The sequence below is a fragment of the Somniosus microcephalus genome, chromosome 18, assembly GCF_052327205.1.
Source record: "Somniosus microcephalus isolate GS21.2 chromosome 18, FLI_Smic_1.0, whole genome shotgun sequence".
Lineage (NCBI taxonomy): Eukaryota > Metazoa > Chordata > Chondrichthyes > Squaliformes > Somniosidae > Somniosus > Somniosus microcephalus.
The window spans coordinates 19386657-19447850 of record NC_141004.1 but is presented as its reverse complement, the minus strand read 5'-3'; the positions used below and the strand labels follow the sequence as shown (position 1 = coordinate 19447850).

Here is a 61194-nt window from a genome sequence, read left to right as displayed (position 1 = left end):
TTGCAGGGCTACGAGGAATGGGCGGGGGTGTGGGACTAGCTGAGGTGCTCTTGCAGAGAGCCGGCACGGACTTGACGGGCCAAATGGTCTCCTCCTGTGCTGTAACCATTCTATGATTCTATACTACTCCTCAGCAAACGGACCACTCTTCAGCGGAGAGACCATACACACTAAATGGTACAATTTTAAAGGTGGTACAAGAACAGAGAGACCTGGGGGTGTTTGTGCTCAAATCTTTGAAGGTGGCAGGACAGGTTAACAAAGCAGTTAATAAAGCATACGGGATCCTGGGCTTTATAAATAGAGACATAGACAGAAGCCGGGAAATTATGCTAATCCGATATAAAGCACTAGTTCGGCCCCAGCTGGAGTATTGTGTCCAATTCTGGGCACCGCACTTTAGGAAGGACGTGAAGGCTTTGGAGAGGGTGCAGAAGAGATTTAGTTAAAATGGTTCCAGAGATGAGGGATTACGGTTAGGTGGATACAGTTGTGTCAGTCAGTGGCTCAGTTGGTGGCACCCTCGCCTGAGTCAGGAAGGTACAAATCCCACTCCAGGACTTGAGAGCAAAAATCTAGGCTGACACGTCAGTGCAGTACTGAGGGAGCGCTGCACTGTCAGAGTTGCTGTCTTTCAGATGAGATGTTAGTCTGCTCTCTCAGGTGGACGTAAAAGATCCCACGGCACTATTCCGAAGAAGAGCGGGGGAATTCTCCCCGGTATCCTGTTCAATATTTATTCCTCACTAAGAAACAGATTATCTGGTCATTATCACATTGCTGTTTGTGGGAGCTCACTGTGTGGAAATTGGCTGTGGTGTTTCTTACATTACAACAGTGACCACACTTCAAAAAATAGTACTTCATTGGCTGTAAAGCACTTTGGGACGTCCGGTGGTCGTGAATGATGCAGCACGGTGGCATAGTGGTTAGCACTGTTGCCTCACAGCGCCAGAGACCCGGGTTCGAATCCGGCCTCGGGCGACTGTCTGTGTGGAGTTTGCACATTCTCCCCGTGTTTGCGTGGGTTTTCTCCGGGTGCTCCGGTTTCCTCCCACAGTCCAAAGATGTGCGGGTTAGGTTGATTGGCTATGATAAATTGACCCTTAGTGTTAGGGGGATTAAATACGTGGGGTTACAGGGATAGGGTGGGATATGTGTTGGTGTAGGGGTTACGGGGATCGGGTGGGATATGTGTCGGTGCAGGCTCGATGGGCCGAAATGGCCTCTATCTGCACTGTGGGGTTTCTGTGTCTGTGTGATAAATGCAAGTCTTTCATTCTTTCTTTTCAGATTGCCCGTTGACCTCGCTGCGCCATTATCAGCTCAAACGTCCAGCAATTTGTGATGCAAAAAGATGTCAAGCTGAAGGGTGAGGGAAAAAAAATTGAACTTTGCAGGGCTAAAATTACACAAGTGTTCCTCGCTCGCATTTTCTGGGATGTGGGCGACACAGGCAAGGCCAGAATTTATTGCCCATCCCTAGTTGTCCTTGAGAAGGTGGTGGTGAGCCGCCTTCTTGAACCGCTGCAGTCCATGTGGTGAAGGTACTCCCACAGAGCTGTTAGGGAGGGAGTTCCAGGATTTTGACCCAGCGACGATGAAGGATCGGCGATATACTTCCAAGTCAGGATGGCATGTGACTTGGAGGGGAACTTGCAGGTGGTGGTGTTCCCATGCGCCTGCTGCCCTTGTCCTTCTAGGTGGTAGAGGTCACAGGTTTGGGAGGTGCTGCCGAAGAAGCCTTGGTGAGTTGCTGCAGTGCATCTTGTAGATGGTGCCCACTGCAGCCACGGTGCGCCGGTGGTGGAGGGAGTGAATGTTCTTGCTGTTATCCCTAGTTGCAGTGAGAAAGTGACGATGAGTCTTCTTCTTGAATTGTTGCAATCCTTGTGGAGATGTTGCTGCCATGATAGTGTTAGGTAGGCAATTCCAAGATTTTTACCAAGTGACAATGAAGAAGTGGTGATAATTTGTCTGTCAGTATGATAAGTAACTTGGAGGGGAATTTGGAGGTGATGGTCTTCCTATGATATTGCTGCTCTTGTCCTTTTCAGTGGTAGAGGTCATGGGGTTGAGAGGTGCTGTTGAAGTAAACTCACTGAGCCTTAGGGAAGCCTGTTCTTGCTACGGGAGTGAAATTGCTCTTGGGTGGTAGCTCAGAAAGGGTGATAACCAATCGGCAGCCCAATTTATACCCCGCCAAAATCAATGGGAAAGGAAATTGGGTGGAGTGTAAAATGGGCTGGTGATTAATTAAAGCCCATTTTGCGCTACTGCGAAGACCAATTTCACCCACTATTTTTTAAAACTGTTTCTGAAAACTTTTATGATGGTGGGTGATATTGAGGCTTTGGAGAGGGTGCAGAGGAGGGCCACTAGACTAATTCCCAGTTTAAAGCATCTTAGTTATCAAGATAGGCTAAAGAGTTGGGCCTCTACGCTTTAGAGAAGCGTAGACTTTGAGGTGATCTGATTGAGGTTTATAAGATAATGAAAGGATAGATTGTGTTCCAGTTGATAGTTTGTTTGAATTAAATAGGTTAGGGAGAACCAGGGGTCACAAATTTAAGTTGTATAAGGCCAGATCTAGGTTAGAGAATAGGGGACCTCTGGAACAGGCTGCCGTCTCGGCAGTGGATGCTGATACGCTGAATTCCTTCAAGCGAGAGCTGGACCTGTTTCTGGCTGGGGCGGAGATCACCTCTTACAGATTGGTGGGGAAACTGGAGGTGGTGGTGTTCTCATGCGCCTGCTGCCCTTGTCCGGTGGTTGTGAAAGATGCTATATAAATGCAAGTTTTTTTCTTATGGGCTGGAGGAGCTGGGGCTGTTCTCCTTGGAGCAGAAAGGAGATTTGCGAGAGGTGTTGAGAATGGGGGTCGGGGTGGGGGTGTGGGCGGGGTGGTAGGCAGTGCTGATGACAAAAGCAGTGGTCGTGATGGGGCGAGTAAGTCTTAGATAGGGCTGTTGCCACATCCCAGGCTCCCCTCTCACTCTCTACAATAGCAAAATACTGCAGATGCTGGAAATCTGAAATAACAGAAAATGCTGGAAACACTCAACAGGCCAGGCAGCATCCGTGGGGAGAGAAACAGAGTTAACGTTTCAGGTCTGGGACCCTTCATCAGAACTGGAAAAAGTTAGAGATGTAACAGATTTTAAGCAAATACAGAGGCAGGGAAAGGGGGAGGGGAGGAAAGAACAAAAGGAAGGGTCTGTGATAGGGTGGAAGGCAGGAGTGGTTAAATGGTGCAAATGGGAACGGCAGAATCATCAACAGCTGGCATGTGGAAAATAGGGGCAGGGGTTACAGTCTGAAATTGTTGAACTCGATGTTGAGTCCAGAAGGCTGTAAAGTGCCTTATCGAAAGATGAGCTGCTGGTCCTCGAGCTTACGTTGAGCTTCGTTGGAACAGTGCAAGAGGCCAAGGACGGAGAGGTCAGAGTGGGAGTGGGAGCGGAGAATTAAAGTGACAGGCGTCCGGAAGCTCCGGCGGGGGGGGGGGGGGTAACCCTTGCGGACCGAACGGAGCCGTTCCGCAAAGCGGTCACCCAATCTGCGTTTGGTCTCCCCAGAGAGCCCCAGGTGGGCAGAGGAAATGCTTCAAGGACACCCTCAAAGCCTCCTTGAAAAAGTGCAACATCCCCACCGACACCTGGGAATCCCTGGCCCAAGACTGTACAAAGTGGAGGAGAAGCATCCGGAAGGCGCCGAACACCCTCGAGTCTCTTCGCCGGGAGCAAGCGGAAGCAAGGAGCGCACGTCAACCCAAGCACCCCACCCACCTGCCCCCTTCAACCACCGTCTGCCCCACCTGTGACAGAGACTGTAGGTCCCGCATTGGACTCATCAGTCACCTGCAAACTCATTTTTAGTGTGGAAGCAAGTCATCCTCGGTTCCGAGGGACTGCCTAAGAAGAAGAAGAAGAACAATAGCAAAATACTGCGGATGCTGGAAATCCGAAATAACAACAGAAAATGCTGGAAAAACTCAGCAAGCCAGGCAACTTCCGTGGCGAGAGAACTAGAGTCAACGTTTCGAGTCAAACTCTTTGTCAAGACTAAGAGTTTGACTCGAAATAACAACAGAAAATGCTGGAAAAACTCAGCAGGCCAGGCAACCATCCGTTGAGAGAAATTGGAGTCAACATTTCGGGTGAACCCTTCTCTCCACGGATGTTGCCTGGCCTGCTGAGTTTTTCCAGCATTTTCTGTTATTTCAGATTTCCAGCATCTGCAGTATTTTGCTATAGTACTAGAGTTTGACTCGAAATGTTGACTCTATTTCTCTCTCCACGGATGTTGCCTGGCCTGCTGAGTTTTTCCAGCATTTTCTGTTGTTATTTCAGATTTCCAGCATCTGCAGTATTTTGCTATGGTACTAGAGTTTGACTCGAAATGTTGACTCTATTTCTCTCTCCACGGATGTTGCCTGGCCTGCTGAGTTTTTCCAGCATTTTCTGTTGTTATTAAGAAGAAGGTCTCCTCCCCCAGTGTAGAGGAGACGGCATGGCGAGCAGCCAGTGCACTGCACTGAATTGCTCTCTGCGTGTGCGCATTTGGAGCAGTGCAACATTTATTGGGAATGAGCTGGGCTGGGCTGGCGAGTGATTGACAGGCGGCCCAGAGCACGCGCCGCCTCCTCCTGCCCCGCCCGGGAGAGAGAGAGAGAGAGCGGAGCAGACGAGCCTCCTTCCCGCCGACCAATCAGCGGAGGCGGGCCCGGGCGAGCCTCCGGCACGTGACGTGGAAGGTGGGTGAGCGCGTGACGGGGGGGGCCGGCAGAGCGCGCCGAGCGGAGTCACTCACAAACCTTCATCTGCTCAATATAATGCTCGGGGGGAGGAGGAGGGAAGAGAAAACACCCCCCTCCCCAACAAATACTAAAACACACCGGTGCATTGCAAGCAACGACAGCGGGGGCCGCCTGATGTGTCCGACGGCTGCATTGCATTCTCTTGTGCAAATCCAGGTGAGAGAATAATATTTCACAATTGATGCTGCACGCCGAATGCCTATTAAATTGTAAAGCTGCTGCTTGTAATTCTAGCCATTTATTGCATCACCTCCCTCCCCTTTTCCAAGAGTTTTAAAATGCTTTAATGCTGCGGCGTTTCCTTTTTGCAAATTCCTTAAACTCCTAACCCACGTCACTCAGCTGCATGGCGTGGTAACTGAAGAGCTGCTCCGCTGTGTTTGCTTCTAATTATAAAGTAACTTTATTTCTTTATCGGTTAATGTAGCAAACACAAAAACATAAAGTCGAGTTTTTTTTAATTGCATTTTTGTTTTAGCTGCCAGACGGAAGGAGGACATTTTTTTTGTTGCAAACTTCCCCCCCCCCCGAATGTAATTCGATACTGTGGAAGGGAAGCTGTCTTTTGCTGTGATTGACAGCCGCGCCCGCCAATGGGGAGCCGGGAAGCCACCGCCGCCCTTCCAAATTTGGAACGCGGTTGCAGCAGGCGACCAATGGGCGCGGAGCAGGGGGCGAGCCCTGCGGCTGAGTGGCTGATGCAATGTAAACCTCGAGCTGTCACAAAGCAATCCAGCACTAACTTTTCCTTAGACAAGGGTCTCCTGTGGTCACAGCTACTTTTTATATCAACAACAAAAAATGCACTTTTTCCTTTTTTAAACTTGTGGATTTAAATGACCCAGCTTTTTTTTTACTAGTTCTACGACTGCAATATTTAAGTATCATTTTTATAGAGATGGAGAGATTGCCAACACACACACTCATTCAAGATTTCAGTACCGCACTTTGAAAAATCACTGGCTTTGTAATACTTTTCTATGAAACTTCTTCAGCATCAAGAAATATGCTCAGAATGTCCTTTTTGCATCAACTGGACTCGATAGCCTTAAAGGAGAGGCCAGAATACACAGCTGCGTCTCAAAATAATACATTTTGCATTACATGGTATAATGCTTGTGTCCTTTTATAAAAGTTATTTTCCCACTTGCAGAAGTCGCTGGAACTCTACAGTAGGCTTGTTTAATATCTTAAAAAGTGAGAAGCCACTTTAAAGGTCAGAAGGTTGTGGGTTCAAGTCCCACTCCAAGGATTTGAGCGCATAAAACTAGGCGGACACTCGAGTGCTGCACTGTCCGAGGTGCCGTCTTTCGAATGAGACGTTAAACCGAGTCCCTGTCCGCTCTCTCAGGTGGACATAAAAGATCCCATGGCACTATTTCGAAGAAGAGCAGGGGAGTTCTCCCTGGTATCCTGGCCAATATTTATCCCTCAACCAACATAACAAAAACAGATTATCTGGTCATTATCACATTGCTCTTTGTGGGACCTTGCTGTGTGCAAATTGGCTGCCGTGTTTCCCACATTACAACAGTGACTACACTTCAAAAAAGTACTTAATTGGCTGTAAAGCACTTTGAGATGTCTGGTGGTCGTGAAAGGCGCTTTAGAAATGCAAGTCTTTAAAGTTCCGGCTGATCCTTAGTGTCAAAGGTTTAAGTTATGAGGGAAGGCTGCAAACACATAGGATTTTCAGCCTTGAAAGGAGGTGTCTGTGAGGCAGTACAATAAAGTTGTACAAGATGATTAAGGCTATGGAAAAGGTAAATCCAGTATATTATGTTACATTGAGAGAGTAGGACAGTGAGTCAAACTAGCAAAAGGTCAACTTAAAACTGATATCGGGAAGTTCTGTTTTATACATGGAATGGACTTCCAGTTAGAGTAGTGAGATCGCAAAGTCTGGAATTGGTTAAGAAGCAATTAAATGCTGCACTGCGGGGGATTCTGGATGGGTGAACTAAGATGGACCGAATGATCTTCCCTTGTGTAATTATCTTGTGATTGACCTTTTAGACCTGTTGGGAAGCTACATGTCTGTGAGGTTAGGAGCAGAGGTTATTGCCAGACTGGAGCCTTTGCTTTCACGCTCACCTGCATGGCTGGCTGACCAGTCTAAGAGTAGGTACAGCATGTTGCACATGACCACATTTTGGACAACGCACTACTTGTCTACTTTTTGAGAAGTGCTTTACAAATGATATTTTAGGAAATTGTGGTTCCCGGCAGCTTTATTGAAAAATCGAATGCCACTATGACCATGTGAACACAATTCCGGTGTTTGTTAAAGGAGGAATGGGAGAGAATGGATGAGTGCCCTCAAGAAATACAAGAAACTAGAGGGAGCGAGGGTGGGAACTGAAAGGTGTTACTAACTGATGACCCAAGCCACATGTGTAATCAAATTTAACTATTCATATTTTTCTTAAAACGAGAACCATTTTATTTTCTTATTTTTTTGTCTTCTAAGTTTTTGTGCGTGCGACTGGTTCTAATTATTGAATTATTTTACAAATGCTTCACTGAATAACTTGGAACTGTTTTAGAAATGGGTGTTTCTAACCTGTCTGTATGATTTACAGCCTCTTCCTGAAGCCTGTTCTTAACCGTACCAGGTCACGCCTGCTGAAGTATTAACCATTGTATCTTTAAGGTGACTATATATGTAACCATGCAGTAAACTGAAGGAATCCCGAATACATTGTTTCAACTGAAAATGGTGAAACTATGCATTTTATTTTTTCTTCATCAGTTTTCCCCCCTCTGTTCCTCTCCTGAAGGTTTTGACACCTTCCATGTGTGTCGGTCACTGTCCAGTGCCTGTGGCCAGGTTTCATCTGGGGGCACCGCAGTGAGATCTTGTGCTCGGCCGACATCCTTTCAGCAGGGCTAACTGCATGGCTATCAAGAAGGAACCCATGCCAACACTCTCTTCTCCCCAGCCCTCAAAACCCAGGGACCTTGAAGCTAATTGTAGCACCTTTACTGATGCCCTGCCTGAGAGTAGCTAACCCAGCACCCAGCATGGTTTGACCCTGCTGCATTACATGTTTTTAGAGATTGGTGATGAGGGAATTCTGCTCACATGGACATAGTTTAATGCTATTAACGCTGCAGTGCTCTGTAGTTTCCTGGTTGATGCTTTTTTTTAAAATTCATTCATGGGATGTGGGCGTCGCTGGCAAGGCCAGCATTTATTGCCCATCCCTAATTGCACTTGAGAAGGTGGCACAACAGTAGGGTTGCTTTCAGTACACCGAGACTGAGGAGAATTAAAGTCAACCTGGGATCCAGCTCTTGTTGGCAACCCAGTGACCCCCGTGTCAGTGTGGACATCGGCTGAGGATTTGATTATACTCGCATGTTTGGGAATTGACTTCATTGCAATATTGCAATGTGTGTGAATTTGTGTCCAGCCCATGGTCCCTGGAGGTTTTGGTGAGTTAACTGGAGAGAGGAGAAGGTCTATTCACCTACAGAGGTGTCGCACTGAATATGTATTTGCCTTCCTTGTAAGACCGTTGAAATGTTTTTCCAACATCCAGGTTTAGGCTCTTGAAGTCAGAAAATCTCCAAATTATCACTCCCGCTGAGAGGATTTCCTTCCCATCTTAGAATTTTTTTTTAATGATTCTGTATTAGTAGTGCAGTGACACAACCCCTGGAATTCATAGAATCAGAGAATGATACAGCACAGGAGGACATTTGGCCCATCGTGCCTGTGCTGGTACTTTGAAAGAGCTATCTAATTAATCCCACTCCCCTGCTCTTTCCCCATAGTCCTGCAAATTTTTCCCTTTTTAATATATATCCGATTCCCTTTTGAAGGTTCCTACTGAACCTGCTTCCACCCTTTCAGGCAGTGTATTCCAGATCATTTTTTAAAAAACTCGCAAAAAAAAAAAAAAAAAAATGTTTTCCTCAGGCCACCTCTGGTTCTTTTGCCAATCACCTTAAATCCGCGTCCTCTGGTTACCGACCCTTCTGCCACTGGAAACAGTTCGATTCATACAGTGACGCCCTCGTCTCAGCCGTGCGACCAAATGAAGTCAGAAATTTCCTGAATTTGGGAAGGACAGGGAAAGAGGAAGAAAAGGATGTGAAAGTGGAAGAAACGGGCTAAAAAGGCCTTGCCAACTGTATTGTACAAGCCTTTGCTACTGGTTCAGTAACATTGGAGGAAGTGTGGGGACAGGCTGCCTTGCCCGGTCAGCTGCACAGTACTGCAAGGACACCTGAAGAAGGGCGGGGGGGGCGGGTGGGTGGGTTGGGGGGGGGGGGGCGGGCGGGCGGGGGGTGGGGGGGCGGGGCGGGGGGCGGGCGGCGGGGGGTGGGGGGGGAGAGAATACTGCTAGATCAGGTTAGCAAAAGAGATCTTTGTTTTGAATTAAGAATGCAAATTCCAAAAGGCATTTCAACAAAATATATTACCAGGAATTCTAGCAAAATAGCAACAAACTAAAAAGCAACAGTGGGAGGCAGTTTTCTGGTAATTTTGTGATGTGCTGGGAATGTTTTGGTTAATCACAGCTGTCTGGTGGAGTAGTAGTCAAGATAATCCATTTTTTTTTTTGCATTTTAATCGTGGGGGGTGAGGGATGCTGCTCATTCAATGGAACCCCCAAAATTGAGAATTAAGCTACAAGAGTCATTTGGAGCCAATTGCATCTTTCCCAGCTCCAATTTTGTTCTTGATTTCAATGTCTACATCACTGTCATAGAAACATAGAAGATAGGAGTAGGCCATTCGGCCCCTCGAGCCTGCTCCGCCATGCAATGCGATCATGGCTGATCATCCAAATTCAGTACCCTGTCCCTGCTATAGAAACATAGATACTCTACTCTCTCTGGTTGTGAACCGAGCTTCAAGCCTTTGCTGGCATGTAGTGAAGAACGCTGGCATCCATACTCCATATTGGCTGTAAGTTGATTAACTGGATATCATTGACTCAGTCCGTAGAGTTGTTATATAACAAAAAAATCCTGGTCACAAGATTGTCAACCAGTTCTGTGAATGAGTCAATGTGGTGTCATTGAGTTAACTGGAAGCTCCGTATTCTTTGGAAATGAGTTATTAACAATTTGGCAACATAAACGACTGCATTTGCCAACCAAAGTAGAAAATAATGGGAACAGCTGTTAAGCCATCGGCAAACGTTTGTAGACCGGCCCTTTCGATGACGTCAAACTACTTAACAAAGTTGGATTGCATGTAGCCAGGTGAGATTAATATCAAATAAATGGGGCTAGTTTACTTTGTACTAGAAACTGCAATTAGACAATCCTTTCCTGTTGACTGGTAGACCATGATGAGCTATTTCACCTTGCCCAGAAACGTAGAACTCGAGGACATGGCCTGCATTTGAAAGGTGGGGTGGGGGGGACACAATATTTCAGTGAGTGAGTGGTAATTCTATAGAACAGGCTTCCGAGGGAAATGGCAGAAGCAGGTAGTATTGATTCATTCAAATCACAGAAATCACAGAAATCACAGAAACCCCACAGTGCAGATAGAGGCCATTTCGGCCCATCGAGCCTGCACCGACACATATCCCACCCGATCCCTGTAACCCCTACACCAACACATATCCCACCCTATCCCCGTAACCCCACGTATTTAATCCCCCTAACACTAAGGGTCAATTTATCATAGCCAATCAACCTAACCCGCACATCTTTGGACTGTGGGAGGAAACCGGAGCACCCGGAGGAAACCCACGCAAACACGGGGAGAATGTGCAAACTCCACACAGACAGTCGCCCGAGACCGGATTCGAACCCGGGTCCCTGGCGCTGTGAGGCAACAGTGCTAACCACTATGCCACCATGCTACCTCGTGGGAGACGCCATTTTACTCACCACGCCCGACCGCCTCGCCCGCAGATGACAACGACTCGCTCAGCTACACACTAGCTTCCGTCACCCTGGACCAAGCCCGCCCGCACCATCTGTCCAAGTCAATGATGGACATCAAAGTGAACGGCCACGCCACGACCTGCCTGTTCGACAGCGGAAGCACGGAGAGCTTCATCCACCCAGACACGGTGAGCCACTACTCCCTCTCTGTCCTACCAACGCGCAGCCGAATCTCGATGGCATCGAGGTCCCACGCCACGGACATCAGCGGCTACTGTGTCGTGACCCTGTCGGTTAAGGGCACGGAGTATAAAAACTTTAAACTCCTCGTCCTCCCCCATCTCTGCGCTGCCGTCCTACTAGGGCTGGACTTCCAATCCCACCTCCAAAGCGTAACCCTAGCATACGGTGGACCCCTCCCCCCACTCACAGTCAACAACCAGCAAACGTTAAACCGCCCACCGCGTAACACCTGCAGCCTCTCCACCCTCAAGGTCCCGCCACCCTCTCTGTTTGCTAACCTTACCCCTGACTGCAAACCCGTCGCTACCAAGAGCAGGCGGTATAGCGCCGGGGACAGAGCCTTCATTAGCTCTGAGGTGCGGCGCCTCCTGAAAGAGGGCATTATCGAGGGGAGCAGCAGCCCCTGGCGTGCCCAGGTCGTAGTCGTAAAGACCGGCGATAAAAACCGCCTGGTCATCGACTACAGCCAGACCATAAACAGATATACCCAGCTGGACGCACCTTTAGTCACCTTCGTAACTCTTCGCCTTTTATTGGAGGAATTGATAGGTATATGCACATTAGCTCGAATTCTTTCAGATTGTTTTCAGGGATACAGTACGTGTAATTTGAGACATGATATGTGGTGACTGTAGCATGCTTGGGAGGAACAGGTGACTTTGGGCCTAGGTTTGTCAAAGCTCTCCACCACTGGGGGTTTTCCTCGTCTCCTGTCTGGGTCTGTTCTCGTTGATAGAGATTAATTGCCGTGATTAATCAACAGCTCATGCGACGACCAGCATGGTGGAAGGTGAGCCAGATGGACCTTTTGTGGCCTTTTCGTCCAGCAATTCCTAGGTTCATAATCGTTTTTGCCTAATTTAACACGTGATGCTATTAAACATAGAAACATAGAAGATAGGAGCAGGAGTAGGCCATTCGGCTCCTCGAGCCTGCTCCGCCATTCAATGAGATCATGGCTGATCATCCAAATTCAGTACCCTGTTCCTGCCTTCTCTCCAGATCCCTTGATCCTTTTAGCCTTAAAAAATATATCCAACTCCTTCTTGAATATATTTAATGAATTGGCCTCTACTGCCTTCTTTGGTAGAGAATTCCACAGGTTCACCACTCTCTGGGTGAAGAAATTCCTCCTCATCTCTGTCCTAAATGGCTTACCCCTTATCTTTAGACTGGTTCTGGACTCCCCGACCATCGGGAACATCCTTCCAGCATCTAGACTGTCTAGTCCTGTTAGAATTTTCTAAGTTTCGATGAGATCCCCTCTCATTCTTCTAAACTCCAGTGAGTATAAGCCCAATCGACCCAATCTCTCCTCATACGTCATTCCTGCCATCCCAGGTATCAGCCTGGTGAATCTTCGCTGCACTCCTTCCATGGCAAGAACATCCTTCCTCGGATAAGGCGACCAAAACTGCACACAATACTCAAGGTGTGGTCTTACCAAGGCCCTGTACAACTGCAGCAAGACATCCTTGTTCCTGTACTCAAACCCTCTCACTACGAAGGCCAACATACCATTTGCCTTCTTAACCGCCTGCTGCACCTGCATGCTTACTTTCAGCGACTGGTGCACATGGACGCCCAGGTCTCGTTGCACTTCCCCTTCTCCCAATCTATTGCCATTCAGATAATAATCTGCCTTCCTGTTTTTTGACACCAAAGTGGATAACCTCGCATTTATCCATATTGTTTCCCATCACATGGCTCCCATGCTTAACCTGCCAGATCCACAGCCTCCTCCTGACAGCTTTCTGGCTCACTGCACTCTTGAAAAGGAGCGCAACTGTCAGTACTGTAGATGTAACATGCCTTAGCATTTGTAGGTTCTCCAGCATGTCTCTTAATAGAACGCAAACTTAGAGTCATAACGGCACAGAAGGAGGCCATTCGGCCCATTGAGTCCGTGCCGGCTCTCTGTAGAGCAAGCCAGTCAGTCCCATTCCCCCGCTCTATCACTGTAGCCCTGCAAGTTTATTTCCCTCGAGTGCCTATCCAATTTCCTTTTGGAATCATTGATCGCCGCCGCTTCCACCACCCTCGTCGGCAGCGAATTCCAGGCCATTACCACTCGCTGCGTAAAAAGTTCTTTGTCGCATCCCCCGCCCCCGTATCTCTTGCCCAAAACCTTAAATCTGTGTCCCCTAGTCCTTGTACCATCGGCTAATGGGAACAGCCTTTCTCTGTCTACCTTATCCAAACCCGTCATCATCGTGGTACACCTCGATCAAATCTCTTGTTTGAAAGTCTGGAAATACTCATCAGATCAGGCAGCATTGGTGGAGAGAGGAAGGTACAATCGATCGACCGGGATATTTATTTTAAACCGGGATGGAACTTTTTGATCTTGGTAACCTCTTGATTGTCCATTTTAAAATGACAGGAGAATGGGTGTGGTGCACTGTAGAACAACAATGAGGAAAAACTGATTTGAGTCTCCAAAACTATGATGCTTCCTTTGGCCACTTGTGTCTCATAAAATATTAACTAACTCTGTACATCTTATCCACTGGCTCTTCCACTTCATGCCCCCCTCGCCTCCCATCCAGGTAGCTTCTACTTTGAACGGCAATTTTAGTCTAGGTTGCATTGCCACTGCCTGACTCCTTAACTGGAATGAGTGTGCTGTAACCAGTGGCTCAGAAGGCAATGTTTAAACAAGATATCTTAATCTATCAAAGTCTTTTTTTTATTTTCATACCAACACTTTTCTCTAGAAAAGAGAAGGCCGAGGGGTAACCTGATAGAAGTCTTCAAAATTATGAAAGGGCTTGATAGGGTAGACGTGGAGAAGATGTTTCCACTTATGGGGGAGACCACAACTAGGAGCCATCAATATAAGATAGTCACTAATAAATCCAACAGGGAATTCAGGAGAAACTTCTTTACCCAAAAGAGTGGTCAGAATGTGGCACTCGCTACCACATGAAGTAGTTGAGGCGAATAACATAGAGGCATTTAAGGGGAAGAGATAAGCACATGAGGGGGAAAAAGGAATAAAAGAATATGCTGATGGAGTTGGAAGAAGTTGGATGCTACTAAGGAGACACAGTTAAGCTCGAACCCTGCATAAGAGCTACTAATAGTCTCTGCACTCCACACATGTCCCTAGACATTCTGTCAGTATCTACATCACACAAGCGTTTCCATTTTTGAGCTTTCGGTGAGGTCATGAGTGTTTCTAAACTTTTACAGTTTTTGATTTGACTTAGTACAGCCAACTCAGTACAGGCCAGGGATCAATGCAGGGAGTTTATCCACATCATGTGGTACATTTATCCACTGAATTACTGGAGAGTTAGAAAGAACCAGCACTATACCACAGCCGGGCTCAAGGCGGCTTTTGTTGCCATTTAAGACAAACCGTGATTTCAATCTGAACCCATCCCGCAAATCTACAATTTTCCACATCCCTACCCTTAACTTCAGTCTCGAATCGCAGGGCATTTCACACAGTTGCTACAACTGCATGAGCATCAAACGGACCTTTGCAGTCACGGTATTGTTTTCTTGGGAAAGCAGGACATGGGTCTGTAACTAATCGGCACTTGAACTGAAGAATGAGAAGAGTTATCAGTATTTCCTGAAATTCAACTGAATGGACCACAACTTGTCATTGATTGCAATAGCAAAGCCTTAAAGTAGAGAAGACATTGATTTAAATCACATTTGCACTGAGTGTTTGTTTAAAATTCTTGTTTTAATTTTTTTTTTTTTAACTTCCTTGTAGATGAAACCCTCATTTGTAATGGTGAGTTACAGACGCTGAGCGCTGAAACACACAGGACTGTGTCTACATCTCGTCCAGGTTTTATTTCTATTTCTGCACTGTGCTTTTGAATTGTTTGGAGCTTGGAAAGCAAATGGTCTCATTAAACCGCAGCGAGCCACTGCGTATTACTGATCTGGTGACGCCCTCGGGAAGTGACTGTAGCGAGCCACATGGCGAGCTGGCGCCGAGCTCCTCGCTGCTGGAAGGTGGTGACAGTGACGGCTGCAGCCCTCATTCTTGCTCCAGCCCAGACTCCCAGGACACCAGCTACAGCAGCGTCAGTTCCAGTCCGCTGGAAGAATGCAGCATGATGGGGATGCTGATGGCGAAACTTGACGCCCGACAGCACACGGGCGCTGATCCCCGCTCGGCGCCGTTTGAATCTCCGGTGAAAATGCCTGATTTTTGTTCCACTTTGTCTGGTGACTTCACCCCCACACTGGAGGAAATTGAGGAATTTTTGAAAGAAAAGATGGACACAGTCAAAGAGGGACTTTCGGAAACCACTGCCACCACCGAGATCAAAGTGGAAGTGAAATCGGAGGCGGCGGGTGACTCTTCGTGGGAATCCGGTGGATGTTCTTTGTCATCTTCAGAAGGCAGCGGGCATGGCTCTAGTCCAGATGTGACTGTAACAGCTGCGACCGGGGGCGCTCCCGTGATTCTGCAGCTTCAGCCGGTCCAGGTGCCCGGCGCCCACCCGGCGGCACAGACGCCGGGCAGTGTGAAGCTGACCCAGTTAATTGTAAGCGTCCAGGGTCAAGCCTTTGCCTTGGTGCCTCAGATGGCCCGGGCTCCAGCAAACAGTGCAACCCGCCAGTTTGTAAAGATTGCGCCCCTGCCCATAGCAGCGCGGTCCGCGGCTGTCGGCAGCTTGGTCAGTGTCGTCGAGGCCACCCAGAAGCTCCAGAAGACATCCCCCGCTGACATCATCCGAGTGCACAAGTGCTCGTTCCCAGGGTGCAACAAGATGTATACCAAAAGTAGCCATTTAAAGGCACATTACAGGCGCCACACTGGAGAGAAGCCTTACCCCTGCACGTGGCCAGACTGTGGCTGGCGGTAAGTCAATTCTACATCCATTAACATATATTTTTTAAATGTTGTGCCTGTGCATGGCTCCTGTCTTCGAAACTGTACTTTCTCTTGTCATGTTTTGGTCACATCTTTGTAAACTTTTTTTTCCATTTAAAAAAAAAATAAAAAAATAATACATTTGTGTCCACATTTATAATGGAAACTGCTCTGCAATCTATCGTGCTTTACACCCTCCTGCATCTCAGTTTTGCATCACCCAGCTCTTCAGTCTGTACTGCAAGGAAACTCCAAGCAGCTCTTGCTTCCCAAATCCTTGTACGCTTTGCTATTTAACTATAAATAACTTTAAAATCGATATATTATGTAAAAAAAAATAAAGACAATGCTAGACTTTCAAAGAGCCGGCACAGGCACGATGGGCCGAATAGCCTCCTTCTGTGCTATAAGATTTTATGCTTCCAGACTTTAAAATGGGGACTGAGTTACATCAGTGTTTCCTGATCCAATAATCCCTCGCCCTCTGACTCCACTTGGTCTTGACTCCCCTTGTACACCACCATTGGCGATAGACTGGTATTCCATTATATATTTTTTCTGCAGTTGTTCATATATGGTAAAATGTTTAAAAGATTTCAGCCAGCGATGTGTCGCTGTCTCAGGACGTGGATCGGTTCTGATGGGTGAAACCCATAACCAATGTTTCCATCAAGCTGCAGGGCCGCGCAGCGGTCTGGAGGTCCCGCGCAGGCCGCTTGCCGGCTTTACAATGGGGGGGGAGAAAACTACGCATGCTCGGAAATTTGAATGGGCCGCGCAGCCCGTTAAAGGGGCTACGCACCCAAAATAAAATTAGAGGGAACATAATCAATCTATCTGGGCATGTAGTCTTGATCGTTTAATCCAAACCACGCGATCTGCAGTTCTAAACTTGCAGTTTTGATTTTTGTACTGCCCAGGCAATCTCCCAGGTATGAAATCCCTCGGATCTGCTCCCGCTCCTTCACCAGAAGTCCGTAAATAGGGTTACCGGCGAAGTTATGGCGGCAGAGCTGGAGGAAATTCCCGGCTCGGGAGAGGTTTTTGTTATTGTTGGAAAAAAACGAGTGAAGAGCCCACATTGCAGGGTAGAACTTTACAGCACAGAAACAGGCCAATCAGCCCACAGTAGCCTCCTGCCACTGTATTTTCTTCATCTTACCCTGTCTATATATCCTTCTATTCCTTTCTCCCTCATGTACTTATCTAGCTTCCCCTTAAATGCATCTAGAATCATACAATCTTGCAGCACAGAAGGAGGCTATTCGGCCCATTGTGTGCCGGCTCTCCTGTAAGAGCTGTCCAATTTAGTCCCGCACCCCAGCATTTTCCCCATAATCCAGCAAGTTAGTTCTTTTCAAGTACATGTCCAATTGTCTTTTGAAACTTCCTATGGAATCTGCTTCCACCACCCTTCCAGGTAGTGCATTCCAGTTCTTACCAACCCTCTTGTGTGCAAACATTTCTCCTCTATTTCTTGTGCCAATTATTTTAAATCTATGACCTCTGTTTACCGACCCACTTGCCAGAGGAAACAGATTCTCCCTAGTTGCTCTATCAAAACCCCTTTTATAATATTGACTACCTCCTATTAGGCCTCCCCTTAACCTATGCTATTGGCCTCAACCACTCCATGTGCTCGTGAGTTCCACATTCTCGTTACACTCCGAGAAGACCAGGCACATCAAAGCATTGATTTGCTGATCACAAACTTGGGGATTTAAAAGCAATAGGAATTGAGGAGGAAGGGAGGGAAGGTTACAGGTGAACAAATCTGAGTTGGTGTGTATTCAGAGATTGTTCATAACCCTGCCCCTGGTGCAGCTTCCTCCTCGAACACAGCATGATCGTCTTACTCGATGGATTAAAATGAAACTCGAAGCCTGTCTTGACGTACTGTGGATATTACTGCCCTCTTACTTTTAGACCTTCTCGACCCACCTGCAGCCTTTGACATGGTTGACCACTCCATCCTCCTCCAGTGCCTCTACACCCTTGTCCAGCTGGGTGGGACTGCACTCACCTGGTTCCATTCTTATCTATCTAATCGTAACCAGAAAATCACCTGCAACGGCTTCTCTTTTCCCCCTCCCGCATCGTTACCTCTGGTGTCCCCCAAAGATCTATCCTGGGCCCCCTCCAATTTCTCGTCTACATGCTGCCCCTCGGCGACATCATCTGAAAACACGGCTCCCAGCTCTACCTCGCCACCACCTCTCTCGACCCCTCCACAGTCTCTAAGTTGTCAGACTGCTTATCCGATATCCAGTACTGGATGAGCAGAAATTTCCTCCAATTGAATATTGGGAACATCGAAGTCATTGTCTTCAGTCCCGCCTCAAACTCCGTTCCCTAGTCACCAAATCCATCCCTCTCCCTGGCAACTGTCTGGAACCAGATTGTTCCAGACTTGCTGTCATATTTGACCCCGATATGAGCTTCCGACCACACATCCGTGGCATAATTAAGACTGCCTATTTCCACCTCCGTAACATCGTCTGACTCTGTGCTTCAGCTCATCTGCTGCTGAAACCCTCACCCCATGCCTTTGTTGCCTCTAGACGTGACTATTCCAATGCATTCCTGGTCGGCCTCCCATGTTCTACCCTCCGTAAACTTAAGCTCATCCAAAACTCTGCTGCCCGTGTCCTAACTCACACCAAGTCCCGTTCACCCATCACCCCTGTGCTCGCTGACCTACATTGGCTCCCGGTCCGGCAACACCTTGATTTTAAAAATTCTCATCCTTGTTTTCAAATCCCTCCCTGGCCTCGCCCCTCCCTAGCTCTGTAATCTCCTCCAGCCCTCCAACTCTCCACGGTGTCTGCGCTCCTCCAATTTTGGCCTGTTGAGCATCCCCGATTTTTATTGACTCCACTGTTGGTGGCCGTGCCTTCTGTTGTCTGGGCCCTAAACTCTGGAATTCCCTCCCTAAACCTCTCCGCCTCGCTACCTCTCTTTCCTCCTGCAAGACCCTCCTTAAAACCCACCTCTTTGACCAAGCTTTTAGTCATTTGCCCTAATAAATCCTTATGTGGCTCGGTGTCAACATTTTGTTTTATAACGCTCCATGAAGCGCCTTGGGAAGTTTTATTACATTAAAGGCGCTATATAAATACAAGTTGCTGTTGTTGTTGAAGGTCTTAATTTTTTTTTTTTAAAAATTTCATTCTGCAACTATCTGCTTGTAGTGTCTCATTTTACCACAGATCGAGTGAAAACAGACCACTTTTTTGATCCATTAATCAGATACAAGTGTGCAGCCTCTGTAGAACTAGGGTAGAATGTTCTGGTGAAGTGCCTGACAAACATTTGAAAATTTTCCTTGCAACGCTTTCAGCTGGAGTTGAGGAAAGGTGCATCGCCTGAATAAAATCTGGTGATAGGCTTTTCATCTTGGATCGTGTTTTCTTTGACACGAAAAATGACAATAGCCCAAACAACCACTTGTGCTCAATTCTTTTAATCGCGTATAAATCCCATCCGCCTTAATAGTTGTGTGTAGGAGTTGATTGTACAATTGACTTTTTTTAATTGAGCTGCTGTTGGTCTGAAAATTATATTTTAAAGTGGGGCATGATGTTTTTAGTTTTGCTCATGGCCTGAAGCTTTCGACATGTTGAGTTCCTGATCTCAGCCAGGCCATCAGATGTTGCAAAGTGTAGGCACTGCCTTGATTTCTGAGCCAGCTGTTATATACATGTGATGGCATTAATTCCTCCAGTGACATTATGTACCACCTCAAGATCTGGTTGACCCTGTGCTGATTGGGGAGGGTGACACAATAGGAAACAAATGGCCACCTCCATTTGTCTCTGGTTATGACAGCCCAGCAATGCGGTTTTCACGTTGTTGGCTTTTAGAAACATAGAAAAATAGGAGCAGGAATAGACCACTTGGCTCTTCGAGCCTGCTCCGCCATTCAACACGATCATGGCTGATCCTCTATCTCAATACCATATTCTCGCTCTCTCCCCATATCCCTTGATGCCTTTTGTGTCTAGAAATCTATCTATCTCTCCTTAAATATATTCAGTGACTTGGCCTCCACAGCCTTTTGTGGTAGAGAATTCTACAGGTTCACCACCCTCTCCGAGTGAAGAAATTTCTCATCTCAGTCCTAAATGTCCTACCCTGTGTACAGACCTTCCCTCCCATTGAGGAATGCCCAAGGCTGGGAAATTGGTGTCAGAATTGTTCCTGCTTTGCAGTGTGAACAGGGTTAGATTCCCTGCCACCAGAATCACGGTGTAGAACTGTGACCGGAAGCAATCCTGCCGTATAAAGCACTGTTGCATCAAGAGTGCTGGTGACGGCAGGAACAAGAGTTCGGAGTTAAAGGCAATTTTAGTATAAAGCAGTGGGACTCTGGAGCCTCCACTGCATTGAAGACACATGTTTTCATAGACCCCATGAGCTGTGGTCTCCGCTTACTTTTCCTTGCTAAGTCTTTTAGAAGTGGTAGCACCATTAAACAAGGGACAGGTACGTAGTGTAGTGGTTATGCTACTGGACTAGTAATCCAGAGAATGTGAGAATCCCATCATGGCAGTTTGGGAATTTGAATTCGGGTTTTTTAAAAACCTCTAATTAAAAAGATGGTATCAGTAAAAGTGACCACAAAGCTGTCTGATTGTCACAACAACCCAACTGGTTCACATAATGTCCTTTTTAGGAAGGAAAGCTGCCATCCTTACCTGGTCTGGACTATATGTGATTCCAGTCCCACACCAAAATAGTTAACTCTTAACTGCCCTCTGAAGCACTCTAGCAAGCCACTCCACAGCCTTGGGCATTCCTCAATGGGAAGGGAGGGCTGTACTTCAGGGCAACTAGGAATGGGCAATAAATGCTGGCGATGCCCACATCCCAAGAATGAGTTAAAAGAAAAATTGAGTGCCACTCTCCCAGGACGGCATGTGAAATAGAAACATACCTGTAAACGGGCCAGTGGAGTTACAGAGCAGGGACTTCCTCAGAGGAAAGAAGATTTGTAAATTGTGGCTGGTTACACGATTGGACGGAAGTTTAAGAATGGGTATGTGGCAGTGGGAGAAAGAGAATTCCCCAAAGTTTAAAAAAAGCTAAATCCCTTGTAAAGTAGCGAGATTGGGAGCTGAGACTTCCTACAATCCCTCCGAATTTTCCAACGTGCTGCCACTCCTGGTCAGCGTCAGGTTGCATCATTCCGATAAAATGCAGAGCTTAATCAATCGTGGCACTTGTCCGCGCGCACTCGTGACCCGTCGTGACCTTCCACCCGTTGCAGATTTCCTGCAAGTGACTTCCTGCTGCTGAAAAATGATAATGTTCGATCGGTAAGAACACAACATGGACTTTAAAACATATATTATTGGAATTAGTAACCAGAAGAGCCGAGTAACAATCGCTGCTTCAAAATGGTAAAAGTAGTCGAATGCGAATCACTCAGTTGTCACCTGTTTTAGTTTAGTCTTGCAAATTGCCCAACCCCGACTGTTTCTGTGATACTTCACAGGATGGCCTGCTTAATGTCTTTGTATTAAATCAGTTCTGTGAGCTAAAGCCTTAAAATAAACGTGGGTGTGTGTGTCACAAGAATAATTGCTGTTAATTATCATCTGAAACATCCATATTAAAGAGGACAGATTCCCCTGCTGGCTCGATTAGGTAGTGCCGGCGTACAACTGGTTCTCAAATGATTCCAGCGTATTCACTGCCACTGCGCTAACCAGGAATCCATTCCATGTATTGATCACCTTTTGTGTGACGAACTTCCCAATATCGATCTTAAATTTGTGTTTTACGAGTTTCAACCTCTGACCTCTCATCCTACTCTCTCAATTTTAATTTGGGAGTAGTTTTCTGGATTTACCTTCTCTATACTGTTTGCAAACTCGTAGATGATTTTCTAGACATCTTTCACGTGCTTTCTTTCAAGGCTGAAAAGTACAAGTTTCTCCTGTCTTTCCTTATAACTTGTGGCTTTTTGCACTGCCTCCCCAGTGCTTTAATGCCTCACTTGTGTCTTTGAAGAAAAATGGGCACACTGCACAAGGTGCGGTCTGACCCAAGCACTATAAAGTTTGATCATGACTTCCTCTGACATATTCAACTATTTTGGCAAAATAGTTCAACATTCTCGTGGCTCTGTTGATTGCTGCTCTGTGTTGGTTGGACATGTTGAGCATCGAGTCTACTAAGACTTCTAGGTTCATTCAATTTTACCCGTAGCTATTTCAACACCAACCGTAGCGTTCTTTTTAACCCTGAGCTGAGCTCCATCCCCATATCCTCTCCATCACAAAGACCGCCTACTTCCACCTCCACAATATCACCCATCTCTCTCTCCCTCCGCCCATCTGCTGCTGAAACTCCAGCACTGCAACCTTCCTCCAGCTCTGCCTTCCTCCAACTCTGACCTCTTTCTTGCACATCCCCCACTTCCTTCGCCCCACCATTGGCGGCTGTGCCTACAGCTGTCCAGACCCTAAGCTCTGGAATTCCCTCCCTAAACCTCTCCGCCTCTCTCCCTCCTTCTTAAAACCTACCTCTTAGACCAAGCTTTGACCTGTCCTAATATCTCCTCCTTTGGCTCGGTGTCAGTTTTTGTCTGATGACGCTTCTGAGAAGGGCCTTGGGATGTTTCACAACGTTATATAAATGCAAGTTGTTGTTTGAGATGTTTCTGAGAGGGACGAGGCCATATATAAATACAAGTTCTTTTTTCTGTGTGTGAAGATTATATTTTAGCCATATGTGCTTTGCAAACAAAGAAAAGGCTTGCCAAGCACGTTGCCATGAAGTCTGAATGCTCATTGAGTTTATCCAGGAAGGTCCTATGCTCAATCATGGGTTGTACCCACTTGGCTCAACTCGGTTGGAGTGACAGTAGTGGTCCTGCAGTTGGCCTCAGAGACTCTGGATTTTTGCAGTGATGGGAAAGACCTTTGTTCCTGCTCCTGTTTGCTGTCCAGCACCTCCCATTGGCAAAGTGTGTGCGCATGACTTCCGTGAGGATAGGACCAAGGTTTCCTGTGATGTTTCCCCACCTTCCCGCCTCCCCCTCAAAGGAATATTGTGCCAACACTCACCATTTATGCTTACACACTCACCCGAGTGAAGCAGTGCAGAGCAACTGCACCCATGGAACTGTAGCCCAGCCAAGCAAGAGCGAAGAGGATAAAACTGTCAAAAATAAATAAAAACATGTACTATTAAGGTAAGTGTTTCTCGAGCTTTTCAGCAGCCTTCCTACTCTCGCCACATGATAAATGTTGTGTGATTATGTAGCACAGTTAATACAAGCTTTTATTTTTTCCCCACCCACGTACACTTCAGGAACAGTTCAAAAGGCCAAAACATGCTCTAATAAAAACAGAAAATGCTGGAAAACACACGGTGGGTCAGACTGGATCTGTGGAGCGAGAAACCGAGTTAACGTTTCAGATCGACAACCTTTCCTCACTGGAAAAAGTTAAAGATTTAACAGTTTATCAGCAAGTACAGAGTCAGGGAAACGCACATCATCACTTTAACAAAGGCCTTTATCACCGTGCTCTAATAAGTTGTGCCACATGTGTATATATAAAAATCAAACGGTTGTTTCATTGGCAGTCGAACACAGAGACACTGCTGAAAAAACCTGGTCTGTTCAGAGGTTAATATTAGCGGCAACACTCATTCATTTATATGTTTCAAGTGCTTGTTGATTCTGTTATCCCAATGACTGGACCTTTTCAGAAAGACAATAACTGCTCTATAACTGAATAATCCCCAGACACACTGCAATCACAGTCCATTTGTTCTGATTAGAACTTCTGCCATGTCTCATTTAATGGAACTGCACGGTTAGATTTACTATTAAATGGTTCCTCTTGTCACATAGGGTTCAATAAAAGTCTGCTGTGATGCCGCACAAATTGGTTTTTTTTTAACGTGTGTGAGTAGATTTTTTTTTGCCGTGGGCAGGTGTAGGTGTGTCCATTGTGTTGGGTGCAGTGGAATTTTTTGCCATCAGTTTCCCCAATGACCTCTTGTTGGTAATTTGCCTCTTTTTTGAAATCTTCTTCCAGGTTTTCGCGTTCGGATGAATTGTCCAGGCACAAACGCTCCCACTCTGGAGTGAAGCCATACCAGTGTCACATCTGTGAGAAGAAATTTACCCGCAGTGATCATTTATCCAAGCACGTAAAAGTGCACCGAGGACTAAGAAACGGCAGAATAACCAGAACAGCCAGTTAACACTCGGCTCTCCACCCACTTTGTAGGAAAGCACACCAGGGCCCTTCAACTTGTGTATGGAATATACAAAATGCATTAATGCATGTGTCTAATCTTAGGACGTGGGTGGGAGTGGGCCTTAAAGGCTCTTAACTTTGCAAAGTTATTTCTCTAAGTGATAAACTGAGTTTCACTTCTAATGCCCTCTTTATTCTGTTCCTCACCCTTATTTTATAACTACAGATATATAGGACGGTTCACATTTATCATTCTAATATAAACTCGAGCTGGGTCTGTGGGCTGCTTTTTATGCTTCTGTTGGGTGCAAGGGATGTCAGTGCAGGGGAATCTGTATCAAGAATTCCCTGGGCAAATCTAGCACGGAATTGGTAAAAGAACCAGAGGGAAGATGTGAGGAGAATTTTTTTTTATGCAACGAGTTATGATGTGGAATTCAATGCCTAAAAAGGTGGTGGAAGCAGATACAATTGTAACTTTCAAAAGGGAATTGAATATATACTTGAAAAGGAAAAAAATGTATAGGGAAAGAGCAGGGGTGTGAGATTAATTGGATAGCATTTTCAAAGAGCTTGCACAGGCATGATGGGCAGAATGGCGGCCTCCTGTGCTGTAAGATTCTATAATCGGTATGATAGTTTATTGGTTATGATACTGGACTAGCAACCCATAGACCTGGAGTTTAAATCCCTGCGTTAATTGGCACTGTTGGAGAGGCTTACAAGGATAATAAGTTGTGAAATTGAATTCAATAAATCTAATAATTTGTGGCTAGTACCAGGGAACAAAATGAGCAGTCTGGCCTACACGTGATTCCAGATTCACATTGCATAGGTGACTCTTAATGCCCTTTAAAGTAACATGGCAAAGTGTCAAAGTGTGCCAGCTGTGGCTCAGTGGGCAGCACCCTCGCCTCTGAGTCAGAAGGTTGTGGGTTCAGAGTCACACTCCAGAGACTTGAGCACAAAAATCTAGGCTGACACTCTAGTGCAGTGCTGAGGGAGTGCTGCGCTGTCGGAGGTGCCGTCTTTCGGATGAGACTTTAAACCGAGGCCCCGTCTGCTCTCCAAGGTGGACGTAAAAGATCCCATGGCACAATTTCGAAGAAGAGCAGGGGAGTTATCCCCGGTGTCCTGGCCAATATTTATCCCTCAATCAACATAACAAAAACAGATTATCTGGTCATTATCACATTGCTGTTTGTGGGAGCTTGCTGTGCGCAAATTGGCTGCCACGTTTCCCACATTACAACAGTGACTACACTCCAAAAGTACTTAATTGGCTGTAAAGCGCTTTGGGACATCCTGAGGTCATGAAAGGCGCTATAGAAATGCAAGTTATTTTTTCTTTCAGGGCAGCCAGGCAATTTCACACTCATTCCTAATCACAACCCTCAAAATAAACAGTGCACCTTAACCCTGGCCTCAGAAAAAATTCACCAGATCCTGAAAACTAATTGTTTGCATTTCTTACATGTTCATTCTCTTCTCTGAATCCATACAGTGTGGATTTTATTTCCTTTACATTTTACATTGCACCATTTCTTTTGCAGTTCTTTCTTTAGCCGCACCTCAAAACTATGGAACTTCTTACTTCTCTTTTTCCTTTCTCTTTACAACCTTTGGGAACATAGGAACAGGGGTAGGTCTTTCAGTCCCTCGAGCCTGTTCCGTAGTTCAATTAGATCATGGCTGATGTGTATCTTCTCTCCATTTACTCGCCTTGGTTCCAAATATCCTTAATACCCTTGCCTAACAACAATCTATCTCGGTTTTGAAAATTTCAATCGACCCCCAGCCTCAACAGCTTTTTGGGGGAGAGAGTTCCTGATTTCCCCTCCCCTTTCTGTGAAGAAGTGCTTCCTGACATCACCCCTGAACGGGCTAGCTCTAATTCTAAGGTTATGACCCTTTATTCTTCATTTCCCCACCAGAGTTTCTCTCCATCAACCCAATCAAATCCTTTAATTCTAAGCACCTCAATTAGATCACCCCTTAATCGTCTATACACAAGAACCCTGAAACTTCCTGATTGAGGTTGTCAGGTTTGGTGCTGTCCTGTTCTATGGACTGTTACATAGGCTTCTTAGTGATGTGTTGTACATTACAAGTGAAACTCACTGAGGATGCAATTACAGAACTGATTTATTAAAGGTTTTCTGAGAAAGTCTTTTGTGGAATTTTGGAAGCTGTACAACCGGGCAAAGAGTGCATTGGAGAACTCTTGTATTGTTCCCGTGTGACGGAAAATTCCATCATGGGTATGAGTTTAAATTGCAGGGCATGTTCTAGCGAATTGTGTCACGGAGAGAGAAATATACTTGGAAATTATCAACAAGGAATAAGTATGATTTCTATTCTGTAGCAATTGCAAGTGATTTTAAAATGAAACTCTGCCATTCTGTAGTTTGGAGTTACTTTATTGCAGAATGTTCCGTGTCTCTGAACGATGAGAGAGAGGGGGAGGTGGAGGGGGGGGAAGTTAGCCACGGTTTTTGCTGCTGATCACCAGCCAATGAGCCCTGTTAGAAAGTCCATGTGTTGGACATCAAATGAGCACAGACTTTGGTTTGGTTGTGATGGTTCCCACATAGTTGACCAGTCTATCAGTATCCAACTGTTGCGACTGGCACATGAGCAACAGTCACCCAAATGAGATACCGGAGGGCTGGCGGTGCCTCTGGAACAGTACCGTGACTTGTTGCCTTCAGGAGAGAAACACACACAATTGAATTGGGGAAAGTTAAAGGAAGAGTCCCGTACGAAATTCAATAAAAACACTCCTACCCAAAGAAAACCCATAATGAGAGAAGTCTTGAACTGAAGTCACTTGCAGGTTTGAGTCAGGTTGGTGATTAGTCCAGTTTTGGAAAAGTCATAAAATGTTAATTTAAAAAAAAAAGTGATGAAAAATTCAACTCCTTGGAAACCCTACCTCAAGTCGCCCTTACAAATTTTGATGCGACTCCACCTGTTACAAACTCGATTTCCAATACAATTACAAATTAAAAGCTACTGACCTAGACTTCGGTAAAGCTCATATTGGAGGGAAGCTTCCTCTTTGCATTATTGGTGACAAAATCGCAAACACAGCCACAGTTTCACTACAAATCCTGTAAATGGAGGAAATCTTCGTCAGCGTGGTTCCAATCCATGGTTGTGTTATTAAATGTTTGGCAATACACTGGCTGCTGAGGCCACTAACTTACAAATACAGATTGAAATTGCAGCTTGTCAATACAGACAGATGCCCGCATTGGAAACTCCTCAAACTTACAGTTTACTTTTGCACCATACACTGCATTAAACCAATATCCATCCAAATCCCTTTCTGGCTCATCTCACACAATGTTCTTTGATGTGGGGCAGTTGCATTGAATTGTACAGATATTCCCTGGATATATGATTTCAATCTGAATTTTTATTATTAAAGAGTCCATATACAGTAATGTTCAATGAATGAGCAAGTGATTTTAACCTTGAAGCATTGAAAGATGTAATGGCATACAGTAAATGTAAAAACGTCTGATAAATCATGAACTGTGCTAGTATAGTCTCTTCTTTTTCCTGCTGTTTAAATGTTTCTCCAGTGAAGGTAATTACTGCCAGAAATGCCTTTTGTTCTCCGGTTGGCCGCCTGTTACAGCATTGCCCCAAGGACGGTGCCATGGATCTTCATATGTCGGGAGTTCCCTTCGACTGAAGGGACTTTTCCTAAGAAGAAATCATGGTGGAGTCATTCTCTCAGCCACTGACTTTGTTACTGAACATTCGAACATTTGTGTGCAGCAAGGAGGGAGGCCAAGTGCTGTCAATGCAAGCGTCTTCCCATTAAATACACTTGCATCATGATGTTTTCTTTTGTTTCGAATGAAGAGAAGTAGTGCTGTTACAATGTTCACGTGTGTGTTTTTATTCCGATGTCTTACCATGTTGATGCTGAGGGTGATGAGATACCTGGGGTGTTTAGCAATCGTTTTTGTATAAATATTGGATTATCCAGATTTTACACTTGGCAACCAATGTGCCATTTAGTTTGGGGTTTTCTCCCCGCCCAAGAAAAAGTTTGTATCAGATCATAGTGTGTGTGTGTGTGCTTAAAGAACACTGTGGAAACCCGAGCTAACCATTGTGACTTCCGAGGGCGTTGGTACTTTGACTCCAATGGTTAGACCAGCATCTCCTGATAATTCAAAGTTATTTTGTTTGCATTTTTAAAAAAAATTAAATTATCTGGTAATGTTAGTTAAGCAATTTTTTTAAATATTCATTCTCAATGTAGGCGTGCTGTCAAGGGCGGCATTTATTGCCCATCCCTAGCTGTCCTTATACGACCGAGTAGCTTGCTAGGCCAGTTCAGAGGGCAGTTAAGAGTAAATAACACATATTAAAGTGGGAATTTAGTACTTAAAAAATGAATGATCAAATATTTCAAATTAAACAACTTAGAATTAAGAGTAGACAATAATTGGTAATATTTTTTTTTCTTGCTCACTACCAAGAAAAAAAGGGTGGCTGGTTAGAAACCAGTATTTGGGGGATCCTGCCATAACTTGGTTTGAGATCATGTTGTCTATAGGGCAAATATTGCAATAAGTGTGAGAGGAAAAAGATTTTGGTTTTGAAATTCATTATCGGGAAGTGGGGATGCAAGGCCAGCATTTATTGCCCACCCCTCATGACCTGAGTGGCTACCTGGGCCACTTCCGAGGAGAGTTAAGAGTCGGCCACGATGGTGAGAGACTGGAGACACATCTAGGCAAGGGTAAAGACAGTAGGTTACTTTCCCTGAACGACTGATTTTTTTTAAATGACAATCAGACAGCTTCATGGTTACTTTTACTGATACCAGCATTTTATTTTTTTTAATTTTTTTTTAACTGAATTCAAATTTTCAATCTGGCATGGTGATATTTGAGATCACCTTCTCTGCCGTCCCAGTCCAGTAACATAACCACTCTGCTACCAAACCCAAAGTGCTTCACAGCCAATTAAGTACAGTTGTAATGTAGGGAAAAGAGGAAGTCAATTTGCGTACAACAAGGTCCCACAAATAGCAATGAGATCTATTTATTTTTGGTAGTGTTGGTTGAAGGATAAATGTTGGCTTGGACAACGGTAGAATTCCCCCGGCTCCTCTTTGAATAGGGCCATGGGGATCTTTGGTTCTTTTACATCCATTTGAGAAAGCAGGCGGGGCCTCGGTTTAACCATCTCATCCGAAAGACGGCACCACCACCAGTGCAGCACTTCCCTCAGTACTGCGCTGGGAGTGTCGGCCTAGGTTTTTGTGCTCGAGTCTCTGGAGTGGGACTGGAACCCACAACCTTCTGACTCACAGGTGGGAGAGTGCTGCCCACTGAGCTGAGGCTGGCACCTTGCTAATGTGTTAAACTGTCTTTAACTCTTAATGGTGGGACAGAGAAGGAAGGAAGGACTGACAATCATATTATGGAATCCACTCGTACTTCTGCTACACTTGATAAAGTACAATAAACGTGTCTTGCACTGTTGAGCAAGTTTTTGCATTTTTTACATTGGAGTTTTGGCTGTGTTCTCATGTTGACCATGTATTTCCCAGAAGCTAGTTCATGGTGGGTGCACTAAAGGACATAAACGTGACTAAATTGGGATTTAAAAAAAAGTTACTGTAATAAGTTGTGAGCTACCGACTCAAATGGAAGGGGCAATTCAGGTCTCGCAACCGCTGATCTATTCCAGCACGCACTTTAAGAACAAAAGACGTAGGAGTAGGTCATTCGGCCCCCTCGAACCTGCTCCACCATTCAATAAGATCATGGCTGATCTGATCTTGGCCTCAACTCCACTTCCCTGCCCGCTCCCCATAACCCTTGTCTCCCTTATTGTTTAAAAATCTGTCTATCTCCGCCTTAAATATATTCAATGACCCAGCCCCCACAGCTCTCTGGGGAAGAGAATTCCAAAGATTCACGACCCTTTTGAGAAACGAGTACAGTGATTTCATGCCTTCGCTCTTAACACTTACTTGGTTTAGTGTCAGCTGTGGCTCAGTGGGCAGCACCCTCGCCTCTGAGTCAGAAGGTTGTGGGTTCAAGTCCCACTCCAGGGGCTTGCACACATAAAGCTAGGCTGATACTCCAGTGCAGTACTGAGGGAGTGCTGCACTGTTGGAGGTGTCGTCTTTCAGATGAGACGTTAAACCGAGGCCCCATCTGCTCTCGCAGGTGGACGTAAAAGACCCATGTCACTATTTCGAACAAGAGCAGGGGAGTTCTCCCTGGTGTCCTGGCCAATATTTATCCCTCAACTAACATAACAAAAACAGATTATCTGGTCATTATCACATTGCTGTTTGTGGGAGCTTGCTGTGTGCAAATTGGCTACCGCGTTTCCCACATTACAACAGTGACTCCACTTCAAAAGTACTTCATTGGCTGTGACGCGCTTTGAGACGTCCGGTGGTCGTGAAAGGCGCTATAGAAATGCAAGTCTTATATCATTGCTGTAAGTTCCTTGACATTCTGCGGATTTCACTTTTACAAACTTATGTTCCACCCTAGAGATGACACAACCTTCTTGTATTTAACTAAGTAACTTCTGCCCATATCAGACTCTCAATCCTTGATGTGGTAAATTTGAAATATGGTTTCATTCATTCCCATTACTCAAGTTAGTGATTTTTCTCAGAGAGCAATGCTGTTCTTGCCAGCCCTCTGGTACCGCTCAAGAGGTTATCTTTTTGTGAGATTTGGACGTTGGCAGTGTGGGAATTATTTAATGCGCATCTCGGAGCAAAGCTCGAAGCCCTCTTTAAGGTTAAATATTATGGGGTTTTTTTAAGGACCCAAGCACAAACTGAGGGAAGTTGGCTGGGAAAATGCTGCTGTTTTGATACTCGCACACAATCGAGGTATTGAAATTCATCTTTTATGTCTACGGCTAAACGTATGATGCTGAAGTTGACTCTTTGAGCTGTCTTGCATTCAACAAGCTGAAAAATAAGAAAATATTCTACCAATCACCTAAATAAAATACAGCACATCCATTTTTTCTTGATTATCACAGAATCACAGAAACCCCACAGTGCAGATAGAGGCCATTTCGGCCCATCGAGCCTGCACCGACACATATCCCACCCGATCCCCGTAACCCCTACATCAACACATATCCCACCCGACCCCCGTAACCCCTACATCAACACATATCCCACCCTATCCCCGTAACCCCACGTATTTAATCCCCCTAACTTATGAAGTGCCTTGGGAGTTGTTTTAAAAGTGCTATATAAATGCAAATTGTTATTTGTTGTAAGTCATTTAGCTCTTGGCTTACCATCGATCAAGAAATAAGTAGCAACACAAAATCGCATGTCTCAAGCGGCTTTATTTTCCAGACTCGACATACTAAAACAATGTGGTTATTGGAGTAACTGTCACAAATAGCACTTTGGAATTACAACACCACAGCAGCAGCTGGGTTCAATTTAATATAATGCATAGACAGCTCTGTTCCAGAATTACAATCAACAACAACTTGCATTTATACAGTTCCTTTAACGTTGTAAAACGTCCCAAGGTGCTTCACAGGAGTATAATCAGACAAAGATTGGCAATCCCTAGTTGTATAGCCAAGAAAGCAATAGTAATCGTATACTCTCTCTTTATGTCAAAGCTATCAGTATGACTTCCTTGTTCCAGAAGTGGTTACATCATCAAGCCAAAGTTAGATATTCTGCTATATTAATCTGGCTTTGGCTCTCTTTACAATGAGTCAAGGCCACAGAGTTTTTGTGGGAAAAGCAATGTAATCGCAGAATGTTACCGCTAAAACCCGTAACGCCATTTAATAACAGAATTTGATGCAGTCACTGTAAAGCAATGACCCTGGATATAGTCATTAAGAAAGGAAGACTGGGCCTTTATATATCATAAGAACATAAGACATAGGAGCAGGAGTAGGTCATTTGGCCCCTCGAGCCTGCTCCGCCATTCAATAAGATCATGGCTGATCTGATCTTGGCCTCAACTCCACTTCCCTGCCCGCTCCCCATAACCCTCGACTCCCTTACCTTTCAAAAATCTGTCTATCGCCACCTTGAATATATTCAATGACCCAGCCTCCACAGCTCTCCGGGGAAGAGAATTCCAAAGATTCACGACCCTCTGAGAGAAGAAATTCCTCCTCATTTCCGATTAAAAAGGGTGCCCCCTTATTCTGAAATTGTGCCCCCTAGTTCTAGATTCCCTCATGAGGGGAAACATCCTCTCTGCATCTACCCTATCAAGCTGTTACAAATGATGGGTCTGCATCAGATACTCTATTGGGTCTAGCATCACCGGTCACTTCCGCAACTGGACCCCTCGCCCAGTACGAACTGGCAAGTATCTTCATCCAACATCTAGTTTAAAAAATAGTGTGGCCTGGGGACCATAAAAATAAGAGCCCTCATTGCGTGTGCTGGTTACTGTGATCTCACACCTGCTGCAACCTGCATTCTCCTATCTGTCAAATGGTGGATTGATGAGCATTTTCCAGAAGAGATTCATTGTAATCCAACAAATTGGTTTATTTTATATGAAATATATGAATGAACAGAGTACAGCTTTCAGTATGGTTCAATCAGTTTTCTACCACTCCTTGTAATACTCAAAAAATAATAAAATTACATGGCCTAGAAATTCAGTTGCGTTTGCGCCCACTTAGGGGTGAAAGAGTGGGTTGCGCCGGAAGTTTTTTAGTGCCCGAAATTAAGTTGGTCCCTAACATCGGCGTTAGCCGGTAGCGCTGCGCCGGCACCGATGACGTCATCGGTGTGCGCAGCGCCCCGGTTCCAATGATATTCTGTCCCGATGGCCAAATTCAGTTGCGGCCGCCTCGCCCGTAGCGGCCGCAAACAGCGTTTGAGAAACGGGGCCTTGCAGCTCCGAGAGGCCGGCGCATAAAGGTGGAGGGGCGGCCGGCCGCTTTCCCGGCGGCCGCCTGGCCGCACCTCCCTCCCCGGACTCCTGCACCACCCCCCCGCGTCATTGGTGTCTGACTCCCGCGAGCCCGGCACTTCTCCGTGGTGCCGGGCTCATTTGCCGGGGGAATCCAGCGGCGATCTCACGGCTGCAGGCAGCTCCTCCTTAGAGAGAAGGAGGAGGCCTGCAGTACCCCAGCCTGCCGCACCGCATCGGGTGCCGCAGCGGCAGCTGAACGGCTGAAACTGACATTCATCGCCCCAAACGAGGCGGCCAAACCCTGCAATAGCGCCCGCCTCCCTCTTGGGGCGGCGCAACTGAATTTCAGGCGGGCGCTACGGGAATCTGGGCGAGCGCAGAATTTCGGGCACTAAAGACCTGGCGCGGCGATACCGAATTTTTAGCCCCATATCTTCACCCTTTCATATGGGCCTAACTCACTTTACAAATCAACAGTCTCTAAAGTGGCTGGAACTAACCTTAGGAAATGAAACCGCCATGCCTCACCCAAACTATTCCAGGCTCTCAAAGTAACCAAGGCTATCTCTTCCCGGAGAGAGGAAGACAAAGGTTTGACCCCTGACCTCTTCTTCAGCTCTCTGTGTTGAGGATTTGCTTGCTAAGCTGCCAACCAAACGTATCGCCTTCAACGTAAAATCCCTCCTGCCCCTTGGTGTAGGAGTTATGACAATTACATTGTCTGTTTAGCTAAACCCCTTGTGGGGTGCAATGAATGGAAGCCACTCTTGTATTCCAGGTGCCAACATCTCTGAAATGTGCTAATGATTTCCCCCTCCCGTTATAACACTGCTGATACGGATAACAGTTTTAATGGCTAACTCATTGCCTCTCGAGAGGGCAGATCAAAATCCTTAAACACCTGGGGGAGAAATTCAGTATCGCCCCGTTTGGGGCGCAATTATCGGCCGGGCGCAAAGTTTAGCGCCTGGCGCTAATTATCGCCTCTGACTGCAAACTTGGCTTTTATGGCCCCTGGAGGTGATTGGAGCGCAAAATCAGGTGCTACACATCTGTCTTAAGGCGCAAAGGCCGAGGAGCGAGGCGCTAACTCAGAGCGCGGGCGAAGCTCATGTGATGTCAGTCAGCAATGGAACACAGACACACTGGCGCCAGCCAGTTCTTAAAGGGGAGGGTCGCTCTTGCTCTCCATCCACACCCTGCTCATTGTAGCCTTGAATCTCGGCCTGGAGAGACCTGTACATCAAATCTGCTGGAAAGAACAATGGAGAGACCCAGGGAAAGAGCTCAGAGTGCAGCCCCCAAAGTCTCTTCTAAATCGATGCAAGGAAGGTCAAATCAAAATGAACCTGCAAAGTGCTGCTCAGTACCCAAAACTCCTTCACACAGCGTTGAATCTCTCCAGAAGTCTCTCAGAATGCGTGGTGAAAAAATGTTGCCGACAAAAAAAGGCAGGAAGCGGTCGCCTTTAAATAGTGCTCCCCCAGTCCCTTCCCAACTGCAAAACATTCCCCTCAACCTGTCGTTGCTAACTGCAGGCGGTAAGGCAGGAGGTGCCACTCAATATCCGGTCCGGGGCGTTGCACACTTGACTGACGTCACGATCTGTGGGCGCAGGAGATCATGGCGGTAGTGTTTAGCGCTGCTGCAAAATGTCTGGTCAATTTCACGAGCGGCGCAAACATCGCCGCGTCCGGGCGCTAGTTGCTTTGCGCCCCATTAGCGCCTTCTTAGGGCGTTAACGGGAGGCGCTAAGCAACCGAATTCCCTCCCCGCCCTTTCTTTTAGCATCTTCAGGCTTTTTGCTATTAAGTCAGAAAGTATGCTGGAACTATGGGAATTAACCCTTTGTAACCTGAACCTGTCTTTATAGCGGAAGCAAATATAAATTTAACCGGACCTCCATTCTAGAACAAATAGGTGTACGTCAGGAAATGTTTAATCACCTTATAAGCTCCTCAGGGTGTGCAAAACCATTTCTCACTTAATGAGTTACTTTTGAAGTGTAGTCACTGGTATGTAGGCAAAAATAAACCTAAAAGGCAGCCCTTCCTCCCCCGCCTGTGATTCTATGAATTGTGGCTGGTTCTGTGTTAACCTGAGCATGTGCATACTAGAAACTATATTTGCTGTATAATAGCAGAGAAGTCAGCATTTGAGAACAATATTTAGCTTCCGCTATCAGTAATGGACGCATTGATCATTCTAAAAGATATAAATGTGTTACACTCATGGTGTAATGTTCCTCTATGATGCAGGTACCATGGTTGCATTTTTTCCCAGTTCCAATGAAGAGTCTTATAGCTTTCTCTTTCAGATACCGATCAATCTGCTGCGCATTTGCAACATTTTCTGTTTTTGTTTCAGTTTTTTTGTTCTTACCTTGATACATTTTCGCTTGTGTGCTATTTCTATCTCATACCCGTATCCCCTCTGCTACCAGCAGCCTGCGAAATGCATTGCGCAACTCCGCTGCACTTACAGTGACCCTATGAAATAGAGCAAGAAAGATGACAACGTAACCTGCAGCCCGAGCGTATGAGTCATGTGTTGTAATGTGATTAAAGGACCCTTGTAATTTTGAACAGGCAGCTAGTGTTTTATAGTCCTTTCCACTCCCACGTCTGCATGTTTTTTGAAAGCACAACGTACTTTTTTTTTGAAAAGCTACTGAATAATTTACAGCCTCCTCTTGTACCATCAGTATTGTCGCAACTAACAGACCTATTCAGTCTCCACAAGTCTCAAGGGTGAAGAGCTTCTATGATGTTGCACATTGCTTCATAATAGAGATCATTGTTAATTGTCTACACTCTTGGCTTGAATCCTACTTATGTAACCTATATTTTTGAACCTGTTCTTTAAGAATAGGTGCTAATATGTTGAGACAGGATTTTTTTTTGTAGGTATCACAGAGCTGTGGGCTTGTTTTATAAGTAAACCAGTGTCCAGTTGAGCTTTACAGGAAAGGCCCAGCTTTGTACTGAGTCAACCTACCTCAGCTGGGTGGTGTTGGAGTGTTACAGTGACCTCAGTGTTCCTGGGCTAATGAAGGGGTAAAGACCTCGACCACCTAGAAGGACAAGGACAGCAGGCGCATGGGAACACCACCACCTCCAAGTTGATACCTGGGATGGCAGGAATGACGTATGAGGAGAGATTGGGTCGATTAGGCTTATATTCGCTGGAGTTTAGAAGAATGAGAGGGGATCTCATTGAAACTTATAAAATTCTAACAGGACTAGACAGACTAGATGCAGGAAGGATGTTCCCGATGGCGGGGGAGTCCAGAACCTGGGGTCACAGTCTAAGGATAAGGGGTATAAGCCATTTAGGACTGAGGTGAGGAGGAATTTCTTCACCCAGAGAGTGGTGAACCTGTGGAATTCTCTACCACAGAAGGCAGTTGAGGCCAATTCATTAAATATATTCAAGAAGGAGTTGGATATATTTCTTGAGGCTAAAGGGATCAAGGGATATGGGGAGAAGGCAGGGACAGGGTACTGAATTTGGATGATCAGCCATGATCTCATTAAATGGTGGAGCAGGCTCGAGGGGCCAAATGGCCTACTCCTGCTCCTATCTTCTATGTTTCTATGTTCCCCTCCAAGTCACACACCATCCTGACTTGGAAATATATCGGGCCATTCCTTCATCGTCGCTGGGTCAAATTCCTGCAAATCCCTCGCTAACAGCACGGTGGGAGCACCTTCACCACACGGACTGCAGCGGTTCAAGACAGCGGCTCACCACCACCTTCTCAAGGACAATTAGGGATGGGCAATAAATGCCGGCCTTGCCAGTGACGCCCACATCCCGTGAAAGAATTTTTAAAAAAGCAACAGGGGTTCCTGTTCCTGATCACTATCCAATGACTTCTGCTGTAAACTGGATGTGTGTGCATGTCAGGTAAAGATATGACTGGGCTTGGCTGTACTGCCCCTGTGATGTGAGCCTGGGACCACTTGCTGTTCTGACTTATACATGATGAATGGGGCAGTTTAGTTAGATGCTAGAGGACAGCCAGTGCCTGTGAAGCTGTACCCCAACATGAGTTTATACCTTCTGGACAGGTAGGGGGTGGTGAAATGGAGAGAGGGAATGAAGGAAGATTTAACGAAGAGCTTTCAATAACTGGATGCATTGTGGATGCATTGGTAATAATTTTCCAAAACTCCCTGGACTCGGCAAAGGTCCCGGCAGACTGGAAAACTGCTAATGTAACACCCTTATTTAAAAAGGGCAGTAGACAGAAGGCTGGAAACTATAGACCGGTTAGCCTAACATCTGTGGTAGGTAAAATTTCGGAGTCCATTATTAAGGAGACAGTAACAGGACATTTGGATAATCATAATTTAGTAGGACAAAGTCAGCATGGTTTTATGAAGGGGAAGTCATGTTTGACAAATTTGCTGGAGTTCTTTGAGGAAGTAACATATAGGGTGGATAAAGGGGAACCAGTGGACGTAGTGTATTTAGACTTCCAAAAGGCATTTGACAAGGTGCCACACAAAAGATTATTGCTTAAGATAAAAAATCACGGGATTGGGGGTAATATTCTGGCATGGATAGAGGATTGGCTATCTAACAGAAGGCAGAGAGTTGGGATAAATGGTTCATTCTCAGACTGGCAATCAGTAACTAGTGGTGTTCCACGGGGGTCAGTGCTGGGTCCCCAACTCTTTACAATCTATATTAACGATTTGGAGGAGGGGACCGAGTGTAACATATCAAAGTTTGCAGATGATACTAAGATGGGAGGGAAAGTAGTGAGTGAGGAGGACATAAAAAACCTGCAAGGGGACATAGACAGGCTAAGTAAGTGGGCAGAGATTTGGCAGATGGAATACAATACTGGAAAGTGTGAGGTTATGCACTTTGGCAGGAAAAATCGTAGAGCAAGTTATTATCTTAATGGCAAGAAACTGGAAAGTACTGAAGTACAAAGGGATCTGGGGGTCCTGGTGCACGAAACTCAAAAGGTTAGTATGCAGGTGCAGCAAGTGATTAAGAAGGCCAATGGAATGTTGGCTTTCATTGCTAGGGGGATAGAATATAAAAATAGGGAGGTATTGCTTCAGTTGTACAAGGTATTGGTGAGACCGCACCTGGAATACTGCATACAGTTTTGGTGTCCATACTTAAGAAAGGACATACTTGCTCTCGAGTCAGTACAAAGAAGGTTCACTCGGTTAATCCCGGGGATGAGGGGATGGACATATGAGGAGAGGTTGAGTAGATTGGGACTCTACTCATTGGAGTTCAGAAGAATGAGAGGCGATCTTATTGAAACATATAAGATTGTGAAGGGGTTGGATCGGGTGGATGCGGGGAAGATGTTCCCGATGATGGGTGAAACTAGAACTAGGGGGCATAGTCTTAGAATAAGGGGCTGCTCTTTCAAAACTGAGATGAGGAGGAACTACTTCACTCAGAGGGTGGTAGATCCATGGAATATGCTGCCCCAAAAAGCTGTAGAAGCTACATCATTACATAAATTTAAAACAGAAATAGACAGTTTCCTAGAAGTAAAGGGAATTAAGGGTTACGGGGAGCGAGCAGGAATTTGGACATGAGTCTAGGTTCGGATCGGTCATGGCCCTGTGGGTAGCGGAGCGGGCCCAGGGGCCGTGTAGCCTGATCCTGCTCCTATTTCGTGTGTCTAATTCTGTTAGATTCAGGAGATGGTTCTGTGATAGTGGATTGGCGGTTAGGATCAGATCAGCCATGATCTTATTGAATGGCGGAGCAGGCTCGAGGGGCCGATTGGCCTACTCCTGCTCCTATTTCTTATGTTCTTATGTTCTTATGTAATTTTAAAATGCCTTTCATTGGCATCTACCCATATCTTCTTATCAACTTGACATTAAGTATGCACTTCAGTGTTTACTAGCTTTTATCACAATTCTCAAATGAGCAGCCTCACCGTATTGTGTTCTGCCAAAGCCATAGGGTTTGAGAATTTACAGCTAGGCACGAATATTAATGGGAATGCAAACTCCTGCTAGATACAAGTTAAGAAAATAAAAACATAAGAAATAGATGCAGGAGTAGGCCATTTGGCCCTTCGAGCCTGCTCCGCCATTCAATATAATCATGGCTGATCTTCTACCTCATCTCCACTTTTCTGCACACTCCCTGTATCCCTTGATTCCCTAAATATTCAAAAATCTATCGCTCTCTGTCTTGAATATACTCAATGACTGAGCCTCCACAGCCCTCTGGGGTAGAGAATTCCAAAGATTCACTACCCTCTGAGTGAAGAAATTTCTCCTCATCTCAGTCCTAAATGGCCGACCCTTTATTCTGAGACTGTGACCCCTGGTTCCAGACTCCCCAGCCAGGGGAAACATCCTCCCCTGTCAAGCCCTGTAAGAATTTTGTATGTTTCAACAAGATCACCTCTCATTCTTCTAAACTCTAGAGAATATTTGCCTAGTCTACTCAAAGGGCAATCCCCCCATCCCAGGAACCAGTCTGGTGAACCTTCGTTACGCTCCCTCTATGGCAAGTATATCCTTCCTGAGGTAAGGAGACCAAAACTGTACACAATACTCCAGGTGTGGTCTCACAAGTTGCTTGTGTTCTGTTTTTTTGCTGGAAAACCCTACTTGCGAGGAGCAGAATTTTTGCGTAAATGTTTTATATATATATAGTAATGGTATTTCGAGTGCTCTGCCTGTCTGGCTTGCTGTAAACCAGCACAAGATGGTGCTGAAGAGCAAAATATGCCAAAATTTGTAGCCCAGAATGTGCCTGCGGGCCAGTTTTTGGCAGGGGAGTTTTGATATGTTCAAAATATGAATATGATGGCCAAGAGATTCCGAGGACCCTGCTCCGATTGTGCAACCTCTTTTGGTTAAAACTTAATTGATGGCTGGTGCCATCACCAATTAGGAAGTAGCATGTGTCCCCTTCTTAAAGGGGCACAACCAATAAAACTGTAACTTAAACAAAAATTAAAGGAAACTTAACAAATTAAATCAAAATTCTATTTTGGGGGGGGGTGGGGATGATGAAGCACTCCTGTCCCTCCGGTGCCCACCGGGTATGGAAGGCCTCAAGCGTGCCAGTGGACACCGCGTGCCCCATCTCCAGGGGCACCCAGGCACGAACATATCCGTGCAAGAGAGGCAGGCAGTCAGGCCGAACGACCCCCTCGACCGCGCGCTGCCTGGACCTGTTAATGGCCACCTTGGCAAGGCCCAGGACCAGTCCTATGAGGAGGTCCTCCGACCTGCCCGCTCCCCTCCACATCGGGTGCTGCGGCAGCGTGGCAGCCCTCTCTGTCCCATTCCCCCAAGCTGCATATCCTATCCCAAATCCCAGGGACAGGGTCAGTTACATGGCTGGGCTGGGCCATCCATGCCTGCAGGCAGAGCAACCCAAAGCCACTCTGCTTGAGCAACCCAGAGACTCAACAGGGCAGAAGAAAAAAATGTGTGTTTGTGCAGGAATACCAATCCTGTCTGACTCGATCTCTTTGTGTTTTTAGTGGTCTCTCAACCTGGCAACAGCGAACTGTTTAACAACAACATGAATGCATGATGCTTTATATAGATACCTGTGCATGCATGATGCAAGCTGCACTCTATAACACACCTTGGAGCAAAGGAGCAGCTGTTGTTGCTGTTGTACTTCATTCTGCAGATGACAAAAGTGCATCACCTGTTTTTCACCTGCCTTTTGATTAGCTTCAACCCTAAGGATTTCAAACCCCCCTCCTTTCATTTATAGTCATTTCTTACATCTATATATATAAATGGATACATCTGTCTGTCTGTCTGTCTATCTGTCTGTCTGTCTGTCTGTCCCTTCGGTGTGTGTCTGTCCGGCTATACACTCGAAAGTTATAGACCATACCTATGCGTGCGTTACATCAAAAGAAAGCTTACCATTCCAAAACAGTCGAAAGCGTATTTACATTTCGGCCGGACAAAAATTGTGCCCGCGGTATCCAAAAAACGTTCAAAATTCTGCTCATTAGCATCTCATTATCCGCTCATTAGCAATAGAGTAACCTCGAGGTCGACCAATCGTACGCCGGGTTCCTGGCGCGTGCGGGCGGCCCTCCTACAGTCGAGTGACGGACGATTGACCAATCCTACGCTTTGGTGACCTAATGGTCGACCAATCGTGCAATTGTTTTTTAAAAAAGTTAGTTAATTTGTACATCTTTTCTCTAACCTCTATAATTTTCCTACCTTTCACCGTTTTTGTAGGCCTCGAAGCCTCGGCCTCTCCTCTGCACCCACGCCCGAGCTAAGTACCTCCCAGCCCCAGTCAACAAGCGGCCCCCGATCGCCGCCATCTTTGTGAAGGCTGGAGGGGCGGGCCTCAGCCGAGCGTCGCTACCACCCGCCGCCATCTTAGTAAAGGCGGGTGGGGCAGGAGTCAGCGCGCGCGACTTGAGTCCGGCCCGGCCTCACGTGGTAGGTTGCGCGGCGGCGTCTCTCTCTCTCTGCTCTTGAAGCCAGGCTCGGGCGGGGGGCGGGGCTGGGGAGATCGGGGGGGGCAGGGCTCGGGAGATCGGGGGGGCGGAGCTCAGAAGATCGGGGCGGGCCTCGGGAGATCGGGGGGGCCTCGGGAGATCGGGGGGGGGACTCGGGAGTTCGGGGTGGGGCCTGGCCTCGGGGATCGGGGGGTGGGGCCTAGCCTCGGGAGATCGGGGGGGGGCTGGCCTCGGAGATCGGCGGGGGGGGGGCCTGGCCTCGGGAGATCGGGGTGGGGCCTGGCCTCGGGAGATCGGGGTGGGGCCTGGCCTCGGGAGATCGGGTGGGGCCTGGCCTCGGGAGATCGGCGGGGGGGCAGCCTCGGAGATCGGCGGGGGGGGCGGGCCTCGGGAGATCGGGGGGGGGGCGGGCCTCGGGAGATCGGGGGGGGCGGGCCTCGGGAGATCGGGGGGGGCCAGCCTCGGAGATCGGGGGGTGGCCAGCCTCGGGAGATCGGGGGGGGGGGCTCGGGGGGGCGGGGCTCAGGAGGGCGGGGGCGGGGCTCGGGAGATCGGGGGCGGGGCTTGGGATATCGGGGGGGGCTTGGGGAGGCGGGGCGTGGGGGCGGGGCTCAGGAGGACGGGGGCGGGGCTTGGGAGATCGGGCGGGGCTCGGGATATCGGGCAGGGCTTGGGGAGGCGGGGGCGGGGCTCGGCTGACGGGGCGCTCCCTCTCCTCCCTTCTCCCCCTCCCCCCTCCTTCCCCCTCCCCCCTCCTTCCCCTCCCCTTCTTCCCCCCCTCCCCCTTCTTCCCCCCTCCCCTTCTTCTCCCTCCCCTTCTCCCTCTCCCCCTTCCCCCCCTCCTTCCCCCCTCCCCCTTCTTCCCCCTCCCCCCCCCTTCTACCTCCTCCCCCTTCTACCCCCTCCCCCTTCTTCCCCCTACCCCCCTCCCCTTCTTCCCCCTGATGCGCTATCGATTCTAATAAAAGGCTGAGTAGAGTTCAGAACAACAGGCCTTTATAACTGCTGAATGCAACTACAAACAGATCAGGACTATGCCTCTAGTGGACGACCGAATGGCAGAGAGCTGCCGTGCAGCCGTCCTTATACCAGGTAGCCAAGGGCGGAGTCAGCTGAGGCATAGTCAGGTATAACAGTGAAACAAGAGTGAACGACAACAACAACAATAGTGAACACCGTGAACGACAGTGGTTTACCACATTCACCCTCGTTTAAAATTAAGTCCGGCGGGGTGAAGTGTATCAAAAGTTCGAGTAGGTGAGTCTGTCGGGCGGCCTCGTTTGCCGTCGAGATCTTCATGGCGACGGTTGAGATGGTACAGCTTCCAACGACGCGTCTTGAACGGGATCGAGCACCGGCGTATCGTCCCTTTGGTGTTGGGTGGGCGAGTGGACTCCGGCGGGCCCTGGGGTCGCGGCATGCCGTCTACTGGGGTGGAATGGACAGGGGTGAGAATTGGGTCTACTGAATTTTGGGCCGTGTCGAAGGGGGTCGTGGTGGAGGGCAATGGTGACGGGTCAGTGGACCCCGAGGGTGCCAGATCTCTAATGGAGACTGTATCCTCCCGCCCGTCCGAGTATGCCACGTAGGCGTACTGGGGGTTGGCATGGAGGAGGTGAACCTTCTCTACCAGGGGAGCCGTTTTGTGGGACCTTACATGCTTCCTCAGCAGGACGGGCCCTGGGGACGTCAGCCAGTGTGGTAGTAAGGTACCGGATGTGGACCTCCGGGGAAAAAACGAACATTCGCTCATGGGGGGTGGCGTTGGTGGCAGTACACAGCAGTGACCGGATGGAGTGGAGCGCATCAGGTAGGACATCCTGCCAACGGGAGGTCAGAAGGCCCCTAGATTTTAAGGCTAGGAGGGCCGCCTTCCAGACCGTCGCGTTCTCTCTTTCAACCTGTCCGTTCCCCCAGGGGTTGTAGCTGGTGGTCCGGCTTGAGGCAATACCTCTCATGAGCAGGTACTGACGGAGTTCGTCGCTCATGAAGGACGAGCCCCGGTCGCTATGAATATAGCTGGGAAAACCGAACAAAGCAAAGAGGTTGTGCAGGCATTTAATGACCGTAGCGGTGGTCATGTCTGGGCAGGGGATGGCGAAAGGGAAACGGGAGTACTCATCAACTATGTTGAGGAAGTACACATTACGGTCAGAGGAGGGGAGGGGCCCTTTAAAGTCGACACTCAGGCGCTCAAAGGGGCGGGTGGCCTTGATCAGGTTTGCTCTGTCAGGCATATAGAAGCGCGGCTTGCACTCTGCACAGACTGGGCAGCTCCTGGTCATGGTCCTGACCTCCTCGATGGAGTAAGGCAGGTTGCGGGCCTTGATGAAGTGGAAGAACCTGGTGACCCCCGGGTGGCAGAGGTCGTTGTGGAGGCCCCGTAGTCTATCGATCTGCGCGTTGGCGCATGTGCCTCGTGATAGAGCATCTGAGGGTTCGTTGAGTTTCCCGGGCCAGTACAAGATGTCGTAATTGTAGGTGGAAAGTTCAATTCTCCACCTCAAAATCTTGTCATTTTTGATTTTGCCCCTCTGCTTATCATTGAACATGAAAGCGACTGAACGCTGGTCAGTAAGCAGGGTAAATCGTTTTCCAGCCAGATAGTGCCGCCAGTGGCGCACCGCCTCCACAATGGCCTGGGCCTCCTTTTCCACAGAGGAGTGTCTGAGTTCGGAGCCCTGGAGGGTTCGTGAAAAGAAGGCCACGGGTCTTCCCGCCTGGTTAAGGGTAGCGGCCAGGGCAAAGTCGGATGCATCGCTCTCCACCTGGAAGGGGATGGACTCGTCCACCGAGTGCATGGTGGCCTTGGCAATGTCATCTTTTATACGGTGAAAGGCTGAGCGGGCCTCCGCTGTCAGGGGAAAGGAAGTGGACTTGATAAGTGGACGGGCTTTGTCCGCATAATGAGGGACCCACTGGGCGTAATAGGAAAAGAAGCCCAGGCACCTTTTGAGGGCCTTGAGACAGTGGGGCAGGGGAAGATCCATCAGGGGGCGCATCCGGTCAGGGTCAGGACCGATGACTTCATGTTCCACCACGCAGCCAAGGATAGCGAGGCGGGTTGTGCGGAATATGCACTTTTCCTTGTTGTACGTGAGGTTTAGGAGTTGGGCCGTGCGAAGGAACTTATCAAGGTTGGCGTCATGGTCCTGCAGGTCATGGCCGCAGATGGTCACGTTGTCCAGGTAGGGAAACGTGGCCTGTAACGCATTCTCGTCGACCATCCGGTCCATCTCCTCTGGAAGACGGAGACACCGTTGGTGACGCCGAAAGGAACCCTGAGGAAGTGAAAAAGACGGCCGTTTGCCTCGAAAGCTGTGTACTGGCGGTCCTCAGGCAGATAGGGATTTGGTGTATGCTGCCTTGAGGTCAATGGTCGAGAAAACGCGATATTGCGCTATCTTATTAACCATGTCGGCTATGCGGGGGAGAGGGTATGCGTCCAACTGGGTGTACTTGTTGATTGTCTGGCTGTAGTCGATGACCAGGCGCTGCTTGTTGCCGGTCTAACGACTACCACCTGAGCTCGCCAGGGCTGGTACTACCCTCAATAACCCCTCCTTTAGGAGCCGCATCACCTCAGATCTTATAAAGGATCTGTCCCCAGTGCTGTATCGCCTGCTCTTGTGGCGATAGGCTTGCAGTCGCAGGTGAGGTTAGCGAACAGGGGGGGGGGTGTGTGATTTTGAGGGTGGGGAGACTACAGGTGGGGCGCGGTGGGCAATTTAAAAACTGCTGGTTGCAGACAGTGAGTGGGGGAAAAGGTCCACCGTATGTCAAGGTGACACTCTTAAAGTGACAATGAAAGTCCAACCCCAGCAGAACGGCAGCGCAGAGATGTGGCAGGACGAAGAGCTTTACATTTTTATAAACGGAGCCCCTCACCGAAAGGGTCACTACGCAGTAGCCGCCGACGTCTGCTGAGTGAGATTTTGAGGCCATGGAGATCCGATGGCGCGCTGGCAGGACCGAGAGGGAATAATGCCGTACCGTATCAGGGTGTATGAAGCTCTCCGTGCTCCCGGAATCAAAAAGGCAAGTTGTGGCGCGGCCATTTACCTGGATGTCCATCGTGGACCTGGCTAGCTGATGGGGTCTGGATTGATCCAGCGTAATGGCGGCCGCTGTGGAGTCGGGAGCGTCGCTGTAAAACCCCGGTGAGGCGGTGGGTGAGTCGGGGGCCCGTTGGCAAAATGGTGACAAAATGGCGGCGTCGGAGAAGAAGGACAAAATGGCAGCGCCCATGACGATCCCGATCCCCACGAGGCTGGAGTTGGCAAGATGGCCGCTCCCACGAATCGCAAGCGGTGCTGCTGAAGGTAGGGGTCTTCTGACTTCTGCAGACGCCAGCGTAGTGTCCCTTCTTACCGCAGGCAGAGCAGACAGCGTTTTTCGCCGGGCAGCGCGCCCTGGGGTGTTTGGTTTGGCCACAGAAATAACATTTCTGGCTCGGGCGGGACATCGCTGCAGCAGTTGGGGCCGGGGCCCGGGGCGGCGCCACGTCCCAAGATGGCGGCGGCCGCGACATCCACGAGGCGGCCGCGTGGTCCGGGGAATAGGCCTCCATGTTCCGATGGGCTACGTCCAACGAAAGGGTGAGTGAAATCGCCTTCTTCAGGTCGAGCTCGCTCCTTTCCAGCAGTCGCTGCCGTGTGTGAGTGGACCTGAGGCCCGCAACGAGGGCGTCCCGGATGAGCTCCTCCGTATGTTCCGTGGCTGATGCTTGCTTGCATTCGCAGGCTCGGCCGAGTTCCTTCAGTGCCCGTATGTATGCTTCTGTGGGTTCCCCAGGCTGTTGTTTGCGGGACCCCAGGAGATGTCTTGCGTAAACATAGTTGACCGGGCGTGCATATTGTTCCTTTAAAATGCCGATAGCCCCCTGGTAGCTCATAGCGTCCCGGATAAGGGCAAAAGCTCGGTGGTTTACTTTCGAATTCAGCACCCTGAGCTTGTCGGCGTCGGTGGCGACGGTCTCGCCGGATGCAGCCAGAAAAGACTCAAAACAGTTCAACCAGTGTGAGAACTTAGCAGGCGAGTCCGGTTCTTGCAGGTCGAGTTCCAGGCACTTGATCTTAAGTATCTGCAGCATCGTTATTTTTTTTTTTGTCAGTAGTTAATAAAATTGATGCGCTATCGATTCTAATAAAAGGCTGAGTAGAGTTCAGAACAACAGGCTTTTATTAACTACTGAATGCAACTACAAACAGATCAGGACTATGCCTCTAGTGGACGACCGAATGGCAGAGAGCTGCCGTGCAGCCGTCCTTATACCAGGTAGCCAAGGGCGGAGTCAGCTGAGGCATAGTCAGGTATAACAGTGAAACAAGAGTGAACGACAACAACAACAACAGTGAACACCGTGAACGACAGTGGTTTACCACACCCCCCTTCTTCCCCCTCCCCCTTCTTCCCCCCTCCCCCTTCCTCCCCCCTCCCGCTTCTTCCCCCTCCTCCTTTCCTCCCCCGCCTCCTCCTTCCCCCCTTCCCCCCAGTCACGCTCTCTCTTCCCCCCCGTCGATCTCTCTCTTCCCCCCGTCACTCTCTCTCTTCCCCCGTCGCTCTCTCTCTTCCCCCCCCGTCGTTCTCTCTCTTCCCCCCGTCGCTCTCTTCCCCCCCCGTCGCTCTCTCTCTTCCCCCCCATCGCTCTCTCTCTTCCCCCCGTCGCTCTCTCTCTTCCCCCCCAGTCGCTCTCTCTCTTCCCCCCCCCAGTCGCTCTCTCTCTCTTCCCCCCAGTCGCTCTCTCTCTTCCCCCCAGTCGCTCTCTCTCTCTCTTCCAACAACAACATGCCCTCGAAAACATGTCCGGCTATACACTCGAAAGTTATAGAGTGTACCTACACGTGCGTTACATCAAAAGAAAGCTTACGATTCCAAAACGGTCGTAAGCGTATTTACGTTTCGGCCGGACAAAAATTGTACCCGCGGTATCCAAAAAATGTTCAAAATTCCGCTCATTAGCATCTCATTATCCGCTCATTAACAATAGAGTGACGTCGAGGTCGATCAATCGTACGCCGGGTTCCTGGCGCATGCGGGCGGGCCCTCCTACAGTCGAGTGACGGGACGATTGACCAATGCTGCGCTTCGGTGACCTGACGGTCAACCAATCGGTGCGTGTGTGGGCAGGCCTTATCGTTCTGAACCGAGGTGAGTCGCCGCCATCTTGATTCCAAACTTTTCATTTCTTTTTCCCGCTTTCTGCGTGTTTCTTTTCAAATCTACATTTCCAGCAAAAAAAAGTTGCTTTTAAAAGACAAATTGTTTTTTAAAAAAGTTAATTAATTTGTAAATCTTTTGCCTAACCTCTATAATTTTCCTACCTTTCACCGTTTTTCCAGGCCTCAAAGCCTGGGCGTCTGTTGACCAGCCACGCCCGAGCTAGGCGCCTCCCGTCGCGATCGACAAAAGGCCAGCGATCGCCGCCATCTTTGTGAAGGCTGGAGGGGGCGGGCCTGAGCCGAGCGTCGCCACTGCCGCCATCTTAGTAAAGGCGGGTGGGGCGGGAGTCAGCGTCCGTGTCATCTTCCGCCCGGAGCGCGACTTGAGTCCGGCCGGGCCTCGGGCGGTAGGTTGCGCGGCGGCGTCTCTCTGGTCTTGAAGCTGGCTCGGGCGGGGAGCGGGGCTCGGGAAGGCGGAGCTCGGGAGAGCGGGAGGGCGGGGCTCCGGAGAGCGGGAGGCCGGGGCTCTGGAGAGCGGGAGGCCGGTGCTCGGGAGGGCGGGGCTTGGGCTGAGCCATGTCAGTGCGTGGGGCGGCACGGAGCTCCGCAGAGCCATTGGGTCTGCTAGCTACCCCCTCCCTTTCTCCCCCCACACCCCCCCTCCCCTCCCCTCTTCCTCCCCCCTTCCCCTCCCCCCTCTCTCCCCCGCTCCCCTCCCCCCTCTCCCCCTCCCCTTCCCCCTCTCCCCCCACACCCCCCTCCCTCCACACACCCCCCTTCCCCTCCCCTCCCCTCCCCCCTCCCCTCCCCCCCACCCCCTCCCACCCCCACCCCCAACCCCTCCCCATCCCCTCCCCCTCCCCCTCCCCCCCAACCCTCCCCCCCTCCCCTCACCCCCTCCCCCCCACCCCAACCCCCCCTACACCCTCCCCCACCCCCCCTCCCCTCCCCCCTCGCCCCACCCCCTCCCCCACTCCCCCCCAGTCGCTCTCTCTCTTCCCCCAGTCGCTCTCTCTCTTCCCCCCCCAGTCGCTCGCTCTCTCTCTCTTCCCCCCAGTCGCTCGCTCTCTCTCTCTCTCTTCCCCCCCCCAGTCGCCGAGGTGAGCGGCCGCCATCTTGATTCCAAACTGTTCATTTCTTTTTCCCACTTTCTGCGTGTTTCTTTTCAAATCTACATTTCCAGCAAAAAAAAAGTTGCTTTTAAAACACAATTTTTTTTTTTTAAAGTTAATTAATTTGTAAATCTTTTCTCTAACCTCTATAATTTTCCTACCTTTCACCGTTTTTCCAGGCCCGGGGCCTAGGCTTCTCCAACTGCCAGCAGCGCAACTCCAGTCCCAGGCTCCCGACCTAGACAGGGACAAGCACTGGCAGAGGGGAGAGGGTGTGCTGCCTCAGCTCCATTCCCGGGGTCGGTAGGTGGGGAGGCTTCATAAGCAACTGGGGTAGGTCGCAAGCCCCGAATAATAATCTGAAGATCCTGTGTTTGCAGCTGAGGGAATTTCTTCTGCTGACAGCCCCAGGTTAACGGCAGCCATCTTTGTCAAGGAGGGTCAAAAGTTTCAGTGCGACGCCATTTTGATTCAGTGTGTAACAGAGTGCATGCGCGGCCATCTTAGTACAGGAACATAGAGTGGGTGGGGCTTCAGTGCTCCCAATCGGGTCCTAATGACCGGGACAGACAATCCACTGTGTGGGCGGGGCCTAATCTTTCCAACTGAAAAGCAAGCGGCGGCCATTGTTTGTGATACAACACACTGACAGGTGAGGACCCCTTTTTTAATAAAAAGATTGGTCAGGTTGTAAAGTGTATGTTATAGAAAGATTTACCAAAAATGTTTTATAAGTACTTTAAGTTTCATGTTTCAAGGTATTAAAAGGTAGGCTGGGCCATGTCAGTGCAGGGGCCCGAGGCCTAGGCTTCTCCAACGGCCAGCAGCGCAAATCCAGTCCCAGGCTTCCGGCCCAGACAGGGTCCAACACTGGCAGAGGGGAGAGGGTCTGCTGGCTCCCCCCCCTCCCTTTCCCCCCTTCCCCCCTCCTTCCCCCACACCCCCTTCCCCCCCAACCCCCCTCCCTTTCCCCCCTTCCCCCTTCCCTCCCCCCTTCCCTCCCCTCCCCCCTTCCCTTCCCCCCTCCCTTCCCTCTCCCCCTCCCACCCCCTCATCCCCCCACACCCCCCTTCCCCCCCACACCCCCTTCCCCCCACCCCCCACACCCCCGTCCCCCCCACCCACCCCCGTCCCCCCACCCCCCCTTCCCCCCCTTCCCCCCACCCCCCCACACCACCCCTTCCCCCCCAACCCACCCCTTCCCCCCAACCCCCTTCCCCCCCACCCCCCTACCTTCCCCCCTACCTTCCCCCCCACCTTCCCCTACCTTACCCCCCTACTTTGCCCCCCCTACCTTACCCCCACCACCTCCCCCTTCCACCTCCCTCCCACCTCCCCCTTCCCTCCCCCACTTCCCCCCACCCCCTTCCCTCCCCCACTTCCCCCCACCCCCTTCCCTCCCCCACTTCCCCCCAGTCGCTCGCTCTCTTCCCCCAGTCTCTCGCTCTCTCTCTTCCCCCCCAGTCGCTCTCTCTCTTCCCCCCAGTCTCTCGCGCTCTCTCTTCCCCCCAGTCGCTCTCTCTTCCCCCCAGTCACTCTCTCTCTTCCCCCCAGTCGCTCTCTCTCTTCCCCCCTTCTCTCTCTTTCCCCCCCGTCTCTCTCTCTCTTCCCCCCAGTCACTCGCTCTCTTCCCCCCAGTCGCTCGCTCTCTCTCTTCCCCCCAGTCGCTCGCTCTCTCTCTTCCAACAACAACATGCCCTCAAAAGACCCTCGGCACCGTCGGGCACTTCAGCTAGTTTGAAATAAAAACATAAGAACATAAGAAATAGGAGCAGGATTCGGCCATTTGGCCCCTCCAGCCTGCTCCACCATTCAATAAGATCATGGCTGATCTTCTACCTCAACTTGTAGGATTCGCAAAATTGAACATTGTCCTATAAGAGTCTATTGGCAGAAAAGGCCTTAATTTTAAAGACTGTTTTAAAAGAAGCCCAGGAAAAGGGGCACACAAAATGGCCGCCAGACACCGTGACCAGCTTTTTGGGACATTTTAAAATGGTTCCTGCAGTCCACAGACAGTTTTGTGGATTCAGCCCACAGTAAGTTCTGGAATGCAATTTCGGAGAATGCGAAACCGGACAGAACCCCATCCATATGGATTGGATGCAGATCCAATCAGATCGGCCTGTAGATAAAGGCCATCAAAATGTTTACCCAGACAAAGGGAAACAGCCTCAAATTCAAAGGGGGACATCAAGACCCATTAAAGACAATACAAGGTCATTCCAGACCAGAGATGGCAGTTACCGGCCATCCCGAAAGTAAACACAATGACTACCCCTCTGTGCTACAAGCCCACCAAAATTTAAACAAAGACTACCCTTGATATGGTGGGAGATAAGGGCCTCGATGAGAAGTATAATTGAAGACCCGGGGTAGCTATCAGGAGGATCGGAAGAGGATCGAGTTGGATGATCGAGGTTCGAGAGGGAAGATCGAGTCAGCGCCCAGACCCGGGGTAGCTATCGGGAGATCATCGATAAACCCCGGGCCATTTTGACAAGACGAAAAGACGGCGACCCTCCAAGAAGAAACCTATATGAAAATGTTCAAACAGTTGGTCTCTCTCCAGGCTGACGTCCAGGCCTGCTAACATCCAGTCTGTCCATGTCCATTACCTCGAGGGAGAAAAGAGTGTGTCGCAGCCCGCCACGTTCCGCTGACCACGTGGAGACAGGATGCCTGAGTGGGCCAAAACGCAGGCTTCAAAACCTCTATTTTCTAACTGGGACTGGTGAGCATGTTTCTGGCCCCTCATAATCTAATCTAGCTAGGTTTAGGGGGTGGGCATTTTAGGGGATAATTAACAATGAGTTGTTGTCCCTCGATGTTCCGTGTGTTTCCCTATTTCATGGTGAACCTTGTAAAGTATAATATGCCTGTAGTTATATTGGTTAGTGCTGTATTATGATTTGTTTTTCCCTCCCATGTACCTTATTTTTGGCTTACATTCAATTTTTCCTTTATACAATAAAATTTCACTTTGTTTCATTAAACTTGGTCTACAGAGTATTCTCTGCATTGTAGTTCCTGCCTCAAAGTCCAGTGTACAGAACCTAAGGGGTGAGTGGGTCGAACCACTCGGTAAATTACTGTGCAAAAGAGAGAAGTCTCACCAGAGAGAGAGACCTAGCAAGAGAAAAACCCTGACAGAAAATGGCGACCACGGCAGGACATTGGCAGCAGGATTGCAATGTATTAGACCCAGGTTTAAATGGACGAAATGTTATGGGTGAGAGGATAGCGGATTATGTTTTTGGTAAGGTAAATCTCACTAAGCAGTGGATTTCCGATCTCTTACTGGATGGGCGTCCGGTAGACGCAGCCGTCAGGTGGACAGAGAGTAAAGAACATAAAAGGTCAGTAGAGAAGGCAGTGTGGCTGATGTGCTACAAAAGACAAGTCCAGATTTTGGACAGAGTCATTGCAGCGCAGGCAGCCAAGATCAAAAGCCAGGCATCAGAAATAGAGGAAAAGGCCATGGGTGGGGAAAAGCTGATCGCAGCGCTTCACGCGCTGAATCAGGAACGCCAAACTGTAGCCAGCCAACATCAGGCTAAAGTAGAGTACCTGGAATGCCAGGTTACTGAGGCAAAGATTCATGAAGCGAGAGTACGGGAGAAAAGTGCCCGCCCGCACAACAGCTAAGAGCGCAGGAGGAGAAAGAAGTCGAGGTTAAGGCAGCTTACAGGCTGGCCATCGAGCAGGGGTTTGAAAGCGCAGACCATGGCCCCTGCCAGAAGGTGGTAGAAGACCTAAGAATGGCCCTGGCTAAGGCAAAAGGCATGCTGTGCCTAGTAAGCCCAAAGGCAGGTCACATAGATTTTCTAAAGGAATCCAAAAAACCGATTCCACGTGAAGTAGTTGTGGCACCAGCCACTGAACCCTCAGCACCGCCAAGCTATAGTGAGGTTTGGCCCGAAGGAGGGGTGGTAGAAGAGGAGGAAGCCGAGGTAGAACAGGAGGAAGAGCAACCCCCGGCAGTGAAGCCGGAGCCGGCACCAATGTGTCCTGCTCGGCACCAGAGGTACGGTCCCGCCGCCGCAAATGGCGATGACGAACCCCTCCAGAACCATCTCGTGCTGCCCCACAGTGCCCAACAAATCAGAGCGATGGTGAGCCACCTCCCAAAACTCTCCGAGAAGGGAGATCCCTCAATCCATTTCAGGGAGATAGAGCAGACAGCCGCCGTCAATGACTGCGATGGTCCAGAACAGGCTAAGATGTTGCTATTCTCCCTGGATAGCACAATCCTTCAGTGCCTTTCAGACGGGAGTAAGAGGGGGCAGAGAGGGTATGAGGAACTCCGGGACGAGGTCCTGGAGGTTATGGGAGTGGATGACGGCAACCCGTTCCTCCGTGTGGAAGGGACTATGCAGCTAACTGGAGAGCCCCCACGGGTTTTCGCAGAAAGGCTGTGGCCAGTGTATCGGCGCAGCTGTCCGGGCATGCCTGAACGGGCCGCAATGAACGATGTCCAGCGGGTTCATTGGCTCCGCTGCCTGGTTGCCAACAGCTTACCGCAGATACAGGCCCAAGCCAAATCTTGGTTTGACCCCCAAGGTCCCGGTACCACAGAGGAGACAGTGCTCCGACAGCTCACCATTGCGTATAAGAATTGCAGGGGTCAGGAGGCACCTCCCTCTAAGGGAAAAGTGCATGAGGCAAAACCCGCAGCCCCAAGTAAAAAGGAGTGGCATCAGGAGAGGAATCGCCCTCCCCAGGCCAAGCTCAATTGCTAGGGTGTGGGAAGGATGGACATTGGCGCAGGGACTGTAAAAATCCGTGGAAGGATAATAAGGGAAAATCTCCCGCAGCCCAAGCCCAAGCCCAGACCGCCCCAGCACGAGTCCAGGTCCAAGCCGCAGCCCCTGTCCCAGGAAAAGGAGCCGGTGCAGCTATAGATCCCGCTGCGATAGAATCAATTTTAGAGACAATGCGGTCTCTTATGATCTCACAGGGGAAGATAGCAGTCACCACCGGTCCCGTCGTTCCCGTGGCCCCGACTGCATCACCCCACTGACTAGAGCCAGCGCAGCCCATTTACCTGTGTTCGTTGCGATATGATTTATGGAGGCGACCCCTCGTGGTGATGGAGGTAGAGAAGGTAAAAGGGACCTATCTGTTGGATACGGGGGCATCGTGCACCGTGATCCACACAGCTAACCCTACCACCTCACCTCTGTCCACCGGGGTTCCATATATTCTGTTGGGCTTCACGGGCAAAGAACAGGCTGGCGCATTCTCCATCCCCCTCTCCATTCATTTAGGACCATTCCGCACCACGTGGAAGTGTATACTGATGAAGTGGGAGGTGGAGGGTGGAAAAGGGATCCTTGGGTCCGATTTCTTAGTAGAACACGGGATCCTCGTGGACCTTAGAAATCACTGTCTCTGGGGAGCGAGTACGGGTAAGAAAGGCGAGGTAGTCATCATCCCAGGGAAGGAAGGGAAAGGGACCCTATGTACCGTGAAGCCAAAAGAGGGCTACGACCTCGAGCTCATGGTCGCCAGCGTCCCACAAGATCTGCAGGCATTCGTGTCAGATCACCTGACTACGTTTGCCACTCACAAACACGATTGCAGGAGGGTCACCGGGTTTGAGGTCAGAGTCGACGGGGACCCCATGGCCCGACCCCAAAAACAGTACAACTTCCCCAGGGAAGCGGAGCCCGACATGGAGACAGCAATGTCTTCACTGGTGCAGCAGGGCGTGTTGAGGCCGATAGCCACCCACGTAAACTCTCCTTTGTGGCCGGTGAAGAAGCCGGACAATTCCTGGAGAGCCACGGTGAACTACAGAGTCCTCGATAGTAACATCCCAACCTGGGCGCCGACGGTAGCAGCAGTTGCCGACCTGATAGGGAGTATTCCAGCATCCGCGACCACGTTCACGGTGCTGGATATTTCCAATGGGTTTTGGTCCATCCCTTTAAGGAGGGAGGATCAGTACAAGTTCGCCTTTACTTTTAAAGGGCAACAGTACACCTGGAACTGCTTGCCACAGGGTTTCCACAACAGCCCCAGCATTTTCCATCAATGCATGGCAGGGAGCTTAAAAGAGTTCAGCCAGCCCAATCAGCTAGTGCAGTATGTGGACGACCTGCTCCTGTTCACAGATTCCAGAGAGGAGCATGGCCCACTATTGGCCGAGCTATTGGAGCTGTTAGGCAGAAAGGGTTTCAAGGTGAACCCAAAGAAGGCACGGATCGGCCAGCAGGAAGTAAAATTCTTGGGTCTGACCATCTGCGCTGGAGAGAGAGCCATAGACAAGGCTAGACGGGAATCGGTGCAAGACCCACCGGTCCCCACCACCGTAGCCCAGAAGTGGGAAGTAGGAGACAAGGTCATGGTAGGAAACTCTGCCTGAGTGGGGAGTTTAGAACCACTGTACATGGGGTCCTACAGTATTGTAGATAAAGCCAGCCCCATGGTATACGCAGTGAAGTTGTCCTGGCGCACTAAATGGTTTCACGTAAACCAGTGCAAACTATTTAAGCCGGGTGCAAAAGAGCCAACAACCGAGGCCAGGTCTGAGGGTAAAAATCCTCAGCCTGAGGCATGCAAAAAGTCACAGACCACACAGGCTGGTGCCGCAGCCTGCTTGAGGGGAGGAGCTATCCCGCCCACCTGGGAGGTTTCCCCATTGGCCTGGGACTCGGACGGGGAAGAGCCCGAAGACCAAGGCCCTCCCCCTGACCCAAGCACAGTTAGGGGGGAGCCCGAACAGCTAGGCCCCGCCCCTGACACGATTCTGGAGGAGGTGGAGTCGGAGGACGGAGGTCCCGCCCTCGGCTCAAGCTTAGGGGAGGTAGAACTTGGGGGCGGAGATTCTCCACCTGTAGAGACAGGTAGGGAGGAGTCGTCTGTCACAGACCCAAATCCCAAAGGGGCAGAGTCTGAGGGAAGGGAGCCGAAGCCGACAGTCGTGGAGAAGCCACGGGCTGTGAGGGCTGAAGTCCCAACCAAAGGTCCACTCGCAAAGGGAGCCTCACCCGAAGTACCCCCTCGCAGGTCGTCTCGGACGCCTCAGCCAATAAAGCTCTGGCCCGATTCCCCCTACTTCAGCAGACACCGACTTGGGAAATACCATGAAAGATGCAGTCCCCAATTGGCAGCAAAAGGCTGCGGGGGACTCAAGCTACAGGTCAGTGCGGCCCCACCACAGGGAGCGGTGAGCTGCAGTCCGAACAGGGATTAGGCAGGCCGCCCGGGGACGGGCGGCGCTGTATGTTGTGTATGTACCTTTAAGAGAGAACTGATTTTATACTGTAGTACCGGCAGTGACCACACCTGTATATAAAGCCATAGCAGGCTTCTGTACTTTCAGTTTAAGCTTACCCTCTGTTCAGTAAATACCTGTTATTATTGTTCTCCTGCAGTCCCTGTATTATTGATACGCGGACACTACACTGGCGACGAGCAGGTTCAAACTCATCTGCAGTACTGCATCACCTCACGGGGATCTTTCCCTGAAAAGAAGCTTCTTGGAGGTCGAAGTCAGAGCAACGGGCGTCGACCGCGGGCAACCGCCCAGTGATCCATCGGAGTTCGGAGAATTGCAGGGGAGGCTGTGGAGAGCTGGGCTTGGCTCCCCAGTCAAGGTGTTCCAGCAAATCGTGCTGGTAGCAGGTAGTGCGCTGACCCTTCCGGACTGCGGCGGGCTCGAGCTCGATCGAGCAGCTCTGCAAAGCGGCCGTGCAGCGTCGTCGGGAGGAAAAGAGAGAGAGAGAGGGTGGAGCACACAGGGCGCGGTCGGTGCTCAAGAACCGGGCAGTGTAGAGAAAATAAAACGAGGGGAAGGAAAAGTGAGATGCGCCGAAGCCGCGGGTCGCCGCCATTACCCTGTAGAACGCTAGGAGCAGCGTGGCAGCAAGGGGAAGAAGGAAAAGCGTGGGAGGCGCCATTTTATTCCATTGGGGAAGAAGGAAAAGCGCGGGAGGCGCCAATTTAATCCATTGGGGAAGAAGAAAAAGCGCGGGAGGCGCCATTTTAAACCACCCAAGATGCCGAAGAGTGGCAGTATCACTGCTTTCGACAGCGAGGTAGAAGTCTGGACTACGTATGTGGAAAGAATTGAAGTGTACTGCAAGGCAAATGAGGTGGCCGATGGAAAGAAGGCGTCGGTATTATTAAATTTGATGGGCGCGAGAACGTACGGCCTATTGCGGAATTTAATTACCCCAGCTAAACCAATAGAGAAAAGTTTTGAAGAGATTGTTAATATCTTACAGGAACACCTAAACCCTACACCGCTGCTGATAGCAGAAAGATTCAAGTTCCATAAAAGAAACCAGCACAAAGATGAGAGCAATGCTGACTATCTTACGGAATTACGCAAGTTATCGAAGCACTGCCAGTTCGGAGCAGGACTGGCAGACACCTTAAGAGATAAGTTTGTCTGCGGGCTCCAGATTGAAGGAACCCAGAAACGACTACTTTCGGAAAAGGACCTGATGCTAGAACAGGCTTTCAGCGTGGCAGTATCCTACGAAGCAGCAGCACGGGGAGCTGCGGAAATACAACAGAAACCACAAGAATACAGCGCTAACGAAATGGCATATGGAGCAGAAAAGTGCTATCGCTGCGGCAGAACAACCCATGATCAGAAGGACTGCTGGTTTAAGGACAAAGTATGCAGGCAATGTGGGAAAATGGGACACATAGCAAGAGTCTGCAGGTCGGGAAAGAAAACCAACACTAAAAGAACTACTAAGGAAAAGTACAAGAAAGTAAAAAAAATGACAGACAGTAGTTCAGAATATCAGGAGAGTGATAATGACTCCGGGAGCAGGAGACTAAGTTGTCTAAAGTTACACAACGTGATCGCAAAGGAGGATCACCGAACCATTTGGGTCACCCTCATGATAGCAGGGTCCCAAGTAAAGATGGAATTGGACACAGGATCAGCCCTAACTGTCATGAATCGACGAGACTATGAGCGGCTATTCTCACACATACCCTTGAAGGACACGTCCATTGTATTGAAGACATACACGGGGCAAAAAGTCTACCCCAGAGGAAAAATAAGGGTGCCAGTTAAATACAACGGCAAGGAAACACAGAAACTGTATCTATATATACTACAAGATGGAGGACCACCATTATTGGGACGTGAATGGATCTGAAAAATACAATTGGATTGGCATTCCATTCAGGCGCTATCTGTGACTGACAAAAAGGATGACGACGTCACACCTGGACGACTGTCAAAAATTCTAACTGACGCGAAAGAGGTGTTCCAACAAGGACTTGGGACTCTAAAAGGAGTAACAGCAACGATAAAAATCGAAGAAAACGCAAACCCAAAATTTTTTAAGGCCAGACCGGTACCGTACGCGATCCGCCCAGCCGTTGAAGCAGAGCTGGAGAGTCTGGAGCGTTCGGTTGTGCTGTCCAAGGTGGACTGGAGCGAGTGGGCCACACCCATCGTTCCTGTAATGAAGAAATCATTGAGCAGCACACCTGGGGAGCTGAAGAAGGTTCGCATCTGTGGGGACTTCAAGGTAACTGTGAACCCAGTCCTGCACACAGTACAATAGCCACTTCCACGGATAGAAGATATTTTCGCCTCACTATCTGGAGGGAAACACTTTACGAAGATTGATCTGGCCCAAGCGTATCTGCAAATGGAGGTGGAAGAAGCATTTAGGAAATACCTCACGATAAACACTCATAAAGGTCTTTACCAGTACAACTGACTGGTATTCGGGGCAGCATCAGCCCCGGCTATTTGGCAGAGGGCGATGGAACAAGTCCTGCAAGGGATCCCGGGGACCCAGTGTTATTTGGACGAGTTCCTGGTTACGGGCGAAAATGACAGTGAACACCTTGCCAACCTGGAGCAGGTGCTCACTAGATTACAAGAATATGGGCTACGAGCCAACCGCCCCAAATGCGAGTTCTTCAGGAGACAAATCTCGTATTGTGGCCACATGATTGATGAGGAAGGGTTGCATAAGTCCGCAGACAAGATTGAGGCAGTAGTCAAGGCTCCAGCACCGGAAAATGTGTCGCAACTGAGGTCGTTCCTCGGGTTGGTGAACTACTACCATAAGTTCTTGCCGAATTTATCTACAATTCTGCACCCACTGAACGCCCTGCTGCAAACTGGAGTAACATGGAAATGGAGTGATGAGTGTAAGCGTGCCTTTCAGAAATGTAAATGCCTAATCACTTCAAAAGAAGCATTCACAGAATCACAGAAACCCCACAGTGCAGATAGAGGCCATTTCGGCCCATCAAGCCTGCACCGACACATATCCCACCCGATCCCCGTAACCCCTACACCAACACATATCCCACCCTATCCCTGTAACCCCACGTATTTAATCCCCCTAACACTAAGGGTCAATTTATCATAGCCAATCAACCTAACCCGCACATCTTTGGACTGTGGGAGGAATTGGCCCACTACAATCCAACACTACCGATTCGGTTGGCATGTGATGCGTCTCCCTACGGCATTGGAGCGGTGCTGTCACACAAATTCCTTGACGGTTCAGAGAGGCCAATAGCCTTTGCGTCGCGCTCGTTAACCTCAGCTGAGCGTAACTACGCCCAGATTGACAGGGAGGCCCTCAGCCTGGTGTGGGTGGTGAAGAAGTTCAATCACTATCTGCACGGGCAGAAATTCACCCTACTGACTGATCACCAGCCTCTTGTCTCCATTTTTAACCCAAAGAAGGGTATTCCGGTGATGACGGTGCAACGGCTGGAACGATGGTCACTTTTTCTAGGGGCACATCAGTACGACATAGAGTACAAGGGTACGAAACAGCATGGAAACGCTGATGGGCTGTCGTGCCTACCGTTGCCTACGGTGGAGGAAGCACCTGCAGTGGACCCTGTTGAGATATTCCATTCGACCATAGTCGAATGTCTACCTGTCACAAACTCAAGTATAGAGAAGGAAACCCGGAATGACCCGACACTCTCTCGGGTCTATGATTTGACGGTGAAGGGATGGCCAGCACATGGCGACTCACTGTTGCCAGCATTCTCGCCAAGGAGAGAACAGCTGTCGGTGTGCCGGGGGACCTTGATGTGTGGATCCCAAGTGGTAATTCCACCCAAGTTGAGAGATAGAATGCTCAATGAGCTTCATGAGGGTCATCTGGGAGGGGTAAAAATTAAGAGCCTAGCCAGGGCGTTTGTGTGGTGGCCGGGAATCGATAAAGAAATCGAGGATATGACCAAGAGATGCACAGGATGCCAGAAGGCCCAAAACGCTCCACCACAGGCCCCGCTACACCCATGGGAGTGGCCCTCATCTCCATGGCAACGGGTACACATTGATTTTGCTGGTCCATTTATGGACTCAATGTTTTTAATCGCCGTGGATGCCCATTCGAAATGGCCAGAGGTCATCAAAATGTCCTCCACCACCACGGAGAAAACTATTGCAGTCCTACGGACCATCTTCGCCAGGAATGGCTTGCCAGAACAGATTTGCTCCGACAATGGGCCACAGTTTGTGTCCGAGGATTTCCGGAGGTTTCTGAGGAATAATGGGGTGAAACATTACGCATCTGCCCCATATCATCCAGCCACAAATGGATTGGCTGAGAGGTTTGTTCAGACCTTTAAAAAGGCAATAAAAGCGATGTATAACGACGACATACCACTACAACACAAGGTGGATAATTTCTTGTTTGCTTACCGGAATGCGACACATGCAGTCACCAACCAAGCTCCAGCCATAATGTTCTTCAACCGAAGGCTAAGATGTCACCTGGATTTGCTCAAACCAAACATAAGATGAGATGTTGAGGATAAGCAATTCCAGCACATCAATGAGAAGCCAACCAGGAGCTTCAAGATAGGGCAACCAGTCTTGGCCCGCGACTACCGAACAGAAAAATGGCAGCCAGGAACGATATGCACACAGCAGACCACTAATGTACACAGTGGACGTTGGAGAGAGCATCGTGAGATGCCATGCTGACCAGATTCTAGAGTCACAGGAACAAGCCAAACCCATACCACGAGCAGGTGCACCTGGTAATGAACCCGAAGTGCAGATTGTGTCTACCTCAGAATCAGTGGTATTGGAAGCTGATGAACCAACCAATGACAATGAGCCAGAATCGACTCCACCGCAAGAACAGGATACTCGAGAAAGGCGCTATCCAGTCAGGATCAGGAAGCCTCCTCAAAGACTGAACTTATAAATGATTATTTCAGTTGATGTATATAGTACAGAGAAAATTGTAATTGTAATTAGTTATTATTTAGTTGTTAAATGAATGTTATGTACTGTTTATCTAAAAGGGGAGGAATTGTTGTGTATGTACCTTTAAGAGAGAACTGATTTTATACTGTAGTACCGGCAGTGACCACACCTGTATATAAAGCCATAGCAGGCTTCTGTACTTTCAGTTTAAGCTTACCCTCTGTTCAGTAAATACCTGTTATCATTGTTCTCCTGCAGTCCGTGTATTATTGATACGCGGACACTACACTGTACATAAGTTTAGTTAAGTTTAAATTTGGTTAAGTATAAGGTGTGTAAATTTTTAAGGTGATGGGTGTTATAAGAAATAGTTTTGGAATCTGCCCAGCA

General features: G+C 48.8%; 1 protein-coding gene across 1 annotated transcript; it reads left to right on the top strand.

Annotated features, from left to right (window-relative positions):
* Positions 1-4708: 4708 nt before the first annotated feature.
* On the top strand, positions 4709-29496 carry LOC147105080 (Krueppel-like factor 15). Its single transcript, XM_086011148.1, has 3 exons — positions 4709-4975; positions 14649-15752; positions 23819-29496. The coding sequence occupies exons 2-3, from the start codon at positions 14782-14784 to the stop codon at positions 23985-23987; spliced, it is 1140 nt and encodes a 379-aa protein (XP_085867274.1). The 5' UTR covers positions 4709-4975; positions 14649-14781; the 3' UTR covers positions 23988-29496.
* The last annotated feature ends 31698 nt before the right edge of the window (positions 29497-61194 follow it).

Bases quoted from the DNA above. Each gene is read 5' to 3' on its own strand.
- LOC147105080 (XM_086011148.1), top strand. From the start codon at position 14,782: ATGGTCTCATTAAACCGCAGCGAGCCACTGCGTATTACTGATCTGGTG. The intron at 15,753-23,818 runs GTAAGTCAATTC...ATCTTCTTCCAG, and splicing joins TGGCCAGACTGTGGCTGGCG to GTTTTCGCGTTCGGATGAAT.